Below are 71,588 nucleotides of genomic sequence, written 5' to 3' on the forward strand. Positions count from 1 at the left end.
CTGTGCTTTCATTATTCACTAGGGATTCTATTATGGAATGACTGAGTGCTGCACTGCTGTCACTCTGTTAGACCATGATGACCATGAATTAATGAAATGTGCAAATCTAAGGAATAGAACCGTGCCAAAACCCAATGTCCAATCTATCACGGTTTAAGAGTTAAGACCATACATTATAAGTGAATAAACAAATGAAAGATGCTACATGAGCTATCAACTTGACATGAAGCATGAACTAGTTAGTGGCTTCACTTGCGGACCCCGTCACCATGCGACAGGTGCTGTCAGGCAGCTGTCATTCTTCGAAAGTATAGCCTACATTCCTGGTTTAGAATTTAGATTAGAGCCAGAGGTGATGGTTTAATTAGTAGGCTAAACTACCGTCTTATCAGATATCATTTCAATATTTGCTGCTTTTTTTGCACCTTTCACTTTGAGCACAGAGCACTTTATAAGCATGATAAAATAAAATAAAGTGTGTCTCTGTCTAAGAAAGTTTTTGTGTAGCGCGAGTCTTTTTCTGCCAGTCAACCCTGAACAAAGGACAAAGCAGGGCGCAACAGTTTACCCAGTTTATGAGAGATTGTCTTATAGATTGCTCAACAGGATGTATAAATATGATTTAAAATGGGGACATTGTCTGTCTAAAAAAGTCTGTCTAAAAAAGAAAATAAAGTACAAATCATAAAAGAAATTACCGTAAGTCACAGCAAAACACAGAAACTAAGGATACAAACATATTGTAAGCTGTATATTCTTACAGGACGCAAACATAAGCTATTCAGAAAGTGCTCTAAAATGTCCTGAACAGCCATGGTGTTTGTTGCAGAAAGGTCAATTATAACTCGTTTTTTGGACTTCTTTAGATGCTGTTAGATATTATTTCAAGCAACAAGAAAACCTGGAACAGGTGCTCTTGAATCCAAGAAGTGAAAATTATCTTTACATAGCCTACGCCTACAGGCTGTCACATTGTTTATCTAACTTTATAGACTATATTAATGATTAACTATGCCCTGCCTACTCTATGTCCGCCTTTGTATGATATGCATTGTGCATTAAAAAAAGTTTAATATATATATATTGTTTTAAACATTGGTGGCTTTTGTGGTATTATTTCCCCATTTACTGCACATGATTTCCTTTGCGCTTGTTTAGGCTAGGTATGGTCCTGCCTTTGAAAGTTGTGCTGAGGAAACTATTTTATTTCTCTTCATTCCAATGTGACCTGTCTGGCTGGCCGCCATGCCGTTCTGGTAGGAATGCACGACTGCAGTCATTATAGGCTAAAAGGCGCGCATGGGACGCGCTGCACAATTGACTGACGCGCATTGAGCATCTGCACCCCACGCAACTTTCTCCCTATTCTACAAGTCATTTTGATCAACCTAGGACCGTCCGGCACCAAAGGTAGTCTAACATTTATTGACATTTTTCTCATTATAATTTAGAAGAATAAAGAGCTTTTATTGATTTTACTTTAATATATATTCTGTCAATGCATAGCCTATCATCTGAAAATGAAAGTTGACCAGCAGCGATTGTAGGCTATAAATGAGCTATTTCAATTTGTGTTTTTAACAATTAATTGATATTATATTGACATAGTAAGTTGAAATAGGTCTAACAGACACAAATTGATTCAGAAAACTTCAGGCTGTAGTCCTATAGGCCTACTTGAAAGAAAGTGAGAACGTGCAGGCTATGTCAAGGATAGAACCAATACGGTTCAGTGTTTTGTAAAAAATAAAAGGTAAATCGAAAACGATGCGTTTTTGATCATAGAGTGAATTTACATTTCCAGAATAATCTCAGAGGTGAGTGATGCATTCTTCCACTCTAAAACGAGCCTAAATTAATCCTCTCTGCTTTTCCGTCGGGGTGAATTTTCATCCATATTCGGTATCGTTAAAGATCAGTCCGTACAGTAGGCTAGCCTATAGGAAGTAGTAAAATGTTATTTCAAGTTATAGTAAGTCTACGTGAGGTCGTGCGCTGCAGCTGCTCTCTGTCTGATAATGATGCTTTCGTCACCATGGTGCTGTCGCTGACCTAAAATGAACCTTTACATTCGCAGCTTCAGTTTGCCTGTTGTTCTTATCTTGCATCATGTAAGATACGAATGGTTTGTTTAACAGATGGCAGAGGACATTCAAACCAAGCTCCAGAACTACCGCACTGCGCCGTTCGACTCCAGATTCCCGAACCAGAACCAGACTAGGAACTGTTTTGTTAATTATATGGGTAAGACTGCCAGCCAGACAGTGCCAGCCAGAGACACAGTCAAACAAGGCAGCATGGGCTAAGTTGCATAGTCATGTTATTTGTTTGATGAAGACGATTTAATAATTTAATGCAAGTTAAAGTTAGTTAAGTGTGCATAGCCATAACAATCATTATTTAATAATTATTTGAGTCCCTAAAAAAGCCACAATTTAAAAATTGGTGAGGTCAAATGATGATCTTTAAATATGCGGACCACTTAGCTGGTAGGCCAATCCAATTTGAGCATCCTTAGCCCTAGCCTGGTAAACCCCTGCCTCCGGATATCTCATTTGCAAATGAGATTTCTGGAAGGGGGATTGTTTACCACCAGGCTACCTTAGCCCATGGATGGTCTCTTAGATCTGCTAGTTTGGTAGCCTCAGTGTTAAATAAAAAACAATACACCAGCAATAATTAAAGTAGTAACCAGAGGTCACTAGTGTTCAGCAGAGCAGTGTGTCTGACTCATGCACTCATGACAGGTGGTCTGATTGTCATCATCACCCTCTCTGTCCTACAGTCACCATTCACTATAAGCACTCATTCTCTCAGCTATCACGCTATTACATGCAGTGAGGAGGTCATAGTTCACAAATTCTTGGGTTTTATTTACAGTATTTAAACTTACTTAGTTATTGCACAGTGGCTTTTGAAGGAGAATGGCTGATTTGTTTGTGTTATTTACGCTCATGTTTTCATATTCATTGCTGTTTTTAGACTATCACCGTTGCCAAAAATCTCTGGACGCCAAAGGAGTTGACACCGCCCCCTGTGATTGGTATAAGAGGGTCTACAAGTCACTCTGCCCAATGTCCTGGGTAAATGCTTCCCACTTCTGGACTTCTCCCACAGCTTAATTATTTTCACCACCAGAATTGTAATAGTAACCAATTTTGTGACTGGCCATATGTGGCCTAACTTTGTCGTTGGGCAGAGGTCAAGCAAGTTCCTCTGCATGAGCATTCCCTTCCTGGGAATCAAAAACACACTCCCAGACAGTGTGTGTCATTAGTGTCTATTGTGCAAGATGAGTTATATCCACAACATGGGTTCTTTAAGAGACAAGACAAGAGACAGGCTTGACTGGGTGTTCTCCATTTCTCATTGCTATACAGCCAATTCGATTACTAAAACTTCTCTACAGGGCTAAAATAAAATCCAATTTATTCCCCTTGTGGGTGTGACCCAATGGCCCATTGAGAGCCGATAGTTGATACATTACTGTAAAATAACTAATTCTAATAAAGCATCATGGCACTTTTTTAAACCCATCAATTCAAATGAATTATATAATTCCAAACATTCAGGTGAACTGTAAGAGTGAACTGTAAAATTAACAATATTAAGACTTGAAGTAATTTTGTACCCGTTTGCTCTGCAGATTCAGAAATGGGATGACCAGAGAGAGGAAGGCATCTTCCCAGGGAAGATCTAAAGGAGCAGAGTCTTCACTGCTAGTTGTGTGAGTGGTAGGATTCCACTGGACTCCTTCACTAACTTTCCATTGCTGCTCTGCTAGAATTGGGAAAGTGAACTGAATGGTCATTCCTTATAAAAGAAGATAATATATTGTACTGCACATTAAAATAACAAGTGTCTGTCTTCTTATTTTCACCATGTGGTTACTACTGTAGCTGGCCACTATTGACCAGGGTTTGCTGGGGAGGATGGGGGCAGGGGGAATTCCGGACTTTTACTTGTAACAAAATATTTCTACATCGCCGTATTGATACTTTTACGTAAGTAAAACATTTCAGTACTTTTTTCCACCACTGTAATGGTTATTATAACTGTATCTAAGTCAGGCCTCGCATTTGAGCATACAGCACTAGGTTCACAGTGAAGAGGGTTCACACTGTAAACCCATATGGAGACTATTCTGCCAAGTGGAAAAAAATAATATAAATAAATCCTCAAATCCCCATATAAGGAGTACTCTGACTGACCTGGAACTCTGTATATGGACATAAAAGGGACACAGACAGACAGAAATCTCCATATTTGGGCATAAAAGGGACCATTTTATGTTTTCTGGTAGAAATGTATACAGTATATACTGAGCTGGCCTATTGAATAACATGGTATCCCCCAATTATTAAGGGTCTCTTCATATCATCACATTCAGATTTATACAAAGCCATCAAATCTTAACTTACCGTAAGTCACGACCCTTCCACTTTACGAACGGTCTCTCCCTCCATATAGTCCATGGGCCAGACGAGATGTCGGTACCCGAAAGGTGGCAAAGGTTACTTATCATTTTTGAGAAGCTCTATGTCTGTAGATAACATTTTGGTATGATAACCCTTCCTGAGTCACAGCTAAATTGGTGTTATCAGCTGCTGCAGTTACCCTCCCCCATTGAAAAAAGCCATTTTAGATGCAGGTGCATATCTTGGTATTGGCTCCTGTTGAGTACATATTTCAATATTTTTCACTATAGTGTTTGGTATCATTTTTAAGGGGACACTTTAAGCTTTCATTCAAGCCCCTTTGTGTATATGTAGGACAAGTACAGTGGTTACTGGAGCTCTTCAAACTTCGAATAAAACATTTTTTACACAATATTTGCCTAAATCATATATTTTCTTTTAGTCCTGTGCCATCAAGAAACATCAGTGGCACAAAACACAAAATCTGGAATGCTGACATGACCCTAAGGATTCAGGAAATGTATAATTTATCCATATTATTTCATTCTGAGGGACAGATTTTCAGCCTTATATTAAACAAGCAGTTTTAATGCGAAACTAATCGGACTATAGTCAGTTACAACACAGACTCGTTTTAAGTATTTGTTCAATAGTAGCATTTTATAATAAAGCAGTTCATGAGTCACAGTAGTAGTCAGATCAACATGAAAGTATGTGCATGAAATTACGTGTCATTTTATCTACATATACTGTATATCAGCAGTAACAACAGTGTAGTAACATCAACAGTATATAGATATAGTCTATAATGTGCAACATTGGGTTGATCGCACTATTCAAGAGACTTCAGTCCCTTGTGCCAACCCACTTTATTTTTTGTTCCGTTTTTTCTTTGTATGGCTTATTCTTTATTAGCTTTTTTCTCTTTTTTCCTTATGTCCTTGTTCATGGTTTAGCTGCCGGGTAGATGTTTTTTACAAGCCTAGGGCCATGTCACACATTAAAACTGGTCATCAATTTCTTCATCTGACTCCCCAAGTTCAAATTCTGGTTGTGGATCATCTGCCTGTTTTTGGTTGCTGCAGGTCTGCAACCTGCACATGTCGGTGCAGGTCAGTCCATTTGACAGGCACGTGCAATCTGGCAGTTTGCACGAACGCACACACTTGCAGGACAACGGCTCCAAGACCACATCTGGTGCAGATGGGGAACGCATCCAGTGAATGGCCAGCTTGCCATCATTGTCAGTCCATCCATGGAGAATAGGGCTTGGCACAACAGGAGATGCTTGTAGACAGCAGTTCTAGATTGCTGCCTGGTAGTTTGCCCGTTCAATAACACGTTTCTTCGCAGGTCATGTACAGGACTTTGCCTTGTGGTGTACTCTGGGAGTTTCCACTCGACTAGAAATTTCACTCGACCGGAAATTTGATTAGGCTTCTCTTAATTTTCGCCACTGCCTTACATAGTGTCCACCAACAAGGTGCTTGTGCTCGAGTGTTGTGTCTGCACCCCGGTTGACTCGTTCTGCATCCTTGATGGAAGTCCTGCGGTAGACATCGAATACAGCATCAATACGTTCACTTTGTGCGCCTTCCTGGAGGACCCGGTTCAAAACTGACTTTGCCCCTTGTTTAAATGTTACGTTTTCACCATTCAGTTTTTGAACTAGGCTCATTCCGTTGATGATGCAAGTAGATGGAGTTGGGATGTGTTTTGCTGGAGACACATTCTTTTCCAGTTCTCTGGCAAGTGCATCCTTGTTGGTTTTCCGTGAAGTCCCATCAGCATTTGCCAGTGCCCATGGCAATGGGCCAAGTGGGTGAGCAAGAACATCCTTCATATTGACCTTCCTACTTTCAGCCACCAGGATCATGTGACTGAACAGGTTCCTATCAGCCTTTAGAACAACATTCTGACCACTCTTTCCATGAGATCTTTTTGTGTAGATATTGGAGAATGTTTTTAGGCTTTGCTTGGTCATCTTGTCATGGAATTTAACAGTTGGTGGGCCTTGTTTGTCTGAATACCTGGTAGGCCTCTTCGCCTATCTCAGGAGCTCTCAAGAGATCCCTGGTCACATCAGGCGGAGCAATGGAGCCAGTGGAGAGGCCAACCAGATCAATGCCATTTGGAGCCACAGGATTGAGCCTGTTATTCTCCATAAGGTCAATGAAAGCCTTGATATCCTCATCATCTCTTTTGATCCTTGGACCCTGTAGATCTGGATGCATGGGACAGCTTGGAACTGCCTTGACCTATCGAGTCTCTCAGATGTCTGAGGAACACGGTTCTGTACTCGGCTGTAAGGTAATATTCAGTCACAGTTCCTGGCTTCAAGCTGAATCTCTTTGTCCCTCCAGCTGTCTGGGTGTCTTTGTTCACCGTTTCTTCTATGGCTTGGTCAACAGGGATTCGGGCAAAGGGATTGGTGGAGCCCATTTGAACTGAGAAACCCCCTTCCATGAATTAACAGGTGCAACTAACCCATGCCTAAAAGTTATTTAATCATATTTACTCTATTACCCCTTTTAAAATGTTTGTGACAGGACTGTTCTGTTTTCATGGGACTTAGTTATTTGTAATTTATGAATTACCATATTTATACCTGGATGAGTTAGAAATACATTAATTTATATTATAAATTATATCAATAAATTATATCAAATTAAATGATATCACTGTGTCACACATTCATGTGTCAAAATGAAATGTGACCTTTGGTCTGTTTAGCTTCTTAAAATTGTTTGATAATATAAGGCTGAAAATCACCCCTGCAGAATGACATATTATAGGCAAATTATACATTTCCTGAATCCTTAGGGTCATGTCAGTATTCCAGGTTTTGTGTTTTGTGCCACTGATGTTTATTGGTGGCACAGGACTAAAAGAAAATATATGATTTAGGCAGATATTGTGTAAACAATGTTGTATTCGAAGTTTGAATAGCTCCAGTAACCACTGTACTTGTCCTACATATACACAAAAGGGCTTGATTGAAAGCTTAAAGTTAAAAAAATATCCCCTTAAAAATGATACCAAACACTACAGTGAAAAATATTGAGATATGTACTCAACAGGAGCCAATACCAAGATATGCACCTGCATCTAAAATGGCTTTTTTCAATGGGGGAGGGTAACTACAGCAGCTGATAACACCAATTTAGCTGTGACTCAGGAAGGGTTATCATACCAAAATGTTATCTACAGACATAGAGCTTCTCAAAAATGATAAGTAACCTTTGCCACCTTTCGGGTACCGACGTCTCGTCTGGCCCATGGACTAATAGCTGAGTGGATTCAAACTGCCCTTATGTTAGGCAGGAGATTGGTGGTCAGGGCCTGGAAGGACCCATCTGCACCGGTTCCTTCTCTGTGGTTCACTTCCTTGGGTCAACTGGCCTCATATGAGAGATTGTCTTATAGATTGCTCAACAGGATGTATAAATATGATTTAAAATGGGGACATTATCATCTACATGCTACGGGTCTTGGATGACATTTCCGGCTCAGTGTGAGCTTCATTAACCATAAAGAGTCTTGGGGTAGATTTGTCTGGGGTAGTGCTGAGGTAGACTGCGGGCGGTATGCTTCTGTGCACTGTATTTTTGTTGTTGTTGTTGTTGTCTTTATGTTTTCACCGTTTATTTAATTGTATTGTGTGTATGGTATGTCTTGTCTCGTTATAATGGTCAGTAATGCTGCTATTTGATGAAGATTGTTCTTGTGATGTTTATTGTATGTTTTGTCTAATTATGATTGCATCGATGCTGAAAGTTCATTTTTTGTATTCCAAAAACAAAATGCCAGGCCATGTAAACTACAATGTACATCAAGACAAGTAGACTGTAGGTCAGTGGTTCTTATAATCTTAACCTTTTCTGGGTGAGGGCCCACCAGGAAATCTCAAAATTGTTCGCAGCCCACCCATCTGACCACTTAATATATGTATTCATTCTTTTAACATTAATGTTATATTATCATTAAAATCTTAGCGGTTTGCCAATTATTTGGGGGATAAATTGGGTTCGTTCAGGACACTGGAGAAATCTTCAATTACAAGGATCAACCACATGGGGGTGCTGACACAGGGCTTTTCAGGACACCGTGTGTTACTCACTGTTGCTGGTGTCTGCTGCCACGGGCTGGAGTGGAGAAGAGCACAGCTGCAGTTCAACAGCTCGTTAAAGCCAATAGGTACAGGGGTCTTCAACAGGGGGTCCGCAGAGTTACTACAGGGGGGGCCGCCAAATCTTTGTGTTTTTTTTTACATTAACCACTTGAACCCTATTCTGAGGAGAACTTTAACCAAAAATAGCAGATCGCTCAGTGGGAGGCATTGTGAGCTTGTAGATCGGCTTAGTGTAAGAGGTTTAGTGTAGAGGGAAAAAAGAGCAGACCAAGTACAGTCAAGTTTACTAAATATTGAAGGTTTAAGTTAAATGTCTGAAAATACACAATAACATCATGAATCCAACGAATATGAAATCTATGAAAAAGTATAATCTGCAACACAATTTTAAAAAGTAGTGGGGGTCCCTGCTTCATTTCTTCATCAGCTAAAGGGTCCTTGAAACGTTGAAGACCCCTGCAATAGGATAAGGAACAACTGAGTGTTTTGCCAATTATTTGGGGGCCCACTTTCAGTATACTCACAGGCATGGCCTACAGGTTGAGAATCACTGCTGTAGGTGTTCGACTTCTCTCCAGAAACTTGACTGACATCACCCTTTCCCTTGTTTATTTATTCAAATATACCTACAGCTAATATACACATATAATATGAACAAGATTAGAAAAATAATCAAAGATTTTCAACACAGAACGTCACTCATACAATAATAGCCACCACTGCTCGGAGCAGGACTGAGATTAGACAGAGTGATGGCCATTGTCACCCTCGGACACACATTGAAATATGTAAAAACATACTGCATTTCATATAATGTGATTCCTCCCATTGTATACAAGGGCATAGAGTATGAAATAGGCTATAGTGTGGCTCAATGAAGCAGCAGGGTTTCTTTTTTTCCTCAGAAAGACAAAAATGTCTAACAATTGGTAATATCAGCCAACAAGGTGACTGTTCCATGCAACAAAGTAATATAGTATATTATATTATATAGCATAATTTTGTACAACACCAATTACATATTATCATGAAGGTAGAAGCAGATTTCATCCCACTTTAAATATAACCTTTCCCCTCTTTGAGGTATGTTAACAGTATTTGCATATTCAAAGTTTTCTGTGAGCTACTCAACATCCAAAGATAACTGGCAAATATTGTTTTTCCACTGCGTTTAAAAAAACACTGTTGGAAAAATATTTTACAGATTCAAGAAACAACTCTCTTTAAATACATTTCCTATAGCAACTTCTATAAAGGTCACTTGGATAATAAACAAGTCTTTCTACCTGGTGCTGAGCAGAAAAAAAGTTATACTTAGAGGGGGAGGACAAAACATTAATTGATTAACATAAATGGCATTACTTAGGAGTGTCAAATATTTATCTGAAAGGAAGTAGAGTCTTTAAATAGCCACTGTAGCTAGTATGGCTGTAGTCTTCATTTCAGCCTAGCAAAAAATGTAGCTAGCTAAAATCTGTATTTTATAGAGCAATCATTGGACCACTTTGGCCATCAAATATAAATCCTCAAAGGTGAAAGCCCCTTTTACCACCACTTGCTCCATGTAAAACCAGTAGTCTTTGTAATATATTAGACAATAGAATATATATAAAGTAACATCAAACTGCATAGCGATAAGATTGGTTGGTGCACATTGTAGGTGTGTTAGTCAGTTGACACTGCCATTAGGTCTGAGGGCTCTCATAAATCAAGCCTCCAGAAGGTTTTAGTGTGGTTAAAACTCACTTTTAAGTGTAAAAATTACCTTGTTATGCAGGTCTACTCGTGCCCCAGAGCTTATCTTTGTCAATCTGTGCACCACAAGCAGCATTAAAGTACACAGCACAAAAGTCACAGGTAGCAGCCACAGATAATAGTGGTTAGGACTATAGGCACAATAATAGGGCTGGCCGATTGCAGCCTCCATAGGTTTACCCTGACACAGTGGGAGGGGCAACAGGGGATAACTACACAGGAACAGGATAATATACACATGGGTGACAAATTAAAAGGAAAAACCTGAATAACCGAGTAGAGAAACATAATGACTGCATCTGCTTCCATACAGGCGTACTGCATGGTAAATTAAGCAATTCATATCGATTCCTATCATGCTCTATGGCAGGTATAAACATGTGATTATGTGATTATGAGAGAGGCTTTATCATTGGGGCACGAATGGCAGGAGTTTCAGTCACAAAGACTGCTCAACTGGCTAGTCTTTCAATAGGAACAGTGACTGAAGTGATGAGACATCTGCATTTGGATCTATGGAAAAAACATTAGTAAATCGGATCATAAGTTGTGGTTGAAAGAACACATTCAGTGTCCGTGATACTCGTGCATTAGTATGATATGCAAGGAAAAACAGAAGAGCAACTCTTCCTCAAGTGACTGAGAATGTCAATGCAGGATGTGATCAGTCCATCGAAAACTACATAAAGAGGGATGTTATACTAAAGTTGCAGTGATAACTCCCTCATTACAAATACAAATGCACATTTGAGAATTCAGTGGTGCCAAAATAATAGGCAGTGGTTTACACAGATTAAGAATGTTAATATAGTCACCATATTCTCCAGAAGTGGTGGTGAGTGCATATGTGGCGTACACCAAGTGAATGGTAAAGGCCTGAATGCTTGACCACTACAGTGAGGATCTGTTATCCCAGATCACCAGATCTCGATCCAATTGAACATCCATGAGATTTAGGACTGATCCATTAAGACAGCGCTCTCCACCACCATAATCAAAACAGCTAATGAGGGAACATATTTTGTTAGAATGGTTTTCCATCCCTCCAGTGGTTTCAGAGACTCGCACAATCAATGCCAAGGCGTACTGAAGCTATTCTGGGGGCTTGTGTTGGCCCAACACCTTACTAAGACACGTTATGTTGTTTTTTCCTTTCATTTCTCACCCGTCTGTATATCTGTTGGAGTGTCTACATGGTAAGGGATCCAAACATAGCAATCCAACCATAAAGTGGTATCCTGTGGGCGCGTACAAACCCACTGTGTTCTGCACAGCCTGTCCTCTTCGGAGGGGACATCATAGGCAGCCAAACGCATGTCACCATAAGGATGGCAAACAGAGTGCTTTGGGATCGGTTTCGTAAGGGAGGCTCAGGAGTTACCCACAAGACTGAAGTAGTCATAGTTCCTCCCCTTACAGTTGTATTCCTTTTCTTAATGAATGTGGCTTGATTCCATGTCTGTGTGTCAGTACCTCCGCTTTCCCTGCTTCCTGGCGTCAGTCATGCAGGTTTTAGGCCGAAGGGCTGCGTTGAGGGAGAACAAACATATTGACATATTGAAGCTATTGACCATATTCCGTAGCCTAATGCAAATCAAACTGGAGGTCCTTGAAAATAAACAGGTTGAGAATCACCAAATTAGACTAAATGCATACGTGCCGATTCATAAATTGTGCAGTTATATTGCGATGTCATGTGAGCATACATTCAGAACACACTGACAGGCCCCACCTGGATCAGCAGTCTGCTTCTTCTTATTTTGATAGACTATCTGATTGTCGTTGGTCAGCTTCACATCTTGGTCCTCCACATAATTACTGCAACACAAACAAAGGGAGGGAAGACACAACGCCGGGTTTCACTTGAGTAGATCTGTACTCTGGCCACGCCTGCGGTATGATGCCGGAATAGGGGAGCAGACAAAATGGAGGGCTGATTAACAGCAAAGCTTGAAGCCAGCAGGTCCAGGCCTTGAGACCAAAGACGGGGCTAGAGAAAAAAAACCCAGGAAGGGTGAAGGAGGGGAGCGATGAGGGGTGTCAGGATGTTTTCGGGGGTGGGTACTGAGGCATCGCAAGCCAAGCTGTGGGAGGCAAGGGAGTGGGATGAATTGGGGTTCGTTCGAAGACACTGGAGAAATCTTCAATTACAGGGATCGACCACATGGGGGTGCTGACACAGGGCTTTTCAGGACACTGTGTTACTCACTGTTGCTGGTGTCTGCTGCCACGGGGGCTGGAGTGGAGAAGAGAACAGCTGCAGTTCAACAACTCATTAAAGCGAATAGGACAAGGAACAAATCGTTGCTGTCGGGCAGAAACCTCCTATCTCCATATTCTAACTTTTTGTGTTTTTTCGTAAATTAATGCCCTACTTGATCATACTACAGCGTCACACGCATCAAAACGCGGCGCGAAGCAACGCGGGTTGAGCTTGTAGATCTGCCACTTTTGCTATTTCTGAATTTGAATCCTGAAAAGTAACAGTTTTGGACATATGAGGTTTCCACCCAACAGCGATGAAATTATGTCTCTTTTCAACTACAGGAACTGTGCCAACCATGCCTTGCCGTGAAACCTATTTCACAGGTTCTGGGTTTGTTTCCATATACGCTGTGTTTCAGATAAGGTTCTCAGAACCTAATTTGGGCCCTGCTCAGGAGGTGGTACTAACCATAGACATATAAAAGGTAGACGCCTCCTTCGGCTCTGAAGCGTTCGTATCTCGGGCGCGCTTCCTTGTTCCGCAGGGCTAGCCTATCACTTCCTTCCGCTTCAGCAGGGGGTGTTCGGTAGGCCAATCAGAGGCAGGTGGGGCGGGTCTTTTCTTAAGAGGCAGCCGCGCAGCAACTAGTCAGTTAGACGCGCTGTGATTGGCCAGTAGTCAATGCGATGTGATTGGTCAGTAGTCAAACAGCCCTGCGTAAGAGCCTTGTATTGAGATACCAGTCGCTCCAATGAACTGCAGAGGCCAATGAGGTATCTAGGTTTCTATATCTATGGTACTAACCCTGACAACTCAGAACTTATACTTTCAAAAGGCTTTCGAAAATAGCAGATCTACAAGCTCACGACGCATCACAACTTGTAGTTCGGCAATTTTTGCCTTTTTATGAGTCTTTTTTTTAGGACGTACCTCCCCCTTCGGGGATGGTTCTGATTATAATGGAAATACATTTTAATTTAAAAAAATCACAGAACTTCACAGGTTACGGAATGTAGAGATGTACTGATTTTTTCCTTCCCAATACCGATTACGATACCCACAAGTTATGAATCGGTCGATACGGAGTACCAATCTGATTCCAGTGTGTAATTTAAAAACAATCTAGGATAGTGGTTCTCAAAGTGGGGCAGGGACCCTCAATGTTCCTGTGAGGGGGTTCCAAATGGACCCTAACAGGTCTGTAACTCTCAGAGTTATGGGGTTCATTGAAATTAAAATAAGCTTGAGAACCACTGATCTAGGAATAAATACAAATTCCATTGATAATTGTTAAAGTGCAGCAACAAGTTAGTGAAATAATAATGTAAATAGTGCAATAAGAAACAGTCGTGCAACATCAACTGAAGAATTCAAAATATTACTGTAAATGAAATATCATGTGATAAATTACATGGTATCGGAATGGCATAGACTGGCATACTCGCCGATACCGATACCAGCATTTTAAGCAGTATCGGCAGCTATTCCGATACTGGTATCGGAACAACTCTAATGGAATGTTCTGGGTTACCCTTAGTAGTGGAAAAGAGCTATTGGTCAGAAGAGGCCTTGAATAGTTCACATTCAAGACGTCATCTCACTGGGACCATTTAGAAAACGCAATGTCAAGCACAACATGCAGAAGGGAATGTAGAAGGTAACCAATCAGCTACATGTAATTATGTATATTAAACCTTGTATCTCTGTATTTCTTTTCTTCATAAATTAATGCCCTATTTTATACTTGACCTATGACAGTGTCACGCAAATATAGCAAATATAGCAAATAGCTCACATTGCGTAGAAATAAGACAAGTGAACTTGCTTGAATAATTTTTTGTGGGAAAAGTTTCGCCTGCAAATGACATGCCAAAATGAGGAATTAAGAATTAGGATTGTTTAAGATGGGTTTTTATAAATATTTAACCAATTAAAAGTATTAACTAGAGCTTGTGACTAAACAATAACTACATTGGATCCACTGGAACACAAGATTATTTCTCTTCTTCCTATTTCCTGAAATGTTTTGGACATACAAGGTTTCCACCCGACAGCGACGACGTAGTAAAAAAATAATAATCAGGCAGCCAATCAAATCCTTGTAACTAGGTAAAACAAGCAAGTTCACTACTAACAAAATGCCCAGGGTACCTGAGGACGGTGTTCCTCTCCCGGTGGGCGATGTAGGCATTGTCTGTGAAGAGGATGGTGTGGTACGGCACCACCGGGTCACCACTGGGCAGGATGCCTCGCGCCACGTGGCCCACGCTGTCCAGGATGCCGTTGTACACCAGGAGGTCGTCCACCAGCAGCTGGCAACCCAAATGCACACTTACCACTAAAAACCCAATATGGTTCACCGGAGTCCCTCAGGGCTCTATGCTAGTGTCTTTTCCGTTTTTCCTCTGCATTAAATATTTTCACTGAAAATAGCCGATCGACAAACTCACAACGCGTCACAGCATGATGCGTTGTGAGCTTGTCCATCGGCTATTTTCAGCGAAGGTTTTCCCCAGATTAACTTTAATCCAAGTAAAATGACTAGAAGTTAACTAGAAAACAGAAAGCTGGTGGGACAGAAGCTTACCCCAAACTCCTTGACTCCTCTCTGTGGCGTCTTGGAGTAGTTCCACAGCTTGATCATGGACACGGTCACTGGCTGGTCAAATATGACATACACACGGTTCACCTGTGTGACACACAAGCAGCACACTTAACGGAAGTTACGAATGTAACTATGGTTCTGTGAATTCCTGGATGACTGCCAGTAGGCAGTTAACAGTAGTGAATAATGTGTCCCGACCTGCGCACACGTTTTTTTGTTACTTTATTTCGGTTTTAGGGTTAGGGTTAGGTTAGGCTTATGTTATTTAATTCTAATTTTTGCCTGATTTTACCGATTTTGTATCAAAAAATTAATTATAAAAAGATAAAATAAAATAGAAATCCAAAAAAACTATAATTTTAAAACAAACTGAGGGGGCACAATTTGAAACTCAGGGTGCCAGGCACCCCCGTGGCGCCGGGCCCGGTGTAACCCCAGACTCGTTCGCCTTCCAATGAAGGCATACCGGACTAATAGAAAGTGCGTGGAGCTCACTCACACACTTAGCTGTCATAACTGCTAATAGAAAAGCAGTCTTAATGGATAAAGAGCTCAAGGACGACCCCGCCATAGGCTCAAAGGGCGCCCGGCTCAACGCCTGCAGGACCAGAGGTAGGTCCCAGGCTGCAGCACGCCCCACCCTAGGGGGGAGTAACCTCTTGGCACCGCGCAGAAACTGTGTCACCCAGTAATGCGCACAAACTGACCTGCCATCAATATGGCTATGATTAAACGATATAGCGGCCGTGTGTACCCTCAACGTGGAAGCCGCACGGCCGGCATCAGGTAGACACTGTAAATAAGGTCTCCCCTGTACAGGAGGTTCTCCACCTCACGCAGCCTGGCCTGTCTCACAGAGAGTGGCAGGATGCTACAATTCATGCATGCCTGGTCTGTCAGAGCTTCCTTAAGATGACCGATACCCAAGCATGATGGACACAATTCATGGCCGTCCTCGACCTGAAGGTGAACCTTGCAGGACGAACACTCCATCAGTCAAGTCAGTTGTGTAGCCAGGCAATACCAGCGAGAGCTGTACAATTACAGAACGCGTTAGTAACCTCCAGCAACAATCACAAAGTGTAGCTAATCAGACAGGCTAAAGTAGCTTGCTGTTAGCTTATCAGGCTAGGAAATCTGAACACTAACCAGAACGTCCAGCAGATTTGATACTCACCTTCAACAGTTTAGAACAGCTTAAATGTCAATCAGGTGTTTAACCAGGCAATCCTAGCGAGAACTGTGCAGCCACAGTACGCGTCAGGAACTTCTAGTAACCTTTAATTAATTGATTATTTTTATTAATTAATTTAAAATGTTCAATTAATTTAAAATTTTAATTAATTACATTTTTAATTAATCGAACAAGCTATTGTAGCCAGGTAAATCAGGCGAGTGCTGTGGGCAACCCGCAGCACGCGACCGACACCCAGTGTGGAGGAATCACTATCACAACACTCTGTGTAAGACAGTGTGTGTAGCTGGTGAGCGAGCCACGCTCGAAAATCCTCCCGATAGATAAAGAGAGGAGGAGATAGTTTGACAACCACAGCCTTAAGAGGGCAATAAATTGCGCTCTCGACAATGGTCACAGGCAGGATGTCAACTCACCAAACAACACGTAGTGTCTTACTCTCTTTGGAACTGCAAAACAAAGAACCGATGCACGGATTCTCCAGAGCAATACCTACCTGCGATGCACGCCAGGTAGCGAGAAGTTCAAAGAGGCCGCGCGTAGGCTATCATGTGCTTATGTAGCCGGGACGGCGGACGCACAGGTAGCCTACACGTCACATGACTTTGTTTATATTAAGACTCGACCTGCGCGGAGCGCGAGAGGCATTATTCACTACTGTTAACTGCCTACTGGCAGTCAGGAGGGAATGAAACAGAACCACATGTCATGAACCCAACATCCCTATTCTGAGGAGGCAAACATTTGGCAAAAAATTGCTGATCTACCTGCTAACCGTAAACCCAACCTGAATCTTTTCCTAAATCGTAATCCTAACTCTCCCTGAGTCCCTAATCATTATTTAACCTTTTAAAACAACCATTTATCTTGTGACGACCAGGAAAATTGGTAGTATTTCTCAAAATTCTACTATACTTGTGAGGACACTCGCAGTACACACACACACACACACACTCCTCACCAGTCCAGGCAGCACTGGGGCCAGCCACATGTGCCTTCCGTCGAGGGTGCTGTTGACTCCATCTACCAGTTTGTCTGGAGTCCTCACATCGCCATTCACACTGTCCAGCACGTTCACACTGTCTGGGAACGCAGCGATATCTGAGGAGGTTCATGTTAGGGAATGGAAGTATTAAAAATGAAAGTTCGCTCAGCACCTGCAACAGATTAGCGATTTCACCATTTGAAATTTTATCAGACTTCTTTGCAAGTGTAAAAAGACTTGTTAATCATGAATATGTCTTTTATGTACCTGAATTTCATTTCAATTACATTTCAAATAAAAAAAATGGAAAAGTTGGAGCACCACTGATATGGCAACATACTGTTAGGATTTAGAATTTGTTTTTAGATATGTATTTGGCCCGCAGACCCCTATCGCAAAATGTTTTTTTCCAGGGACCCCCAGAAGCAAAGATTTGAGTTACAAATGTTCGCTTAAAAAATAAATAAATATATATATATATATATATATATATATATATATATATACATACATACACATATTCAAAGATTTGCACACATTTTCAAGATTTTTCTAAAATAGCAGATCTACAAGCTCATAGCACGGCACTCGCTATGAGCTTGTATATCTGCTATTTTTGAATAGTCAAAGAAATCTTAAAATGACATTCGCCAGTTTGAATGGGTTTAAGTGGTCTGGAATTGTCACAGAGGATACTGTTGTCACTGAGAGTGACCTTCTGGTGGTGCTGGTCGTAGAACTCGAGGCCGTTGAGGCCGATGTAGTATGGATCTCCCCAGGTAGTCAGCAGCTGCAGCTGGAAGATAACTGGCAGGGCATGGGTCAAGGAAAAGCTGACATGGAAGACATTGCGTAAAACCCAGTGGTTCTCAAAGTGGGGTCCAGAAAAAATGTATTAATATAGAAATTGAACCCTATCAGCTATTTGACAAAAGCATGCTCACTACACTTGGTGAGCTCATTACGCTTCATGAAAATGATTTATAACAGGACTATTATGTTACGGACACACACATAGATAACGTCTCTGTCGGGTGGAAACCTCATATGTCCAAAACTGTAACTTTTCAGGATTCAAATGAAAAAATTGCAAAAGTAGCAGATCTACAAGCTCAAAACGCGTCCCTTCGCGCCACGCTTCGAGCTTGTGGATCTGCAACTTTTGATGCTTTTGTGTGATCAAGTAGGGCATTAATTTACGGGAAGAATATCAAAAAGTCAAAATATGGAGATAAGAGGCTTCTGCCCGACAGCAACGATAAGTAGCCTGCCATCGCCAGACTGATCACGTGGGATCACTAACACGTGTTAGTGATCCCACGTGATCAGTCTGGCAATGGCAGGCTACTACAGTACATAAGGACTCAACCAAAGCTGTCCAAACTGAAAGCAGATGGTTAAAACTTTCTCTATGAATCATGCATTTGGTCAGTGCTAAGTATTTCAGCCACCTTCGTTAAGGAAAGGATACATCCACAAGGCATGATGGGGGCTTCATAGTCCATACTGGCCTGCTCGTGCTTTTTACAGCCTCCTCTGCTCGTTTCAGACATGAGAGAAAGAAGCACGATTGAGAATGTACAGTTCTCATAACTATGATCATCGTCAGTTTCTCTAAAATCTCCCAGTACTTAGTCTGTTGTCTAATGTGTACAGTACTCGATTGGTTGTACTGTATGTTCTGCAGCGTCCTCTTTCTGTATATGTGCATTTCTCTTTTTATTCTCCCCATTGTATTTACTCTCCATTCCCCAATATGTGTCGGTTCTGTCTGTGTGGTTAATTCTTCTTGTTTTATTCTTTTTTTTTTTTCATTACCTAGTATTAAACCCATTTAGACCTGTTACACCTACTGTACTGTATATGTTGTTATACCTTTCAAGCCGGGACCGCCTCTGTCGCTCTGTCATTTGAGTTGTTGCTATAGCAACATCATTTAAAAAAAGAGTTTTTTTAATATAAAAAAAAATTTAGAAAAGGTTTTCAAAAAACGTAGGTTAGGATTTAGCAGGCGTTTTTAGAATCGGCCTCAGGTCTAAATGGGTAAAAGATGTGCACTTTCACTTACGTTAAGTGCATTGAATTGTATTATAATGTACAAAATGTTATATAAAATGTGATTTGATACGCCCATTACTTTGTAAAAGTGTTCCTGACAATCTCTCAAAACAGCCGAGCAGCGGAAGTGAAACCAAAATGAATCAGTCTCCCCTTACTTGTTTGAGAAGTCTTCCGTGCTCTCAGCGGTGGGGGTCTGGAGGAAATCTATGAAGAGAATCTCCTGGGCAAAGTCAAAGTGACAGTTTCCTGGTCCCTTCCTGATGAGGAAGCCTTCCGCTGGGGAGATGGGAGCGTCGTCCATGGAAACGTGGATCACCTTTGTCTGAGACATGGGGGTGAAAGGAGTAGGTTTTCACGATTATGACATTTTACATGACGATTCATTGTCACACAAATAATTGCGATTGTGTTTTTGTCGTTGAACACTGGAACATATGAATAGAAATTACATTTCTTTTTGGCTTTAGGCTTTGAGGTTGCACAGGTGCATATATGACAAATAACCTAAATATACAAAGACATGACTGACATATTTAATAACTTTATACTTTAAAAAAAAACATAGTGGAAATAGCCGATCTACAAGCTCACAACTTGTAGATCTGTGAGCTTGTAGATCTGCTTTCCACTATTTTAAAAAAAAATGTTTGAAAATGTATGAACATTTTTAAACATGGAAAGGATTATGACGATTATGCAAAATAATTGCGATTATCTCAAATAATTGCGATTAGGCAATTATGTCATAATTGTGACAGGCCTAGAAAGGAGACGTTATGGTTAACCCTGCAACATTTTCACTTTGAAAAAAAAAAAATGTCATTTACCAGAATGCAATGTTTATACAAAGTGTATGTTGTCATGAAATGTTCAGTTTAAGTGACTGGAATATTAAAATGAATAATTGAAAACATGAAATCTTGTCCAGTGTATATCCACAGCTTTTAACCAAATCAGTCCGATAATACTAAATTACCCTGCTCCAATAGACCCTAAATACTTTACAACGTAATCAATCTAGAACACATTAGAGTTCCCTCTCTTACATCTAATCAGGTGAAAACAGGAGGCTTCATGTTGTGATTCAGAAGGAACTGCAAACATCATATATCAAGTGAGCCGTTTATTACAAATATATTGGTACAGAGATGCAACTGCACAGAGATGCAAGTCAAAATTGAACAAATTGGCAATATTGAACATTTGAATTTCCTTCCTGTACCACAGATTACTGGCCGAGCTTTGACCAAAGCGAGCGTCTCACCCCTCTGTAGGAGTCCTCTGGGGACTTGTTGTAATTCCAGATGCGCAGCCCGGCGATGGTCTGTGCCTTGTCGAAGGTGACCGTCAGGGTATGGGGCTCTCCATAGGAGAAGGGGATCAGCCACATGTGCTGGTCTTCTGTGGTGATGTTGTGGCCGTCTATCAGCCTGGAGGATGGAAAACACAGTCTGAGATGCCTCAGCGATCCATATTTATCCATCTAGTACCCTCTATGTTACTGGTGGCTTGTGATGCTGGTCATCTAGAAATGTGAGGCTTATTCTTTTTTATTTTAAGCTAAATTCAATTGAGCAGTTATTTGTTTTGCCACGGTTGTTATTATTGCGCTTTAAAGCACAGATTGATTTAAAAAGTCTAGTCCAAAATAGTCCCTAGAGAAAAGATTGATTTACAAATGCAATTCCATGCAATGAGGCTAAGCAAACATTGACTGAATTATTCAGGTACATTTGGTAATTTATGGGAGAAATGTAAGCAAATTCAAAATCTAAAAATAAAAACATTCATAGAAAGATGGTCTTTGTGTTCATGTACGATAAACGGATGAAGCTGTGAATGGACAATGCCATGTAAGGACACTTCCATGGTCCTTTGAGTTCATTTTGCTTTCGCAAATTGTTGTATGAGCATCAGTTAAACACCGAAAATGTAAATACCAAGTGCATATCGTCGCTGTCGGGTGGAAACCAAAAAACAGCAGATCTACAAGCTCAAAACACAGCGCAAATGTTTGATGTTTTTGTGTGACGCTGTAGTATGATCATGTAGGGCATGGAGACATAAGAGGTTTCTGCCGACAGCAACGATGTGCACCCCAAATACTGGTGAGAGAACAGTCGGGGCTTACTTGTCCAGCGTGCGTAGGTCCTGGCCGTACCCGGGCAGGTCGTTGAGGTCCCTGGGCGAGGCGGCAACCATACTGAGGTCCAGAGGAAGACTCTCTCCCTCCTTCCCCACCACCTCCAGGCCTGTCAGACCCAGGTAGTGAGAGTCTCCCCACGTCATCACCAGCTCTATCCTAAGGCCTGTAAGTGGGGTGGGGAGTTAGTGGGGGGGAGAGACAGCAGACACAACTGTCACATTGAGACGCATCATTCGGTTGTTGTTAATATTGGTACATACAAGAACTTGAGGCATACTGTATTAGATACAGTATCAGCATTTGCAAAATGTTTGTTATGTTAAACTAAAATATTGATCTAGGTCCACTGCATTGGTTCTCAAAGTGGGGTCCTTGTGGGGGGTACCAGGGGGTCCCCAGCTAAATTAGTTAATACCGCTCACTGAGCATCCCAATCATTTTAACCACTTTTTCCATTTATACGTTGGCAATAAAAAAAATAGCAGATATACAAGCTTGTAGATCTGCAATTTTTGAAAAATCGTTTTGTGCAATTCTTTTAATATATATATATTTTTTTAAAAGAAACATTTTTAACTAAAATCTTTGCTTCCGGAGGTCCCTGGCACAATATATGGAGTTCCGCGGCCAACAAATAAATATACATTTGGGGGTCCTTGACATGAAAATGTTTGAGAAAACTGCTGTACTGCATTCATCATACACGTGAAGAGGAGCAGACTCACACTTTCCAGTGTGCATCCCAGGTATCTGCTCAATGCTCTCCGCACAGTCGCTCACAGTGGAGTTGAGATCGAGTTTCAGCTGAAATGACAGGTAGACACGTGACTCCCGTTTCACTACATCCTGCCATGACTCATTCATGGCCCATTCATCCAGCTGTCAGAAGGTTAGCTGAATGACGGGAGAAATGTACACTCAGTACATATATAGGCTTACATGCTTCATATGACCATTTAATGACATAACCCATTAAGACCGGGATCGCATCGTGTCGCATCGTGTCATTTTAAGATTTCTTTGGCTATTAAAAAAATAGCAGATATACAGTGCGGCACCGAGTGCACTATGAGCTTGTAGATGTGCTATTTTTGGAAAAATCATGAAAATGTGTGCAAATCTTTGAATATATATATTTTTTTAAAGCAAACATTTTTAACTCAAATCTTTGCTGCTGTGGGGGTCTCTGGAACAACATAGTTTGAGATGGGGGTCCGTGACCGAATACATATAATTTTGGGGGTCCTTGACATGAAAAAAGTTTGAGAACCACTGATATTATAGCAACATACGTTTTAAAAAAAGAACTGTTTTAGAAGACATTTGTAGAATCCCCAGAAGCAAAGATTTGAGTTACAAATGTTCGCTTAAAAATACATATTCAAAGATTTGCACAAATGTTCAACATTTTTCAAAAACTGCAGATCTACAAGCTCATAGCGCGGCACTCGGTGCCGTGCTATGAGCTTGTAGATCTGCTATTTTTGAATAGCCAAAGAAATCTAAAATGACACAGATGCGTTCCCGGTTTTAACACATTGGGTGCCAGAGGTTTATTAAAATATTATACGTTGAGTGCCAGCATTTCTTCCATCCACTTGCGTTATACATTTCGTGCTGTGAGAAGCCCCGACGCGGAAATGCATGTAAACAAAGCGTGCGTGCGAGACGGCGGAGGGTCCCGACTAACGCCTGGAACAATAATATTTCCAACGCGACCCTCCATTGCAGCGTGATCGCCGATCGAAAACGGCTCGTTTCCACCACATTAAAAAGAAATGGAGATATTAAGCTTTTAATCAAGGAGATAACATTGAAAACGCCGACCGGAAGGATTTTTGACATGGAGCCTCATCCAGCCTCTTCTTCTCAGAAACTGCTTGGGTGATGTCAAAGTTTCGTTTTAGCGCCCCACGTGGCCCACATGTATAAAAATAGAATTGGGTCAAAAACGGTCCGGACCGTTTTCGGCACTTCTCGTTTGGACCCTCAAAAACGGTCCGGACCGTTTTTGGCATTCAATGTGTTAATGGGCTAATGACTAAAAAGTGAAAACCCCACAAACAATATCTGTAAGTGCTCCAAACCAGAATGTGTTGGATATGTATAATTCATTTCCCAAATTAGAGTCTTTCGCCCTGATTCTCCTCTTGTCTTCGTACACAACACATTGCCCTGATCGAACAGAACGAATAGAAAACAGCTTTCTAACTCACAGCGAGGTCCCCTTCTCGGAAGCCGGCCTGTGTGAAGGGTCGTTCTTCGCCCTCGCCGTCGGCAGTGCGGGGTCTTTGCAGCTCCTCCTCATACACCAGGCCCTCTGAGCCCTCACCCTCGCTCTGGAAGGTTTCATCGTAGCGAGACATGGCCTCCAGGATCTCATCATCAGTGGTGAAGAGAATAGTGTCGCCAAACTGGTCCAGTCCTGGGGGGGGGGGTATTTTAGAGTTAGAGTTTTCTCCAAAGCAGAGAACGTTTGTGCAAATAAATTACAACTAAACGTAAAAAGCTGGGTTGTAAAAGAAACAACATGAAAAGAAATAAACAAGAAACGCTGTTCTGTTCCAAGAAATAACACTAAACAGCCTTTTTGGGTTCCAAGAAATGGAATACATATTCTGTTCTGAGAAACCAAAACTGAATAGAAAAGGCAATTCTGTTCCATGTCAGGAAAAAAATTCAAAGGGCCAGTCTGCTCCATGTACAGTACCTCCAGACAAGGTCCCAGAGGCCTTGGCGATTTCACCCCTGAAGATGCACCTCCCATCCAGCAGCATCTCTACCTCCTTCACCCCTCGGAAAGAGTGGATGCGCGACTTGTTATAGTTCCATACGCGGATCATGGCCACCTGGCACGGTGTCCCGAAGTCCAGGAACACGACGTGGCTTCGGCCCGGCGTGAAGGGGGCCAGCCAAAGGTGCATGTCGTCCTGGGTTCGATTGACCCCGTCAATCAGGTTGGTGACCACCCGGGGGTCCTTTCCATAAGCCGGGAGGACATTGATGTCCGGGGGGTCGGCGGTTATGTGAGTAGGCCGCAGTGGCTCTCCGGTGGAGCTGAAAACCTCCAGGCCGTTTAGCCCCACGTAATGGCGGTCGCCCCAGGTGGACAGGACGTTGATGATGAGCCGCTGGCCCTGTGGCAGCACCGGGATCTCAAACTCCTCCTCGCGCTCGGCGGACGGATCGTCCTCGGGGTCCTCGCACAGGCTGCCCTGTGGGGCCAGGGAGGAGAGAGGGCTCTGGGGCGTCACAGATGCGCTGAGCGGAACTGCAGGCGGACTGCGACACTGACGCTGGAGGAACTCATCGAAAATGTCTCCCTCGAAGCCCATGTTGGAGATGCGTCCGCGCTGGCACTGGTTGAACTTGATGAGCGAGTCCCAGGACTCCATGAGGGTGTTCTCCTGCTGGCTGTGGAGCTGGGCCCGCGGGGTTCTCTGCCTCCTGTTGGACGTCACTAACGACACCGCTTCCTCTGGGAGACACATAGGGACCAAATGTCAATTCATTGTCAGAAAATGTATCAAATTCAATTTTAGTAATGCTATACTACTACTATGCATTTACAACACCAAACGGTGAATGTTTGTTTCTGTTTGATTTTAAGTTATGTCTTTCACTGCTGGATAAACATATCAAGCTTCTTCTTTTTTTTTTCTCAACACAGACAAACACTACAGCACAATCAGGCACAAACAAAACACAAGTGTGATTAGTCAGAAAAGGGTACATGCTTTGTGTAGTACAAGCTCCCATTATTTGCAGTTTCAAGAAAAAGAACCTATGATGTGACAATAAAATTGGAGTTGAAGTACAAATGTGATATTATTTGTGAGACACTGGGTTATTTTCTGTTCAGATCAAATCCATTGTACATGTACCCATTGATTGGTGCTAACAGCTGCTGGAATGATACCAGGCTCCATCTGTGACAGGTCAAACTGTCTAGGAGTGCTCACCGGCAACAGATGGTCTCAACACAATGTTTGTGTGCCCGCGCTCGCATGTGTGTGTGTGTGTGTGTGTGTGTGTGTGTGTGTGTGTGTGTGTGTGTGTGTGTGTGTGTATGTGTGTGCATGCATGTATATGCATGTGTGTGCGTGTGTGTGCATGCGTGTGTGCCTCAACAGGGCCAGGAGTCTGGTAGCCGATCTGTGAGCAGACAGTGACACCAGGGAAGATTATGTAAGACGACAGATTGGTATCTCTGACTGCCTCGTCTATTATAATGTACCTTAGAGAACAAGATCTATACAGAGGCCAAATTTCCTCCCCTTGTTTTAATTAAAACTTCTCCTACATCTCAGATTCCCCCCCAAAAAAACATCTTACTAAGAGATAACAACAACAACCACAAAACTCAGCCAAAGGTCAGTGGAAAGACAGAATTGATTCACAGGGTGCTTGATGGTGCAGCCAGTTAGTGTGCCAGCCACGTGCTTCTTGAGGAGTCATGAGGACTAGAGTTGACTCTCATCATGTCTCACACATGTCTCTCCTTTCTCTCTCTCTCTCTCTCTCTCTCTGCCTTCAGTTTTCTGTCATCGTCCTGAATGTCCTGCACTACCCCATCTAGACACACGCTGACTGCCCTTGAGATGTCTACATCACATCCAATCTAATTAAGATCTAACGGAGGGACAGCTGAGACACCAAGAGAGGCACATAAAACTGCATAACCTGGAACTGAAGAAAAGAATACAAACACACACAGGCACATCAAAAAGCAACAACCAACAGAGGCTCTTGCAAGTAGTGGTGGGTGTGAAAAAGGTTGATCTGATCATGATTTTGTCCAGTTCTCTCTTCTCTCTCTATATATATATCATCGATGTCTGATGAGACATAAAATATTTGAAAACGCTGGATGAAATCTACCGAAAGTGAGCAATATTAATTAACGAAGCAACAAATGTTCAATACGACAAGGCTCATACGTGGAACATAACAGCAAAACCCACCGGTGCTTGACGGCGCAGTAGCTCCACATTGCTGCTCCTCTGCCTGTCTGCTGGTGCCAGCAGCGCTCCGGACCGAGCCCCTGCGGCCGCTGATGGGCCTGTCTGCCCTCTGCTCACCGAGCTCCTCCAGCAGGTCACAGGCCAGGTCCAGGGAGTCCGCTTGCCACGGACCTCCGTTCGGCGTCCTTTCCATCCCTCTGCACACGCGGCCCGGGTTACAGGAGAGTTCTGGGAGCATTGAAGAAGAGGCGGGGGTCGCCACGGGAGTTTGGGGCTCCACCGACTGCTGAGGCACCAGCCACAACGGGCGCTCCCTCTCCCTGCCGGCCTCGCAGCCCTCGGGGGCCCCCCTACTCAGGGGCTGCAGCCACTGCGGTGCTCCCCCCCGGGAGGAGGAGGGCTGGGTGGTGACCGTCTGCTCCTGGGGCGCTAGCTGCTCCAGCTGCTGTCTGATGGGGAGGGGTTCTTCGGGGACAGGCAGGTCGAAGGAGTTCCTCTGCATGGCGATTGAAGAACGCAGGGCCGGGGCGCAGGGAGCCAGGGACGGGGCGATGGGCGGGAGCGGCGTGTGTGTTTTGTCCTGCATGTCGATCCTGGCCTGGACTAGCGCCTCCGAGGGCCAGGCATTTGGACAGGGGTCTCTCTGGGTGCTGCCCACGTCCTCCAGGTCTCTGCTATCATCGTGGCACTGGGGGCTGGCGCCCCGCAGACTGTGGCCCGAGGCCACGGGGCTGGGAGAGAAGGATTCGGGAGCTTGGAGTGCTTGAAGGTCGATAGCGGTGCTGTAATCAAAGACTTGGTTGCCGCAGCCCTTCTCCAGCTCGCCTTCAAACACCAACGTACTGTTGAGGTAAAGCTTCACGTGTCGTGCGCCAACATCAAGCTCCTGAAAAAGAAGTATGACATTTACCAGAAACATTTACCGGAGACACTATGCAAGGAATACCACCGATTCTTCTATCCCATTCATAAACACAGAACATAAACTCTCATGATAGCAGTTAAGTAGCCTTCTCACACACACAAAGTGACGGCTGCCATGGAGAGATGGCTAAAGCCAACACAAATCTCCTCGATCCCCTAGCCAGTGAATCACACCGTAACTGTGTAACCTTTTCACACCAAGCTCCCCACCTACCGATAATCCAGTGCACACAATACAAAGTGTAGGACCAGTGGCATCAAAGATAGCAGGAAATATAGTATTCTTCTCTGTGGGGTGATTGTATGCCTCCTGTAAGCAGCAGTGAGGACTGTAGCAGCAGTCTGGGTATGTCCCCAACACTAATCCTCTGAGGCTAATCTCTTGGTGTTCCACATTTAAAGCATCTGACCAACGGCTCAGCCAGCCACTGCTTATAGAGAACCACACCTCTGACGTACAGGCCATGCCAACGCCGTCACCACCACTCATCAGAACCACCCAAGCCCCACCCAAGCCCTTCCTCATCACCAATCAGATGTATGAAACGTTGAGTGTGAAGTGGTAAAACAAGTCCATGGATGAGTATTAGCCTGTATATTCTGTGATTGAAATGGAGTGGAACTACATATAACCACTTTTACAGTTTGATCTTACATAAACTGCCAAGTCCCGCCTCACAGTCCAGCTACCCTCCTAGCAAAATTATAATTTGACAAAACTCGGGCGATGCCCATTTGGAACGAACTATGCCCATTGGGAACAATGCCCGCTGGGAACAATGCCCATTGGGAACAGTGCCCGTTGGGAACAGTGCCCGTTGGGAACAATGCCCGTTGGGAACAATGCCCGTTGGGAACCCACACCCCTTCAGTTATACAATACCCATTGCACCCAGTGTCCCGTTGTCTTTGAACAGTACACATTACCATAGCACTTGGAGGCCAGTCTATGATGTCATATCATATGATGGTATGAGGGATCTATATACATGGGCATTAAAGGGACACAGACAGACAGAAACAGAGATACTTGGATTTATAGATATTTCTGGACAACCGCCAATCCAACCGACTTCCCACTCGGTACATCACTCCCTCAGCGATGCACACGCCAAGTTCAAGTCGATCGGTCAACGGTTCTCGAAATATGGGGGGACAGACTGACAGATGTACAGATAAGCAGAGATTCTGTACATTTATAGATAAGTTAAGATACAGTCAGAAAGATGAAGCCTACTAACGTTAAGGCTTCTGTTGTAGTTCCAGATCTTGATGCAGGATATTCCAAAGTCTGGGGCCCGCTCTGTGTTCCTGATGATGAAGTACAGCTGGATGGGGGGGTGGAACGGGCAAGTCCACATGTGGCGCTCCTTGGTGGTCTGCCGATCCAAGAGTATAGAAAAGATCCATTTAGAATAAAAACAGGAGCACATCAGTAAGAAAATTTATAATGGTAATTAAAACAGAGAATGTGCTGGGGCCGCTGATAGCCGAGTGGTCAAGGCGCATACCACATAGGCTCTGATGCCTGACAGCGAGTTCCCGGTTCAATTCCCGGGCAATCTACTCTAGGGGGCCACATTGCGTACCTGCACTCTCAGTCAGCAGCAGTATACTCAAATAGCCCATCACTCAAATAGCCCAAAATAGTCACAATTGTAATAATAAAGGGATAATAACTATTATTATTCAGTGTAAAATTTGTATTTAATTTCAAAAGCGTTTAGTAATACGTACTTATATTAACTTTAAGAACTTAAATACAAATACATAGTTTTTGAAACCTGGTCACGTGAGCTATATATATTTTTTTTTTCACTTAAATTTTATTAAGTTTTCAAAAACAAAACATATAAAACAAAAGGACAAACAAACAATAGACATCACACATGTTGCCAAACATCATCTTATATAATAATAAAATAAAATAGAATGTAGAAGGAGGGTACAGGTGCTGTTCAATGTTAATAAATGATAGTACATGAAAACTGAAAAAAAAAATCTTCAAAAGGTTTTAGCTCGTTCAGTTCTTACAACAAACATTTTCATTTATATCATCTCACACATAATACCTTCTCCCTCGATCGTCAGAAAAAAATAACCATATATACACATATATGAACATATATATATTTAAGAAGTCATGCGTTGTGTATATACAGTATATGAGTATGTATGTCATGGGTTAAGTATTGTATCAAACATATATTTATTTGAAATAACTATCCTATTCCCTAGACCTCTTGTCGCTCATAATCAATCCATTTCCCCCATTTGTTCTCAAATATCTCTTTCTTCATCCTCAAGTTAGCAGTCATCCTCTCCATGTCATAAATCTCAGAGACTACCTGAAGCCAATCTTTCGCAGATGGAGATTCCGTCTGTAGCCATTTACGAGTAATGGCTTTTTTCCCTGCAGCCATGAATATTTTCATAAGATATCTGTCACTTCCTGAGATTTCCTCTGGTAAGTCTCCCAGGTACAGCAATAGACAGGACTTTAATATTTGTATACCTAGAATCTCCTGTATTTTCTCCAAGACATCATTCCAGTATGTGTGAATTCCCGAACAACCCCAGAAAATATGATAATGATTTGCTTCCTCCTCATCACAGTTCCTCCAGCATACCTGGGGTGTTTTCATCTGTCTCGATTTAAGTTTTGGAGTGATGAAAAAACGAGTAATGTTTTTCCAACAGAATTCTCGCCAGGTGCCAGAGCTTGTTGTTGTGTATTGTGTTTTGCAAATATTTATCCATTGTTCAACTGTGATTGGTGTGTTAAGTTCTATTTCCCATTTTTTCCTGATATAATCTGTTGTATGTTTTCTGGAATCCGAAATACTTTGATATAGTTTTGATACAATCTTCTTTGTTCCTTTCGTATATACCTGAGCAATCAGTTGAATAAGTTTGTTCGGATTTGTTTGTGAATCACAGATCTGGACTTCCTGGATAAAATAGTGACGTAACTGCAGATATCTAAAGAAATCTGTCTTTTCCAAATTATATGTATCTTTCAGGGCCTGAAAGCTCTGTAACATGTTTTTTTCCATTATTTTATAATATGATGTAATCCCCTTGTAAGACCAACATTTGAACCTCTGATCTAACCTCCCTGGCTTAAATGCTGTATCATAGGCCACCCATCTTAGTGTTTTTGATTGTCTTTCTATTTTTAACTGTTTGATAATATTGAACCAAGTCTGTAATGTGAAAGATGTAATTGGATCTAATTTATCTAAGTTAGGTTTGGCTAATTGTTTATCTCCTAACATAGCTTGCAATGGGATATCCTGTTCATTCATTTCCATGATTTTCCATTTGGCATCTATATTATCATCACACCACAAAGCCACATATCTAAGTTGGGCGGCGTAGTAGTAGTCTCTGACATTTGGTAAAGACATGCCTCCCTTTTCCTTACTCAGTAGTAATGTTGCATATTTTATTCGTGGCTTTTTGCCATTCCAAATGAATCGTGAAACCTGTTTATCCCACTCATTGAATTGTTTGGGTGGAACATTAACTGGTAAAGACATGAACAGGTATAATAATCTTGGCAAGATATTCATTTTGATAGTTTCGATTCTCGAGCTCAGGGTTAGTGGGAGTACGGACCAGCCATATAGATGTATTTTAATTACACCTTCTGTGGTGATATCATACACATTCACATAAAATGTCAAATTAGAAGTGGGAAAAAAAAGCAATGACAATCTAAACAGGCTGAGGAGGCTTACCTTGGCCTTGCCATTGACCAGTGCCCCCAGATTCCCAGGGTAGTCAGCGTTCCTGATGTCCAGGTCGTGGGGCGACACGTACAGCTTCCTGTTCCGGGGGCAGAAAAACTGCATCTCCGTCAGCCCCACCTGCAGGGCGTTCCCCCAGTTGGACAGGATCTCCATGGTGATGTACAAAGTGGGCGCCACCTCTGCTGACAGTCGCCTTTGCTGCAGCCATGACGATACAAAACGCACCATCAATGCCTAAATTCTGCTACATTGGACGACGGCGTTGTGTGCCAGAAATAGCCGATCCATAAGCTCACAATGAGTCGCACTGGGATGCGTTGTGAGTTTGTGGATCGTTATTTCTGGCACACGACAACGTTGTACCCCGGACTATAAATCAGGCTTGAGGCACCTCCTGTATAAGTGTATATCAGACATCTCACAGCTTCGTAATGGCTCTGTGTGTCATACAGTGCCCCCCGCACTAGCATCAAGATTTAGTCACCACCTCTGGAGTGATGACACTAGCGGGCTCATGACTCACCGGTGGTTTACTACAGTCCGTCTTGACAGTCTGAGGGATGTCGTAGCAGGGGCCATTCTCTAACTTTTCCAGGGCCTTCAGTAGTTTTTGCTGTTGCCTGAATAGAGGAACAAATGATTTCCATCTATCAGTCTTGGCATAGGGACAGCTGGCTCGAGCACCTGAGCAATGCAACTATAAGATTGCCTGCACCATTGATCCATCTATAAATTACACAAATCTCTGTGATTGAGTGTGTGTGTATGTGAGTATGTTTTATCCTTAAAATATCTCAAGAACTGTCCAACCATTCACCTTCATATTTGACATATTTGTGTATTGCTGATGCCCTAAGCCTAAGGGAGTGCAGTGTCGAGTGTGAAGTCGGTTGGATTAGCGGTTCTCCAGAACTCACGTGCGTCACAATTAAATGCAAAGTCAATGCAAAGAAAAATGATGCGAATGACGAGCGTGGCCTGTTGATGACGGGAACTGCACTGACGTGGATACTGCACTAACTACATGTATACGGTGTGTGTGTGTGTGTGTGTATACATGTATAGTTAGATTAAATAGATTTTGATATAGATTTAGAGATAGATATACTGTATATAGATGCTGCAGTAAGTGGTAAGAATTTCACTGCTTGCAGTGTTGCTAACTTGCAGTATTATATGTGCACGTCACAATAAAGAACCTTGAACCTCGAGAGCTGTTGCTAACTAGAATTATTATACTGGTTGTCCCTTCAAGGTCAGTGGGAGGTAGAGAGCATCAATTTCTGGTCCTCCCTTTCTGAGACTGATAATTACACTTGCTGCGGCTTTTGTACAGACAGCTACAGTAGGAATGCATGACGTGTTTGTTGCTTATTTTGCACATGACAGTTTAATTACGTGTTGTGCCTGCATCTTGTACTTTGCATCGATGATTAAAGGGATACTTCACTTTAGGGCCGGGGACACATTTAAAAAAAATATTAAAAATAAATGAAAAAAGTTATGGAAAATTCATGGCCCCCTCACGCATTAGAGTGTCCTACTAATGTGTGAGGGGGCCATGAATTTTCCATAACTTTTTTCATTTATTTTTAATATTTTTTTTAAATGTGTCCCCGGCCCGAAAGTGAAGTATCCCTTTAACCTTTTATGGCACTTTTATCAAGCTATTGAGATTGACATCTCATCAACTGTGGTAATTTGTTACATATTTCCTTATGGAACGGGACAATAAAGCTTTGAACTGAATGTGTTTGTAATGTTCCATTAGTGTACCTGGGGCCCATGAGTGTGATTCTCTGCATGGCCATGGTGACTCCATTCTCATCTTTGTCACAACTGTCGTCCCGCAGTGAGCCATTAATCATCTGGTGTCCTCTCCCCTGGAGGAGAAGGGAAGGAAGTGACCGTTTAACCATGTTCAACCTGGCGTCCCTATCATGGGCATGTCATTAATAGATCTTTATAGATCTACAAACTTGTAGATTGGCTATTTTAGCACAAAAAAATAAAGTTATAGGGTTTAAGCTCTCAGTTTTCACATTTGAGCCATATGCAGAATATTAGCACTGCCTCAAATCTATTCTAATCACAGACTACAGCAGGTATTCTGATTACCTTAATTTCTTGATCACCATACACCATGACGAAAAAAAGCATGCAGAAAGAAGGGCAGGCCATAAAAACAATTAAGAACTACTAACAGCAAGAGAAAAGGCATTGTTTTTACTGCTATTTTCAGCGAAAGCTTTCCTCACAATAACAGAAAACAGAAAATACACTAGTATAGAGCCCTGAGGGACTCAGGTCAACCATACAGGGTTTAAGTGGTTAAGTTTGGTGAGGGCCGGGGGTCGTGAAGTGCACTGGAGTGTGGGGAAGCCTTACTGTGTTGCGGCCGAAAGCGCGTGGCTCGTGGCTCCTCATGGGGCTGTTCTCTCTCTGGATGGCCTGGAGGACTTTGCATGCCGTCTCCTCTGGGTCACGCTCCTCACTGGAGGCCTTCCTGGCTGCTGAGAGGGGCCAATCTCCACGACTCCATGGCCCTTGAGGAAGAGTTGAAGGTGTTTGAAACCAGTAGTCATCTTCACACTGAGAGTCGGAACCTCAATATTCCAGTTTCTATGTTATGTGTCAGCACACCTGTCGGAGCCGCTCGCATCCCCATTGCGAGTCTTTAAATCAAGCTCTCCTTAACAATAGCCCCACAGACAAGCTAGGTCATACACTCAATCTAGTTTCATGTGGGTTTACCATCAGTAATATGGAGTTACTAGATGTTTGTCTGTGAAATCACAGCACTATCAAATTCCATTTTCCTGTACAATGCTCTCACCACATTAACTCATTCAGTGCCCAAAACAGACAAAATTCATTGTAAAAAAAAGTGCTTAGGAGCCGAGATACAGCCTTTTTCAGTAAGAAGTTAAACAAAGAGTGAATGGAGCAGCAAATCTTCAAATCATCATATCTTGGGTTCTGAACATGTTTTAGACGTCCAGTGGCACTCAGGGCTTATATGCCACTGGACGTTTTAGACGTCCAGTGGCACTGAATGAGTTAACTCATTAATTACCAACAGGCTCTGATCGTAACTGTAGTCCCGGGTTTCCAGAAGGTGGCATACCCGTTTCCTGTTCCGGTTCATTTGCCATAGCTTCATTTGATTGGCTCGGCAGCAGACCGGGAAACACACAAAGGTGTCATCTGTGCTTCCTGTTCAAATCTGCTGCCGAGCTAAACATGCAAAAACATATGATCCGTTTAGTATACTGTACATGTATGGATAAAATATTGTGCTTTATTCATGATCCAAATACAGTATGACCTAAAACACTAGAATACCTATTAGAAGTAAATGTTGGTCCCTGCTCTCTTTTATTCAATTAATTGCAGCTAGTAGTTCATATGGAATTATTTTTCATTTCATTTTTCAGCCCTAGCTCAAACCCCTAAAAATACAATAAAAGATACAGTCTCTTGTCATGTTAACAAGGGATGACTTACTCTGAGCATCTCTGCCCTCCTTTGAAGGTGGCCTGTCTAATGTCTTGCTTCTCACTAACATAGGCTTGGTGGGTATGTAGGCCTCAATGTTGTCTTTCCTCTTGGCAGATAGTGAGCGCTCTATTTTTCCACCTGAAGAAATAGAACACTTTTGATGGGAAATGTAAAACAAAAATATTTCAATAAAATATGTATATAAAATAAAGAATAATGACTGAGATGCACCTTTTCTGCACAGTAAATCCAGTGTTAATTTAACTCTTAGTTAGCTCTATTTTCAATCTCTCAGAGTAAAATTAACACTCTTTACAGTGTGCCTCCAGCATGTGCTGACTAACCCATTACACATATCTTGCTGAGACAGCTAAATGTGCTTGCTTCCTTTCGATGTCTATAGGTCAAAGCAGATAAATGGATGAGACCAAGCCACTCTGGACGATTAAATCTCACCTCAAGCAAAACTAAGCAAAACAAAATCAATGAGGAATTTCTATATGGGGGGTGGAGGAGAACCGACCTTTTGGCGAGGGTCCAAAGTCTAACACGATGAGGTCCGCGGGGTCGAAATGGCCGGCGGTGCTGCCTGGTCGATGGTGGCGGTTATGGGAAGAGGACGTCTTGGAGGAAGACGGAGGCAGCCCGAGCTCCTCCAGGCTCTCTGTGCTCTCGTCCCTCTCGATGTGCTCCTCCACCCACTCCTCGTCAGACTCCTCCCCCGCCGAGTCGTGGCTGCTGCGGCGCATGCTAACCTCCAGGCTCCGACGCAACACCTAGATTGTAAAGGTCAGGGTTGAGACGCACATCCGCACACACCCATTGGTGGATGTGAGGGGACACGCACACACAAGCGAGAGACACACACACACACACACACACACACACACACACACACACACACACACACACACACACACACACAGGTGGAGAGATACACACACACACATACACAAGTTGACAGTTTAATTACGTGTATGTTCTAATTTACGGCTTTTGCTTTGAAGGGAAAAAAAAGGTGTCATAAATTAACAGCTAGCAGCACACGACAAGACTTTAACACTTTCCCTGAATCACATGCAAACCTAATGCAATGAAATGTAAATAGCACATACTTTTCATCTAGATTACAACATTTCTATTTCTAGGAGTGAATAAATAAATTTAAAAAAAAATCAATGTTCCACCTCACCTTCACCTCTTCAAGGTTGAGCAGCACCTTCTCTGTGAGCTGGGAGTCACCCTGGGCCCCACGTCTCTCCGTCCTGGGGCTGAAGGAGTGTGACGACTTGCAGGTGTCCCTCGGGGAGCGGGGGCAATTGTGCGGGGAGCGCGGGCTGGACCTCTGGAGGTGACGATGATGGAGGGATGACAGGAGGCAGTGAAGCGGAAGGGAGAGAGAGAAAGATGTCAAGTCATACAGGCAGCTGTGTCTGACACATAGCCCCTCCCCCAAAAGACCACAGACACACACAAACACAGTACAGTACGCAAGTGGGTCGAAGTGCGCGCACACACATGCCTGCTGGGTTTTGCTTTGTCTCCACTCTACCATGCTTTGTCTCCACTCTCCACTCTACCATGTCCACGTAGCTGCGAGGGTTCGCTAACGTCATAAGATGTCAATTTTGTCACCAGCTCATGTCCGCGCAGACATCCGCTGCCTCTCAGATTTTAAGACCACACGTACTTCGTGCGTGTACAATTATGGCGACTGTGCTTGCGTGGACGCTCTGAGGTTGTGTGAGGAGAGCGGTCACAGCCCACATCTTTATAACTTCTTGTTAAAAAAGCCTATAAAGACAGCCCAATGTGCTTAAATTCTTGGAAGGAAATCACTGTTTACCGTCAGAAGAAAAGAAGCACACATGAAATGTGTGGAACACGTTCACATCTGCAGACAATAAATTCTGGTGTATACAGAACTATGCCTGTACTGCGAATACTCGCGGCTAGGGATGGGACGATAATCGTTATTATCGTTTATCGTGATAAAAAAACGCTCACAATAATTGTATCGCAGAGATTTTAATTTATCGTGAATTGTTCTTCCGTCATACACTAGGATGAATTAGCTATGTTGAGCTGCAAATTCAGTACCATTTAAACCCTCTGTACTTGAAACGGACCTGTAAAGAGTGCATTTGGTACGCTCTTATTTCACTCTGTACAAATCGATTCGCCAAAAATAGCTGATCTACAAGCTCGCAACGTGTTGTGAGCTTGTAGATCTGCTATTTTTGAGGGGAATGTTCCCCCCAGAATAGGGATGCTGGGGGTTCAAGTGGTTAACAAAAGTGTCATTTTAAGTTTTAAGCCCATTTGGATTATCGCGACAATATCGTTTATCGCAATAATTTTTACCACAATAATCGTGACATGTAATTTTCATATTGTCCTATCCCTACTCGCGGCTACGCGGACTAGTTAAATATAATGAGGCCTTACCTCCATGTCTATGCTGTTGTGAGGCTCGAAATCATCAGAGTACTGCACCGACTTTTCCGGGGATATTCGCAAAGTGGCGCCGTTCTCTGTTCGAATCCTGACAGAATGCTGTAGGCAAAACGAAGGCAATGTTATATAGACAGGTTTGTTTTACATTCATATATTTTTAATACATACTGTACAAGATCATGTGCTATAAAAAGTGAGAGGTTCTTTACCTGCACCCATTCTCTCCTCTGGACTTTCACCGGGGCGGTGTGGCTCCTCTGTCTTCCAGCGTGCTCCGGATCACGGCTATCCTCAGCTAGCTGCTGGGCGCATCGTCTTGGGGCATCTGCCGATGAGTCACAGTAAGAAAATGGCACATAAGCGGGGCAACGCAGAGTGTTCACCTCAGAGGAGGAGGAGAGCAAATACATAGTTGCATACACAGATGGTCCAGAGCACATAGAGATGGAAAAGAAAAAAAAAAGAAATGGCTGCCAGTTACAAATGTCACTATGATTTATTCAGATGCTGGGCACGGGATTATACCATGCAATGTACTAGCTGAGGGGTGGTGGTAGTTTCCACATGGTCTACTCTACACCAACCACCAGAGTGTAGAGTATTAGGTGGCACTTGGGCACAGACCCTATAAAATCCTAAACAAGGGCAATGCTTCCAAATGCACAGTGGATAGAAAAAGTGTGGATACTGTGCGAGTATGAAAACTGAGGAATAATCATGTCCATGTTTATCATCAAATTTATTGTTGTTACAGAAGTATAATTAGCAGTATTGTTAAAAGGTATAAGTGATATTTTTGGTTAAAACAAAAGGTTTTTGTTTTGTTAAAAGGTTAAAGCATAATATTTTGATAGTAATTATTGCTATGGTGTTTGTTCACTAACAGGGGTCCCCCCCCTCTCTCCAGCTCTTTAAACAGAACATATACATTATTTTCAGGTGGGTTGCCAATTTAATCCAATCAGAGGAGAGTACACTTTTTTATTTCTTTTTTTGAATCACTTTTATAGTGTTCCAGTTCCAATTTTGTCTGCTCACTTCCAATTTCACTCATTCATCCTGTATCCTTTATGAGTTATCTCTTCTGATTGGATAAAATTGGTATCCCAACCTGAAAATGTATTTTCTCTTTACTAAAGAGCTGGAGAGACAAGGAGACCCCTATTACTGAACAAACATGATTTCTAACATACTTTCGAATAAAGTATAGCTATTTAACACTTAATTTAACTAAATAATATCTCTTACTGCACCTTTAATTCATATTCTATAGTATGTTTTGTTAATAAGAAATATATATTAAAAAAACAATCATTATCTTTGGCTTTTTAACCACTTAAACCACAGCATCCGTATTCTGGGGAAAGATGTTCGAAGCAAAGATAATTAATGCAGAGCGAAACGCCCTGAGCGACTCTGCTCAACAACGTATGGAGTTTAAGTGGTTAGAATACAAACAAAGTAGCTACGGCTGTTTGCTTTGCATGGCAGCTTATGTAAGAGCTTTCATTATTGAGTGTCTGCTGCAGATTTATTTTAGTCCTTGCAGCGGTGTACCAGCTGTGTGTGTTGTTTTCCGAGCAGGTGGCTGAGAGGCGAGAGACTTGTGGCAGCTTCTCTTGGGCTGCTTGCTACAGGCTTCAGCGTTAGCTCCGTTAAGGTAAATGGAGAAGCCTTGTTCAAGGCGCTCCAACTCAATGTCCCTGGGGTCTTTGTTTTGAAGGCGCTTTAGGATCCTGAGGGGGCAAAAGGGTACAGTCTGAATGAAGCTCAAGACTTTGCTGTAAAGCATAAAGGTACAGCATATGACAAAATATACAGAAAGCCAATTAGATACATGAAATACAGCATAATAAACAGACTTTATGGTCAACGGTGTTTGCATAGCTCTGCCAAATTGCATTCAAGCCATGGTAGTGTTTCAGGATATGCATAAGAATGAATGTGTCAGTGAGAGTGAGAGAGAAAGAGAGAATCCCTACATAATCATCAAAAGTCTGCAGCTACAGAGCACTTGTCATACTCAGTCATTGTCTCTCAACGCTCATGGAGACAATCAAAGCCTCCTATTAGTGAGCACTGACAATTCAGTCAGTGTCAGGTGTCTCCTCTGTGAAAGCCAATATGCCTCTGCCCAATAACCTGCTACTCACACATCACCTGTTTTTGTGCTGGAGATTAATTAAATATTCATCCAGACCCTCTTCAACAGCAGAGGCAAGCTTCCCTCCTTGGCACCTGTGGCTCTCCTTCACACACACACACACACACACACACACACACACACACACACACACACACACACACACACACACACACACACACACACACACACACACACACACACACACACACACACACACACACACACACACACACACACACACACACACACACACACACACACACACACACAGTTAGATGTTTCATTGTGTCTTGAAACATATAACAATGGCCAGGTTCATACTCACTCTGACATGATACATTATATTGGTACAGGTATTTAAATTCACTATGATTAATAGAAGCATTAAAACACATAACAATGGGCCACAGGGCTATGGTCACAAATGACATGAATGTGCTCTTGAATAACTACTGAAGTTATGATAAATATAAATTAACTTTGTATTGACAAAACAATGGAAGACATCAGTGATGCGTTAACATAAGAGAAATCCTTGCACAAGCTACAACAATTGGGAGAAGTGCAACCTTAAATGCAGCAGCAGTACACCAGGAAGGAGGCAGGCGCGATACGTTCAAATTAATCATTTTAATGTTCTCTGATGTTTTTCTTATTGAACTTTGTTGGATAGTAATACGTAGGCTTAGATCATTGGTTTTCAAACTTTTGGGCTCAAGGCACACCAATGGGCAGGTCACAATGTACACCTGTATAGCGAAATAGACGATCTACAAGCTCACACTACGCATTGCAATGGAACACATTGTGAGCTGGTAGATTTTGCTATGAAAGATACATTTTAAATACACCAAATATATATACAGTATATATACAATTTCTGCCTATACTGATTAGGCTAAAGTGGTTAAAATATTTTGGGGAGTAAACAATTGGCCTCTGTATTGGGAATGAGTATGCACAAAGTACCAATAATTCATAACTTTTTGTACAGTCATTTGAGAACCACTGGCTTGGATACTAATTAATGCATTCATATGTCATGACACCTCCTGGGTTGTTCTTGCCACTCCCCCAAAGCTGTGGTCCTGTAATCATGTTGTTGATTGCCATCACCTGTGCTTTATGGTCAACCTCTTTTCAATACTTCATTTATGCTGTACATCTTCATCTGATTAAGATCAGTCTGACTGAAAAGTCATACATATTTTTGTGTCTATTTTTTATTACAGGTTTCGCACCTCACTCCTTCCATTCATCAGTGATGCATGTTTGTCACATATTGCTTATAATGGTATTATCAATATTGAATATTGACTACACCATTATGAACACAAAGTGACAGTTTATGCTCATTGCTTCTCCCCTAGTTTGCATTGTGTGCTTATTGTTGAGACAAAACAAATCAGATCGTGAGATGAATGAAGCAACTTACAGAAGTTACAGTACATGACGCCTTACCACTTCATGTGAAAACAGGTAACATGCAGAAAGAGAAATAAATCACAAAGCCTCTTACTTATGTCTCTATGGGCCCACTAGGCTAGCCATCAGGGACAGGAGAGAAGCAAGTTAAGTGAAGAGAAAGATTAGAGAATGCTTATTAACACTTATCACAGCACTTATTATACACTATGAGGCATGATGAATGCTCTAAAATCACTGGCATGCATTACCTATCTGACCCAGAAAAGAGATCTAATTTACAGTGTGAATTGACAGCATAAATTCAGTACAAAGTAAAGAAAACAGCTTAAAGTTGTCACTGGCTTATTTGCACATACAGCGAAAACAACCATACCTCGTCCATCGTGCAGGGCAGGGGCTGCAGGAGACGATGCTCATATAACTATGACACAAAGGAATGGGTTCAACACCATTCTCTGAATGGTGTTTTGGTTCATCGTTGCAGAAATGCATACATCGATATACCTCAAGGTTAACCTGCAATAACAAACGATGCTTAATTCCACAAATGTCTCATTTCGCCCCACCCGAGGGGACATTTCTATTGTCCTGCTTGCAGGAAGAAAATGAAGAAGAAAGAATGCACTGTTTTGCGGCCTAAACATGAACCGTCTGTCAGGGGAACGATTCTCAACCACAATGACTGAATTCAACCTACCTATATAATGTGGGACTATATTCATGCAGCTCATCTTTGCTTCAATGCCGTTATTAATACGCCAGACAACGTTAACGACCAAATGCACTGTCTCTTAGAGCTTTCGTACACGGACTTAACCACGTCCACATTGTAACGTGTTTATATTTAGCTTTAATTGACAGATTCGGGCTATTTTCTCCTAAGCAAATTCCCGTATCGTTAAAGACTGTGTGTGAAATGGACATAATGTAGCCAACAGGCTAGCTTGCTAACGTATGATAGTTCAGCACTAAAAAGCGTTCGTAACTAGCCTTTAGCTTATCATCAGCTAAAGAAGGCTGACTGGCTGGTCGTTTTTCTGTCACTTTCATTCCCTTCCCAACGACACAGCTGTGTTTAGTAAAAAAAACATACTAATAATACTTACAGTACGGCGAGCAATCACTTTACACTGTTGTTGCCTTAGCAACAATGTCTTCCTTCAGATGGTTTCATCTCATGTGCCCTGTATGTTGTTACTAGTCTGGTTGGTTACCAGGATGGACGTCCACCAATAGGAGGAGGCTGCAGCAGCCACCAGACACGCCCCCTCGGGGTACAGCTAAAGCTTCAGTCATGTCTCCCTCTACTCTCAAACTTTTGAGACTCCCAGTTTTGTATGCACGTTGCATGATTCATAGCTCAGCGAGTTTGTAACTCCCTGAGTTACGTACCCCTATACAGCCTGTAAAGGTCCATTTGGTTCCTAACTATCAACAATTTTGCTGGGGACCCCCTGGAACCCCTGTTTTACACCAGTGGATCACAAACTTTTTCATGTGAAAGACCCCTCCAAATTTCAGTAATTCTCTCTCTCTCTCTCTCTCTCTCTCTCTCTCTCTATATATATTATTATTTTTAAATAGCAGATCTACTAGCTCACAACGCATTGTGATGGGTTGTTAAACAGATTTTGAAGCTAGCTTCAGCTGCACCTGGACCCCCCCCCCCTTGAAGAAGTAGACCTCATCTTTTGTACTAAGTACAAGTAGCAATACCGCAATGTAGAAATCATCTGTTAAAAGTAAAAGTCCTGTATTCAACCTTTTATCAGAGTAGAAGTACCAAGGAGAATTATCATCAAAATATACTTAAAAGTGAGAGTACTCTATGCAGGATGGCCTATTTCACAATAATATTGAATAATAATTATCAATGCATTAATATGTATATCACTTTGTTGCAGTTGATAAAGATTTGAATTACTTCATGTGCTGAATGAATGTCCCACTGTGTAACATCCAGTTCAGTACTATTTTTGGTGATACATTCGAGCATCACCAAATTCAAGAGTATGTTGTCTGTTTGAGCTGCCAATCCCAGAATTCAGTTCAATTGATTATTGATTATTTATCAATGCAACAACAACCTTTACAGAAACAACATGCACTGCACTATTAACTGGTTAAAAAAGTTGAAGTTAAGTTGTCAAAAAAACATTGTGGAATGGTTAATGTGAATATTATTCAAGTAAAAGATTATACGAGATATATATATATATATAGCCGTCAAATAATAGTATAGAACAAGTACAATATTTGCCTCCAAGATGTAGTGGAGTAGAAGTATTAAGTAGTATAATAAAGTATCAAAATACCCAATTAAAAGTAGCTCAAGTACCTTGAGTAAATTTACTTAGTTACTTTCTACCACTGATTAATTCAATATCAACATAGGAGCATTGTGTTACTATTTCCCTAAGGATCTTAATCAGACCCTTAGGTCTTAACAAATACCTCACCAAAGCATTTCATGTCACAGTCAAAAGTTCAACACTGTTTTATTCATTATAAATCAATGCATTTTATATAAAAAGGACAAAGGGTGTCTGAAATGAAAGCAATGTTGAATGTAAACCTCACAAGACCTGGATATGGGCACCCCCTTAGCACACTGGACCCAGTTACAGACTAAAGATGAGCCAGCACACCTGGTTAACAATCATTCACATGTCCCAAAAACACACTAGGTTATGTTTCAGATCATCCAACCGTTTCAAACGGTTTAAATCGTGAATAATGCAGCCAACATCAATCTCTCTGAATAGTGTTACAAGCATGGTGACCTAGCAGCCCATTGGCGTTTGTGCATTTCATTACAACCATCACCAGCAGTCAATGTATTTTTGAAATGCCCAGCCCACAAAAACTACTGTATATCGCTTCAAAGGATGTGAAGACTGTTTCATACTCTTGAAGGTAAACAATATAAAGCTCTGTGTAACGCCCAATGAAACTGTCCTCAACGTAGTTCAGGTGCAGACATCTTAAGTCCAGAAATTATCAGCCCATTCAGTGTTTGCAGATTTCCAACAAACAGAAGATATTGTTTACACACCTACCCACTTCTTGAAGATTGCTAAACACTGAACGGGTAGGCGCTGGAGGTACATAGCCATGGCTGTTGAAACAAGCTAAGACACTAACTGCACTCTTCAGCACTGAATATTTAGCACTCAATAGAACACTCAATACAGAGAAGAGAGGATGGGGGGCATTTTCAAAGAAATCAACTCAAAATCTCATAGCATAGGAATTTTAGTATCACATTTGAGGAAGCTATGCACTTGTTAGAAGCTTGAATATATTGTCTGCCACTTAACACCTGTTGATCACAGAACTGGAATTAGCTCATCCTCACAGCACCGTGGGATAATATATTACATTTTTCAAGCATCCAAAGCCAATTATTAACTCATGTCAAGTTGATTTCACTGACCATGACCCTCAGATAATATTTTGAGAGGTTATTAGAGGACAGGTTGTCCTATTCCCTTATTTATGCAATGAGAACAGCAAGCCTATTTCCTTGGCCAAAAAAGGTCATATCACCAGTGTTACCAGGTCAAAATGAGCCATCATAATGAGGTTCATGGGAAAAAAAAGTATGGCTTTCCATTGCCTGTTTTCAGCTTTTTTTTAAAGCAAGCCTTTACTGAGCTGTGCAGGGGTTATGGTGTCTGGGTGAAGATCAAAATGGACCACTTGTCCAATTACTAAAACACACATTGAGGGAGGGGGAAAAAGAAGATAAAATAACTTAAATAGAAGTGCTTAAAACAAACAGTTCTTTGAGCCCTTTCAATAACCAGAAAATATATGGGTTGTAAAGCGGGAATCCCCACCCCAACAGAAAAGGAGAGAGAAATGAATAGCGGTAATGGTAATAATACTAATATTTATCCAATGATTCACAGATGTACACTTCACTTATACGTCACCCCCGCCCACTCCCAACAACTTGTCATCTCCTGGTCAGTGTCCCCCCCAGGTCTGTGAGCCACGGCTACTGCCCTCTATTTCAAGTCTGTCTGTTCCAGGAGAGCTCTCAGTCTCTGTACATGTCTGCCCTTCCTCTTCCTCCTTCGCCCTCAGCGCCAATGCTTCCTCCTCCTCCTTTTTCCTGCGCTCCATCTCCCACTCCACAAAGGTGTCAAAGAGGCTGGGCCACGCCTCGTCCTCACTGTAGTTGCTCAGGTCAGGCCCAATGGCCTGGGTAAAGTTGAGGAACATGTTCCATGTGTCCCGGGAGATGCCCCGCACGCCCGACGGGTTCTCCCCCAGGAAATCCAGCCACCGTTCCAGAATGGACGGCATGTCCTGCGTGAAGACCAGGCGCCAAAGGGCGATGGCAATGTCTCGCTGCAGCGAACGTTGGCCCTCGTCGGCATCCAGGCCAAACTGGAAGGTGAAGCGATACAGGTCCTTGAAGTTCTCCTCTCCCCGGGCATCCAGCAGCATGTATGAGAAGCGGGAGCAGATGCCCTCGAGGCTGTCTGCCTGGATGGCCCTGCAGCCCTCAACAAACTCCTTCCTGAAGGCACATAGAAAACAAAACAGGACATGAGTTCACATAATGACGCATAAAGATTTCTCACAAAGCCATAAGATCAACAGTGGATCCAAGTTATAACTCTGAAGCTATTTCGGACACAAAACAGCAGATCACACTATAGTCACATCAGTTGGTTGGTCAGAGAAACAAGTTTAGCCTTTCATGTTATAGCTTAATGAAATAAATGTAATAACCAGATGCAGTGGGAATAATTTGCCCAAATCGTGTCAAAGATGAGGAATGAATTGTATTTACATTAGAGCAAACTGGGCATTGACCCTGGGCGATATTGCTGGTCAGATTGTGTTGGTATCCCATCCCTACAACAATGTGGTCTATTCAAATTCAGATCTAATGTAAATAGCTTCAGTAAGCAACAGTTGACAATGAAACATGTTCCCAAACAGAGAATGGCCGTTGTCCAAAGGCCCTGGATAGAAAAGTGCTGAGCTAAAAATCAGAGAGAGAGGAGAGAGGAGGGGGCTGACAAGTGGCCAAACCAGCAGGCAGTGCTATTCATCTGAGACACTCATTGCAGAGTGGGAGGGTAGTGACAGAGCCCGATCCATTCCCTCATTTCCCTGTGTGCCCCCTACCTGTCAATGTATAATTCTGTGCGTGAAGCTGAGCTGCTGAAAGTTGAGATGGGTGGGGGTGGGGATAATAAAAGAGGAAGGTAGAGAGGGGGACAGACCTACCCTAACAGGGATAGGTAAGCTGCCCATCGAATCATTTGGCCAGACTCAACATCTGTCACTAAGCCAGTCGTCCTATTAAAATCAAGGGCAGGGCACAAGAGCCCTGCCCGCTTAGGGCTCACTAAATTCAGCTGTCAAACAGCAGAACCATCTTGAGCTTGACTGAAAAACTATTGAAGACACATACCAGAAAATCTTTCCTCTACGCCCTGCCCTTCATTAACTTGGTCTTACCTTGTAAACTTGCACATGGTGGCCGCCTGAAACTTCCAGGCGAGCACCAGCACCCGATACTCAGCGGGATCCACGCACAGGTCATTGCAGAACCTCTCCATGCCCTCTTCCAAGATGGCATCTTCCTGCTCGTCCTTGTAGCAGCAGAACAGATCTTCGATGCGCAACAGTGACAACCCATCTCCGTCAATGAAGCGCTCCTCCTTACATAGATCTCTCATCGCTGCAGGGATGATAGGGGTCTCCACAGTAACCTCCATGGCCTTGGTACCGTTCGACAGCTCGCTGGGGGTTTTACTGCATGGGGCACTGGTTTCGTCCTTGTGCCCTCCACTGCCTGCCCCACCCCCTTTCTTGTGGTGGGATTTGGAGCCACTCTCCTTGTCTCCACTCTTGCTGCCGAGTGAGGACGTTGGATTCTTACACTTGGTGACGCACTGGCCCATGTCTCTGTCACTGGTCCCCTCTTCTCTCTGTCCTCCCCTCCTTCAGGCCCCGTCTGCACCACCTAGACGCCTCTGCTCTGGCCTGGTGAGACGTCTCAACATGCCCTCTGGCGCTGAGAGGGGGGAAAAATTATTAAAATAAATCATTCAGGGGTAGCTTCTATGGAATTTTGATTCAATTGTTCTCTTTAGCCAAAACCAAGAACTGTAACAAAAAATTGGTAGTACAAAGAACACAAATTGTGATTTTTAGAGCAGTGAATGAAGGTCACCCCTGGGATGCAGATAGGGAGGGAGATCTTTTTTTGATCCGACTGCGCCTATCACTGTCACAGTCTGCCACTGTCAAACGGTGCGCAAACTTGGGTTACGAGACTACTGCACAAGAATCAAGGTTTCATTTGTCACTAACTTATACAACTATAAGCAGCGAAATGCTGTTGGGACTTGATCTGCAAAACATTTAGCAAGACCCGCGAAAAATATGTACAGAATGTTTAATAAAAGTAACAGCAGGAAGTACTGATCATCCTCCTCAGGTAGTACTTAGTTGCAAACATGTTGCGCTATTTGAAGAGAATGAACACATCAGAAAGAGATGGAGAACACTGTCAAACTGGAAACTGTATTCAACCCTAGTAAAAAATGCTGATCTATAAGCTCTGGCTGAGAGAGAAACCTTGACATCTGTGTCAACTTTCCATGGATCGACTATTTTGGAACGGTTCTGGGAAGGTGGTAAAAAAAAGTTAGTCTGGAGCCCTGATACACACAAGTTCTTAGACAAAGAGGGTGCCCATAGAAACCTTGATACATGTACTTGTATGGAGACATCATGCAGGGAACCACAGAAACACCAAGAGCTAGAAGGAATTTGTGTTACACAGAGCCTTTGGTAAAGCGTTTGGCCATATAGCTACTTTCTCTCTGGGTCTATGAGGTATGAGCCTGACATGTTTAATGACACTTTGCACATTATAAAACACAAAAGGTCACACACAAATCTAGAATGACAGAAACATAAGATACTTAATGAGAGCCGCTGAGCAAAACTGTCAAGATGTCATTGAAAACGGAAATGGACAGACATTTTCAAATCAGTGGTTGTGGAGTGACTTTAATATTGTTATTACTATAGATATAACTATTTACAATTGCTGTATTAAATCTATGAGCCCCTGAAAGAGGCTGATTATTAATAAAAATAAAAGTAGCAAAGCAGCAGTGTTACTCACAGACACTTCCTCAGATGGCATTGGACACTCTAGATGAAGGTGTCATCTTATTCTGCTCCATTGTAGTGACCTTGACATCCGCAATGCTGAAAGAGGCACATTATCTTGTCATCATAAGCAAAATGTGATATCCAGTGTCTTTCCAACCCTGCGGGCCTGTCAGTTTTTTTGTCAACTTGCCACTAATTTGTCATTTGAGATCAAGGAAAACAGGCACGGTTCATTTTTTAACACAAAACTATTCAAATAATTACACCATCTACAATGTAGGCAAACTGTAGTATTTGATTGACAGCAGTATCTTATTGCAGGGCACCCTCCTAAACTATCTGGTGGGGGGCTTGCCATCTCTAGGCAACTCATCTCTGTGTCCAGATTATGTTGACAACGAACCTCTCGATGACACAATAAACTGATTAGCTAAATTCATACGGCTTGTTTATTAAAACCCCATTACAGTTTTACTTCAACTTTTTAAATTGTCGCATTCATGGGATATTTTGTTTTATTTCCGGGATAGCCCACAAATGTATTCAGAATTCAGACATTACATTCCCGTATGGCTCAAATTCCCAGTCCTCATTACATTAGACAGGGGCATGTACGGGCAAAGCACCCTAACGATAACTTACAGGGCACATCATCATCATCATCTCCTGGCAAACGCCATTCAAAGCTGCAAGGCCTGGCTTTAGAATTCTGCATTATCCACCATAGCCTGCTACATTAACCATAATACCAATCACCACAAGTATGTTTTTGTTTACCCTAACAAATCCACAAGAGTACTTTGGGGGAAAAAAACAATGTGATGAAGAAGTACACAGAACGAATGCACACTTATAAGCGTTAGATAGCTAACGTTAGCTAGATAGCATTAGCCAAGTTTAGGATAGTTGTGGAGGGGGGCAATAAGTGGCGAGCAGCACAAACACAAGTCAAATCAAGAGAACAACACACGCAAACAAGCGTCACATTTAAAGAGATGCGAGTTGCCTGGTTCGTCCCGTGTTTTACAAAATGAGCTACCTCGTTAGCATAATAGCATCTAGCTCCACCACCACCGGGCCATCTGCATCAACACACACACAACACACTGATAGAGGCTCCGGTGTCGTCGCCATAGGGGTGATTTCTCTTTTTAAATGCTCCCTTCGTACAACGGTGTCGCGCCGCATGGCAATAGCACAGATCTGCGAGCTCACAGCGCCTTCCGGGCAAAGAAGGTTAGGGTTTTTTTAGGCATAGTTTACTGATGTTACGTTTAAGAATAAACGTCCCAGATCGACGGATTTGCCCCGGGGGGGCGACTGTGTTTTAGGGCGAGCGTTTTTGGTATTCCAAATCGGGCTAATGTGGCTTTACATTCGATGCTTAATATCGCACCAGACAACAACTACGTGATGCCTACTGTGATGCGAAAGTGTCGACGCGACGTGTTTCTGTTGAAAACACGTCACTACTGGCCAGCGACACACTCGTCCGACGAACTGTTTGTACATTAAATTTAGCTTAAACTTTGAGCATCGTCTCGACTAGCATTGCTAGCATTCTGAAAAGTTGGCTAGGTCTTCAGTTCCGACCAAAAATTAACACGGGGGGAGGATCATAAATAAAATGTAAAAAAAAGAGAAAAGAAAGCAACGACACTTACCTTTATAAACTATTCGATTATTGTGAATCTGGTGTACATCTTTGCAAGAAGAATGTCAATCCAAGTGAGTTGTTGTCAACAAAGCCAGCCAGGCTAGCATTATTATAGATCAGTGAGCAGAACTGAGGACGAAGTCGTCGCGTTCAACTCTCAGATTGCTAGCTGACCAGCTAGGAGCTATAGCTACAAACTTCACACATCAAGGACTTTTTCCTCCACTAACCTTTAAAACAAACACATGTCCAGCTAACAGCCAGATGTGTGCTTTTTAATCCATATGGAATTTTGTTGTTATCCAGAAACTCCAGTTAAATGATCCTCTCTCTTCGTATTAAGGCAGACCAGCTTCTTTTGTGTTTCCCCTTTAGTCATTGGGTGAACGTTAAGGGAATTTTCCCTGCATCACTTCCTCCCTGCAGGACTAGCGACTCATCTGGGCGCGTGCACACGCGCGTACACACACACACACACACACTTTTGCACTGGCACCAAATCAAACTTGTGTAACTATTATTTCAAATACGTATGTATGCAGTATGTTATATTAATTGTTTTTTTATTTGAAATAATATAGCTTATCATACCGCAGATTGCTTCAAATAGTATAAAACCGAATTTAATTTCATAAAATATAAATTTTTAAAGTTTTTGTAAATGTAAAATGAATAGACTGAGACGTTTGTTGTAATTTATTTGACGAGACTACTGTAGTATTTCTTTGTAGATGATTTTAGGTCGCTGCTCTGCAACCTTTTCTGGTTCTCGTTTGGTTAGCGTATTATTTAAAGGTAGTGACGTCATCACTTGGCGACCAACGTCATCATCAAGCATTGCTAGCCAGCCTTTAACTCTTATGTAGCCAGCCAACCAAGTCATCTAACCATTTCTTCTACACAGGTAATGTTGCAAGTCAAGTCTTATAGTTTATTAACATACAACTTTTATAAAACCGTACATGTAATTATGTCAGCGTTCTAGGTATTTATGTTTTATTTATTAAACAGCAGATGTCTAGTGTGTGTGGAGGTTAACTGATGCAACATTGACCAGTTCATCCCAAACTCAAACGTTTCATATGAGCATATGTATTGATAAGTAAAGCTTTGGTGATTTTTCAAACACATTTGTCATTTGTAGACCTACAACACACATGGATGTAAAAAACAGAAGATAGATTTCGATATCTGGTTGTTGTTGTTTTTGTTGTTGTGGGTTCTAGTGACATCTAGTGTTCAATGATCAAAGACCTGAAAGATTTCATACATGAGAAGGAAACTACACATCGTTTGAAATAAATAAACTATTGCATGAAAGTAACATTTATTTTTATGTAATGCTTGCTGATTGTTCATTTCAGTCCAAATGACAGCTGCCACTAGGAAGAAGGTGTTATCTCTTTATATGAGGGTGTTTCGGGTGGCTCGGACCTGGCAGGCCACTGTCCCCCAAGAAACTGACAGTGAAAGAAAGTACATAGTGCAAGAGGGAAGCACTCTGTTCAGACAGAATCAACAGGTAGGAGAACAAGTCTACTCACAGAAATTTTAAATATGCTGTTTGTCCCTCAGATTGTGTGCCTGCCTAAATCTTCCCTGTTATTTCTCTAAAGCTGACAGATCCAGAATCAATAAGGAGGTGCATTGAAGAATGTGAAGCCAGAATAGAAATTGGTAAGAATGGCAGGATTCACCGGAAGCATGCACATTTGTTATCATGGATTTTTAAAGGCTTCATCCAGTATTTACAATGCAAACACCAGAGCACAAGCAGAAATACACTGAAGTGGTTGATGCAAGAGACTTTTGTTAATGTTATGTTTTGATATTTGTGTAATATTTTGACAATACTTTTATATTTCCTGATTTTACACCACCTTGAATTAACAAATCCTCAAATATATTACTTTTTTCCACAGGTCTACATTACAGGAACCCATTTCCAAGGGCTGTAAGTGATGATTAAATAACAGATTACGGTACGTTTCTGTCTGTAGCCTAGTGTGATAGAGAAGTTTAATTGTGTTGTGTTATTGTCATCGCAGACCTACCTACCACCAATGGGACTGGCAACGCAGAAAGGCAGGAAGTTGCGAACACAACAGCGGCTGCGGAAGCAGGCCAAGCCGGTTTACTTACAATCACATGATGAGACCTGATGCTGGGTCTACTCTATCCATGCCAATAGTTCATGTTACCAAGGACAGGTGATTGGAGTGTAGCCTACACAGTAAAATCTTCAGTGTTAATCTATCCACTTGTAACCGAGTTAAATGATTACATGGGATTTTACTGTGTAGTCAATGACAAACTGGTCTCAATGGTTCACCACTGCGCTAAAGTTGCAAGGAAAAAGTCGTTTATGTTCTCTATTCAAGGACATTTGAATCAATTTGCACTGAAAATAGCAAAAATACAGATAAGTTCACATACTTGATCTGCTATGCTAGCTATTTAAAGGAACGCTATCAATGTTGTCTGTCTTTTAACGCACATTGCCATCAAGATGTTTTATATTTTGTTGAAGTTATTTATTCCTTGTAATAAATTGTTATATTGTTGATTAAAGTGCATCCACCAGTAAAGTAAACCCACAATGTTTAAAATTTGTATGCCACCAACTAGGACCATTTCATTAGTGAGCAGTACTTTAAATTACCAATACATTCAGAACATATTGTAATATCATGGTGCTCATGTTATTAATAAGGGAGTATTTCAAAATGAAGTAAGTGATAGTCGATTATACAGAAACATGTGTAACAACTGTTTTAATGGAAAAACACGTATCAAGTAGATCTATAAGGAAATAAAACACTGAAATGTCATACTGAGTGATGACTATACATCCATAAATGAATCCTCCATTTATTGTAAATGGTGCAACAGGGTTTGAAATTTGGTTTGAGATCAGATTACTTTTATTCTTACTCATAAGTAGGCCTACGGTCAACAATGACCTCAGCCATTAGAGGAAATGTGAATTGCTAAACTGAGTCATATATCCTCTTTTGAGTTTTCATGTGATTGTGATTACTTCATCTAAACCAGTCAACTTGGAGCCTAGAGAGTATGTGTGTGTCAGATTTTACATACAGATGAGGTTGACATGGTACGTTTTTATGGCCCTATAGCCTATAGAGCGTGCCAAAAATCCTGAAGGGGGCGTCAACAAGTGTCTTTTGGTAGCAGCGGACATCTTTGACAGGTAAAAACCAGGTTGACTTAACATTGCCCAAAACAAACATGTCTGCGCTACTATGCCACGCCCCCCCCCCCCCGTGGTGACGACGCGGTGGCACTCTCTATAGGGCCGCAGTTTGTGTTTGTAACTTTCTGCTCAATGGTGATTGGTGGGTAAGGTGGCTTTGGAGATTGGGGACGACCCCTGGGCCTCACTATCAAACAGCTAGCCTGCATAAAAGCCTGGGTGCACTTAACCCCTTTTGCCGTTGATCCTGTATACTGAGCCCTTTAGGCTGTGTGCCATATTCAAGTGCTGTGTAGACAATGGAGTAGATTTGGTGTAGTATTTTGGCTTGTTTTGGCCTTAGCCACCCTTAAGATTGACACTTCCCTTTCGTTTTCCCTGTTTAGTTCCTGTAAACATAACCTAGGCACTGGTAATGAATGAACCTTTTCTGTTATTTGTGTTTATGATCCTTGAGATTATATGAGTTACTCCCTGTGTTGCCTAGTCTGGTAGACTAGAATTGGGGTCATAATATGGTAGACTACATAATTCCTGCATGCAGGAACACACACAAAACACGTTTTTGTGAAATAAATGAAACTTGCTACTAATAAAAGAGAATAAATTAACAGACTTGATATACATAATTATATTGTGCTAGAACGTGCATATAAATATGATGCTGTGGTATTTGTACATGGTACTACCATGGGCGTCTGGACAATGATGTCATGGGATTTCTACAGAAGTGCATTGGGGCACCACTGGTGTCGAAATAGACACTGACTAGTGTGTGTCAGTGGCAAGTGATGCCCGGAGACGTGACTTAAGTGTCCGTGTTTGACGAATTGGGAGTGAGACGGCTCACACGGTCATGACCCGACAGACAAAACGAGAGGGATACACAGATAACTTGAACCCAAACATAATTTATTATAAATAAAGGCAAATTAACTAAATTGACCTGTGTGTTAGTCTGTAGAATGGGTGGTAGGTGAGTGGATGTGTCTAAAGTATGGTGTAAGGATGCTGGATGCGAAACTAAAGATAAACAGCAAACCAAATGTACAAGGGAAGAATGCAAGAGAGGAATGGAGACTGCTCTATAAACCCTCTGAGCATTGGGCCCATGTGCTCCAAATTATGGCCCTCCCGGCTCTGCCTACCAGGCACCCGTAACAGAAATCAAGACGGAGGACAAGCACTGGCAGACAGAATGGGAGGCCCATCACAAGATATACAGAAATGTACAGTATGTGAACTACCAAGTTCACCCAGTAACACTTTATCTGTAGGAACTGCAGCCTGGCCAGGAGATCAGCCACGTAGCTCCCCAGTGGGTTTGAGGGAAGGGTAGGACTTGACTTCCCAGTGCCCACATATTGGGCACGTTGCCCACAAGCATACTGTTGAAGACATTCTCAAGTTTGGATGACATCGCCACCTGACCATTCACTTCAAAGCGTTGCGCATGTTCACCAGGCTGACAAGTACAACCTGAGTGAACCTGAAAGCAAGGGGAGACAAAAACTTCATTGATTATTCATCATGAGGTATTCATGACTCCATAGTACACAGATAGATCTGTGTACATGAGTTATTCATAATTCTGGGTTAATAGTGTGTCTAAAGTAAAGTGATCCCTTGAGCATATGTGTCCTAAATATGTTACTTCACATAAACCGTCTACCTGTTGAAGTGGATGCTCTCTTGTCCCAGGGCAGTGTTCATACACGACTATTTGTCCATCACCATCTGCATGTCAAAATCCACCAGCAGCTTGGACAGAATGTCCTGTAACAGCTCATCCATCCACCACTCCCTGCTAGGACACAAAAAGGAAACAAAAAATTATTTGTATGTGCTGTAGAGATTGTGATAGGAATGAGCCCTGCAGCCACATGGTTATGGGTTGGCTGGACATGACATCTCCGCCGTTGTTTCCTCACCAGTGATTTCTTCTAGACCCTGACAGGAACATAACATGCATGGTGACAAAAGGACAATGGAGTACATTTGTTGAGTGCCCATTGACACATTGACACCTGTGCCAAAACGCTGATCTAATAATTAATTAGAGTAATTATTAGATACTCTTACTGACCAAGCACACAGGCATACTGTGTATGGCGGATGTCTGCACTCTGCACCAGGAAGGTACAGAGTGCACCTATCTATTTCAACAGATCCACAATCCGTGCCACAGAAGACGCACACACAGATACATGACACATAATTGTCGTGCACTGTAGGTACACAGGATTCTATTTGTTTTTTATAGCTCTGGCAGATTTGTCTGCTTTCCAGGCTAGCCCATGCATGTGTTGTGTTGTGTTGTGATTTCGCCAATGAACAATGGGAACAGCTGGAGCTTAAGTATGGCAATGTTTTATGTATGGCATTTATAAACAATAAATGTGATGATATCATAGCAAAAATAATAAGCTTTATCAATAGCCATAATTGTTCAGACTCAAATATGTAATGGGTGACAGGAGGAGGGCATTACCTGAAACACTGGCCCAAAGAGCAATATGCTTTTATTCTCTTCTGGTTACTTCAGCTTCAGCTTCAGCTTGCTCACCGTGGTCAGCACAGAGCCATGAGCATCCCATGGACATGATTCAACCACTCTGTAGGGAGGGAGCAATGACTTAATAGTTGTGCTGGGAGGACAACTGCTCAAAACAGACAGTAGGTGGCCACAGTCCTCTGGGAAAGGTTACCAACAGACAGCGAGGAATGAGGGCGGGTGAGTTGGTGGAGGGTGAATAAATGAAGAGCTACCGCTTAGGAAACGCAGTGTCCATGATTTGTTATTACTGTGTCGTAATGTATTGTCACGTGTGTGTTTTATGTGCCTGCAAGGTTCAATGAAGCCCATGGAGTATAGTGGGATAATAAGATCATAGTCTGGTTCAGACTGTTCAGATACAGTACAGCCTACAAAACAACATTTTATTTTCTCTATACTATTGCAGCATATGTGTAAGAGTCTGAAACATTTTGCCTGCTCATTATAATTTATTCCCCCCTCTCTTGCAATTTCACTTCATCCTGACTTCTCTCCTATCCTCTATCCTCTCCTGACTGGATGAAATTGGTATCCTGACCTGAAAATGTATTTTCTGTTTACCAAAGAGCTGGAGGGACAGGTACAAACACAGATGTTTTTTTTAGCTCGTTAACACTTTAAAAATATCACTTACACCCACTTTGATTTGATTTTAAAAGACCCTGGGAGAAGAGGATGAAGGTGTGAGACAGACAAGAAAACTAGAGTTTTAAATCACGTAAAGCCTATATATACAGTATGTACACAGTAGTTGATGGGATCCCTCAGGACCGGGTTTATATTTATATTTCCCTCTAGTCTACACCAAGTCTCTTCGGCAAAACATTTTCGCAGAATGTTCGCTCCAGAATAGGGACGCTATGGGGTTCATGTAGGTAAGGGGGACTGTTGATCAGTAAAGATGATAAATGAGACAATTTGTAGTCACTCCATGAGAAGGATTTCATTTGAGACAAATTGAGACAGCATCCATTTGAAAATCTGATGGCTGGTATGAAAGATACACACATTATAAGATACTGTACACTATGCAGAATCGCTTTCAAAGCAGTTTTCCCCCCTTATTTTTGTATTAAGAATATCAGAAAGTATTTGATTTTGAAATATAGAGTGATTCATTTCATGTCAAATCTTTCCCCCCCTAAAGCACAAATACAGAAATCTACATCTTTGTGCTTATATCACAGGGCTTAACAGTTGACACAGTACCACTCAATTAAATGTGTTTCTCATGTCATTCATGTGTCACCTTGGGAAGTAGAGCCTCTCCTTCTCCAGGTACTGTATGTTTCTAGGCCTTTCTGGATGTCCTCCCGGAACACGTTGGACTCCTGTGGCCCTCCCAGCATGTTGGCCACCAGCACCATGTACCACTGTGAGTCCCACAGAGCACAGTCCATTTGAAGCCAAGGAAACTGAACTCAAGTGAACTGCCTATGTTTTTTCTTCTTTACTGTTATGAATCCAGGAAAATGTAAATAAGTACCAGTCCAATTTCTTTCTTCTTTGCAGCAACACCATGTTTTCAACTCATTCGGCTACACACATACACCAGCACAAGCAAGCATGCATGCATGGATTATTGCAGTTGCCCACTGAGCAACTCTGCTGGAGCCACTGGGGGTTCAGTGCCTTGCTCAATGGCACATTCGCTAATTGACAAAGCTGCTCTCATAATTAATTTTCTCTCTAGCCCTCCAGCAGCGTCTCCTGTCATCTCAATCCTCCATACATCTGGCCAGCTCACCAGTACTTTCAGTAACTGTCCACAACGTCTTCCTTGAGCACCTGGACAATGATGTCCCCAGAATTTAATATGGGCTCCAGGTAGCGCCATGTAGCGTGGCATCATCATGAAGTCTAGCATGTCCTGCATGGTCAGCAGCTTGTCTTCCCACCGCTGTGAGGGAGAGAGAACGAGCATCAAAGCATTGAGGAATGAAAGTAAAGGGTGGAGATAATCACACGTTAAAGGATATGCTCACATCTCACAAATCAAAATGTCTTTGTTTACTGAGTACAGTGTAAGAATGCCTGCAGGTGAATCTAGCAGCACATTAGAGCAGTGCGGGCCATGACAGAACTGTACGAAATGCAATGAGGGTTGAATGAAATAGATTGAAAGCCTTGTGTAGCACGAGCACAGTCATCCGAGGACAAAGCAGCATAGTATATACATGTACATAATCTTTTCAATCCATGCATATCTCTGTTTACATGGTCCGTGTCACCGGCGGACCATAGATTATGTGTGTTGTCATGTCCTACCTTACATTCAGCCTCTGTGGGCTTGACGAAAGATGAACCTTGCATTGTCTGCGTCCGTGCATCTTAATGACATGGTCATTCAGGAGCGTTTGGATGTCATCCACTGCAGATAAGACACTCATGCCCTAAAAGAAGAAGCGGCAACGGCATACAATATGATCTCATATCAATATTTTGCGCGTGCTGAAATCGACTTAAGCCTGCACCACGGTTTGAGAAATGTGAAACATTTGATGGTGTAATAGTAGCTGCCCATATCTCCCTTAGGTTTTAATTATTTAAAGGTCAAGATTTCATATTATGGAATAAGTGCTGTATAAAGGCTACAGTACAGTATGTGCACGTTGTGTGTGTGTGTGTGTGTGTGTGTGTGTGTGGGGTGGGGGGGGGGGGGGGGGGGTGTCATACTGTGTCTGTAGGAGGTGAAAGAGAAGCAGAGCTCAGCCCATTCGTTCCTCATCTTCATGGCCTTCACATGGGTCGGGACTCATGTTTGGGTTGCGGAGGTCCCCATGAGCAAGGCACTTAACCCTAATTGCTCCAGTAGAGCTGCTTAGTGGCTGACAATGGCTATGATTGAAAAGTCAAGTCGATTTTAGGTCGAACAGGTTTAAAACAACCAAGGTTGACCAAAGTGCAGCACAGTATAGAATACAAAAAGCATACAGATCTAAAATTGCAAAAACCTTTCAGAAACAAGAACAATAGCGGTAGTTTAAAAAACATGCGAGTTAAAAGCACATCAAATGTGACCAAACCATTTCTCCATACAGGCATGGAGAATTTTAGAAGGCAGAGGAAAACATTGTACAGATCATAGTGTAATTGAGTGTAAAGCAGGGCGCTACCTGTAAATTAAGATTCATTACTTAAACTAGAAACGCCAGGTCAGGTAGGCTATTGTGGCCTCCTGGTGGCGCTATAATAGGCCAATGTGAAAAGGGTGCCATTTGCTCTTAGGCCTTGCATGACAATTGGACCCTGACTGCATTCATGATTTGAGGCATTTTGTTAACAAGAAAGAATGACATAGATGTCATGGTGGATGGCGCAGGCCCCCACCCCCCCCCAAAAAAGAAAATAGCGTTTGGGGGTACAAAATCATGGGATTTGTGAAAGGACGCATTCATGACACCGTCGTGGCGTCCATGGGATGCACTAGAGTTGTCACCAACAACAGAGAAAAATATAAAAATAATTCGCGATAAAATTATTAGTGCACGATAAGTATCGGCCCGATAATTATCGGTTCGATATCAGGAATTATGACGTCATCCCGATAAAACCGATAACATTAATAATAGCTCCGATAATATATAATATTTGTCAACTGTGATCTGCATGGACTCTCGGTTAGACACCGTTGTACTGGAGAAGTATAACTCTCGGTTAGACACCGTTGTACTGGAGAAGTATAACTCTCGGTTAGACACCATTGTACTGGAGAAGTATAACTCTCGGTTAGACACCGTTGTACTGGAGAAGTATAACTCGGTTAGACACCGTTGTACTGGAGAAGTATAACTCGGTTAGACACCGTTGTGTAGTTACCATTACTAGTTACTTCATTTAAAAGTAACTCAGTTACTTTACTAGTTACTTACACCAAAAAGTAATGCGTTACTGTGAAAAGTAACTTTTAAGTTACTTTATATAAAATTAAAAAAAAGGGCTCCCATTATTGCCCTTCATTTCAGTACTGTTATTGCATTGGAGAATAATACAATCTGTTGATCAACTTGACATGCATTTGCATCACTGAACTCTGCTAAGCAATGTGTTCTATACCAGGGGTCGCGCTATAGGATTGTAACCTGCTGGTCCCAATGTCCGGAATGAATCAAATTTATCAGACATCTGATAAAATAATACCGGTCATAATTATGTTTAAGCATTAATTACAATTAAGCAGGTGCGTAAATACAGCCTAACACTTAGGCCTACAGCATTATATTTTGGATTGAGCTATTTGAACATGAATCATGATGAACGAGTAATATACACATTCTCCCTGGAATATATACACCTCCTCCCTGGAATGCTTTGGTTTATGTAACATGTTTGTTTTAACTATGGATTGTCCTTAGTCTGATCCCTTACCCTTTGAGCTGCCTGGCATGGTGGCACCTGCCAGGAGCTTAGCTCTCTGGGTCACTGGGATAACGCAAGCTCCTCCACCAACGACAAGGTGACAATCCTAGGAGGAGATCCCAATTTAGTCATCGCCAATTCCCAATTGTCCCCAAGTGTCCTTAAGTCCCTGTTGCTGGCACCACCACCACCTCCACAGCTGGAGAGAGGTATAAACTACTGTGTGCATCCTCCCATACACACTTGCCAGTAGCTTCTGCAGTGCAGCAAAGAGGACGGTCACTTGATCCAGTGTCAGATTAAGTTACCACCCGTAAACACGGCCAATTGTGTTTGATGGAGCGCCCGGCCAAGTTGGAGGCACCGCCGTTACTGCTGGGTGTTGAACCCAGCTTTCTGCTGCGGTGGTGGGAGAGTGCGTTTATCTCTACCACACCCAGGCGCCCCATAGATAGACAAACAAACAAACAGACAGACACTGACAGACGCTAAACGCTCAAGTGCAAGACGCTACCTAAAGCCTGACCCCGCCAGACGCCAGGGCTAGAGACAATCACATAGACAGACAAATGTTTTTTTGTTTTTTGTTTTTTTTTGGGGGGGGGGGGTGCATTTCCTGAACAACACGACGCATTTCTAATACGACTATTACTACTTTATGTTAAAAGTCAAAACCTAGAAAGTTGTTAGTCAACAGAAAAGCTCAGGTGCAAGACGCTACCTAAAGCCTGACCCCGCCAGACGCCAGGGCTAGAGACAATCACATAGATAGACAGACAAATGTTTTTTTGTTTTTTGTTTTTTTTTTGGGGGGGGGGTGCATTTCCTTAACCACAACACGCATTTCTAATACGACTATTACTACTTGATATTAAAAGTCAGATCCCTATCAAGTCGTCAGCCAACAGAATTTCTAATAAGACTATTACTACCTGATATTCAAAGTCAGAACCCTATCAAGTCATCAGCCAACAGAATAAAAAGTCAACAACCACCTCTTAAATTTAACCTCAACTTAACATTAAACGACCTATCAATATCACAAACAACATACAATCGGAGCAACAGTGTGCCCCAGAGGCAAATACACACCCTGGCATCAGCCAACCTGATCCTATCACAACGTACTGACATCAGACGCATCCTCTAACCCTGCATATTTCACAGATCACTCACCTTGTGAAGAATAATATCAACACCAAATCAACTCACAAACAGGGCTGTCACGATTATGACATTTTACTTGACGATTAATTGTCAATCAAATAATTGCGATTAACGATAATTGTGTTTCTGTCGTTGAACATTGTTGGAACATTATGAATAAAATTTTTATTTCTGGTTGGCCTTTAGCCTCCGTAAAACAAAAGTTGCACAGGGCAGATATGACAACAAACACATAAAATAAAACATTAATAGTGGAAATAGCTGATGTACAAGCTCAAAACCCATCGGGAGGCGATGCGTTTTGAGCTTGTCGATCTGCTATTTCCACTATTTGTCATTTTTTTAAAACATAAGAACATTTAAAATGGAAATGATTACGATTACGCAAAAAACAACTGCGATTATCTAAAATAATTGCGATTATGTAATAATTGTGACAGGCATACTCACCTACTCACAAACTGCGCCTTTCCTTCAAGTGGTGTCCCCGTCACATCTACACATACCGTTTCCACCAGCATCTAGTCCAGTCCCGGAGCGGTGATGTCCACTGAGGCTACTGTACTCTACCAGCATCTACTCCAGTCCCGGCTCCTCCTGCCCCTCCTCTCCTTCAGGTGGTGCCAGCAGCCCCTTTCAAGGGTTCCAGGTGCCCCATGCGCCTCCACTTCTAAGTGGTTTTCCCTCCGGCTTTGATTGGGTGTTTCAACAATCCCACGTCTGTCTGCGTTACAGTCTTAGACGTGGCTTGCTTCGAGGGGGGCTTCTGACGATGGCCTCATCGACATCAGCCTCCCTCTTCCGCCGGGTAGAAGGGGAAGGCGCCCCGTCTTCGCTGAAGACGATACGCCTCCGTGCCTTAACCACGGGGAAGCTGCAGAACACAGACAGCATCATCTGTCCGTCTGTCCTGTAGACGGACACCCTGAACTGGCGATGGAGCACCCGTCCCCCCTTCTCCCATGTCGTCTCCACACAGGAGATGACTTTGGGCAGCTGCTGACCAGAGACCTCCACGAGGTCGTACTGGTTGCGGGCGTGCCTCCACCCATTGAAGGGTGATGTTAGGGTGGTGGGGTGGGGCGGAGTTACCAGGGACCCGGAGAAGACCTGGTAGAGAACAGTATCCTCAGTGGACATCACCGCCGGTGTCTTCACGGGGGGTGGGGATGGAGCGGGCCATCCCCAGGCTTTGCTGAAGCCACTGTATGTGTAGGTGTCACGAGGCACCGCTGTGAAGTACCTCCCGAAGTCCTTTGGAGGTCTGAGCAGCTCCTTGCCGTCCAGTGTGAGTGAGGAAAGGTTCCTCGTCTGGTCGATGCGGGTATACAGCTCTGGGATGCACTCTGTGATGACCTCCATGTCGTCATCGGACAGGGGGCGGTCCCTAAGGTTGTCCACGTCCACGATCAACCTGTTCGCCCATCTGGAACGTTCTGCAATGGAAAACACAACATTAGTTTACTATTGTTATTCTTAACTAAAGATTCCTTAAATTCCAAATCAAATTGCATTAAAAAAAAGAATGTGGGTCTAGTGAGGTGAACGAGCGAAACATCAAACAGCAGAAATTGATTACAGTAATGAATTATTGGTCAAATAAGAGTAACTTACTTGCACATCCAGAGGAAGGCGACTTGTTGATCAACTGGATGCGATACAGCTCCATCTTGCTCTGTGGAGAGAGAGGAGGGAGAGAGAGAAATAGAGAGCGGGAGCGAGCAAGCGAGCGAGAGAAAGAGAGAGCTGAGACAGCTGTGAAAAGGGAAAGAGAAACAGAAAGACATGTCAGTTTATTATGTTAGTGGTGGAAAGTAACTAAACATTTACACAGATACTGACTGACTTTAGCCTAATTAAGTACACATTTGAGGTTGGCTACTATAGTAATATGGAAGTAAAAATGGAAATACCGTTCATAGACTATTCCCATTTTTCAATATTGTATACATCTCATTACAAAACATTAGTTATAAGTTACAGTGTAGATTTAGATCATTACAAAACATACATTATTTCAAAAATACAAATCTACAAGCTTGCAATGAGACACATTGTGAGCTTGTAGATCTGCTATTTTTGACATATTGGAGTCAAATCCCCAACAATTGTGAAATGCCATTCATAATGAGTAGGCCTACTGTTACTTTGGTATGCTACTTCAAGTAATTTACTTGCAACAGAATACTTCTACATTGTGAGATTACTACTTTTACTACTTTTACTTGAGTAAATAAAATCATCCGAGTAGGCTTGCTTCAGAACATTCGAAATACTCCAGTAAAGTAAAAAATACCTCAAAACTGTACTTAAGTACAGTACTTGAGTAAGAGTACTTTACACCACTGTACACAGGATCCCAATGGAAACAATCCATTGGCTTTCTTGGGTTTATCCTCTTAGCATCCTTATGAACCGTTAATAAAGTATTCAATCAATCAATCCCATGCAGGCTTCTTACATGGACCACACAGTATGACGGTTATCGTTTGCCAAAGTAGAACAGATCTACAAGATAACAACGGCCCTAGCTCTGATCCATTCCATAGCGTTAGAAGGAGTTCTCCTTAACCTTCTAACGCAGTGGTTCTCAACCAGTGGTCCAGGGACCTTGAAGGGATTCCAGGACCCAGGTGGTCCCCAGCTAAATGATAGATAGTTAGGAACCAAATGGACCCTTATGGGTCTGCAACTCTGAGAGTGTACAAATGGAACCAAATGGACCCGTTAGCGTTTTGAAAAACAACAACACAACATACATAAGAGACAGACGTTACACAGCTAAACAAGCTAGCTGCTATTTTGACAACGATCATAACGACGACAGCAACGGCCATTAACGGTAAACGGTAAACTTCGGTTACCGGTAACCGACGTTATTTAGTTAGTTAACGTGACGGCAACGGCTGTTAAAAAAGCAGATCTACAAGCTCACAACGCCTCGCGATGCATCTGGCGTCGCGTTGGTTAACATGCGGCAACGGCTGTTAAAATAGAAGATCTACAAGCTCACAACGCGTCGCGATGCATCTGGTGTCGCGTTGGTTAACATGACGGCAACGGCTGTTAAAATAGCAGATCTACAAGCTCACAACGCCTCGCGATGCATCTGGCGTCGCGTTGGTTAACATGGCGGCGCCGGCAACGGCTGTTAAAATAGCAGATCTACAAGCTCACAAGGCGTCGTGATAACGCCATGCATTAACATGACAGCTACGTGTTGTGAGCTTGCAGTCAGATCTGCTATTTCAACAGCAGCTCACGCTACAATCAAACATAATCAATAAAATAGCATTAAAATGACAGTTCCCCCCTAACCCCCCCCCGCCCGAGCATTATGAAACTACATCAAACTCACCAGTTGTAGGAAAAAGCTGGTTGAAAAGCAACAAATTAGCACTGCTGCAAGAAAAAAGTAGACAAAAGTAGATAAAACAATCCGTAGATGTTCTTCTGGTTGGTGGTCACTGGTTCCGTCCGTTAGTGTTAAAGCAACTGTTAAGCTCTGGTTAAATGCGACTGGTTCTTTCAAAGTCTCAGACACATCTAACGTAGAACGTTGTGCTTTAACGCGTTGGTACCATTCCACCTATGGGCGTTCCACGCAAGCTCTCGCTTCTCGCTGATTGGTCAGCTGTCAATAACAACTCTCATTTCAAACTTTCAACGCTATTATTTTTGTTTTGATTTCGAATAAGAAAAGAAAAGACTCTTTCTGGTCATTATGTGACACATATACGTTTAGAGGAGAAAATGTAAAAAAATAAAATAATAATATTAGCTGATCTACAAGCATTGTGAGCTTGTAGATCTGCTGTTTTCAAAAGATTTGTATACATTTTTGAAAACTTGTGAAATGGGACATTCTGCATGAGTACTTTCTACTTTTGGTACTTAAAGTACATTTTGATGCCAATACTTTTGTACTTTTACTCAAGTAAATGTTTTATTTCGGACTTTTACTTGTAACTGAGTACTACGTTGCAGTATTGATACTTTTACTTAAGTAATGCATTTGAGTACTTTTTCCACCACTGTCAGTGGAAAGTAACTAAGTACATTTACTTAAGTACTGTACCATTTTTGAGGTATTTGTACTTTACTTGATTATTTCCAATTTCCAATACTTTGGTTTTACTTCTACTCCACTACATTTCAGAGGAAAATATTGTACTTTTACTGCACTACAATTATTTGAAAACTTTAGGAACTAGTTACTTTGCAGATATAAATTATTATTTATAAAACATACATTAACCCCTTTAGCCCTATTTTATACATAGGCTATTTTCAAACATTTTCGTACTTTAAATTTTGGCACTTAAAGTATATTTTGATGCCAATACTTTTGTACTTTTACTCAAGTGAAGTACATTTTGAATTCCGGACTTTTACTTGTAACAGAGTATTTCTACATTGCAGTATTGATACTTTTACTTAAGTAAAACATTTGAGTACTTTTTCCACCACTGATCCATGATAAAAATAATAATAATATTTAATACGGTAATCCAAAGGGGGCGTGTCCCTCCGTTGATGACGCGTTTCTGATGGGGTCGCACAATGATGACGTGTTTTATGTGGGACCGTGTTGATGTCAGGCTCATAGACATATAAAGGTTTCTATATCTATGGTCAGGCTGGTTTGTTTTTGAATAATCTGTCAATCGGAACGTATTTATCTGTCGAGACCGTATGTCATCATTCATCATTATTAACAGCTGTTAAAGTGTATGTTCGAGCTAGAGTGTAGTCTTTAGTGAGAAAGGAACCAATGCAAGTTAACCAGTGGTGCAAAGTAACTATAAGTACATTTACTAGTACTGTACTTAAGTACAATTTTGAGGTATTTGTACTTTACTTGAGTATTTCCAATTTCCAATACTTTTACTTCTACTCCACTACATCTCAGAGGCAAATATTGTACTTTTACTCCACTACAATTATTTGAAAACTTTAGTTACTAGTTACTTTTCAGATCTAAATTATTACATTATAAAACATACATGAACCACTTTAGACCTATTTTATAGGCTATTTGAAAATAGCCGATCTACAAGCTCACAACGCGTGGCATCGCGACGCGTTGTGAGCTTGTAGATCTGCTATTTTCAAACATTTAGTACTTTTACTTTTGGTACTTTAAGTACATTTTGATACCAATAATTTCGTACTTTTACTCAAGTAAATTTTGAATTCCGGACTTTTACTTGTAACAGAGTACTTCTGCATTGCAGTATTGATACTTTTACTTAAGTAAAACATTTGAGTACTTTTTCCACCACTGGTGTTTATGCTCAGTGGTGGAAAAAGTACTCAATGTTTTTACTTCAGTAAAAGTATCAATACTGCAATGTAAAAATACTCTGTTAAGTAAAAGTCTGGAATTAAATTACAAAAGTATTGGTATCAAAAATGTATATCCCGTTTCACAAGTGTTCAAATGTATAAAATGTCTACATATCTTTTGAAAATAGCAGATCTACAAGCTCACAATGAGCTTGTAGATCGGCTATTTTCAAATGGCAGAAATGTACTGTATATAGGGCTGAATGTGGTTAATGTATGTTTTGTAATAACAATCAAAATCTACAAAGTAACTGGTAACGGCAGTTTTCAAATAATTGTAGTGGGGTAAAAGTACAATATTTGCCTCTTGAGATGTAGTGGAGAAGTAAAAGTACTGAAAAATCGAAATACTCCAATATATTCAAAAGTACCTCAAAATTGTACTTATAGGTACAGTGCTTGAGTACATGTACATGCAGTTACTTTCCACCACTGGTTATGATTCATTGTAATTGCATATTTCTCTAGGTAGGCAGTAGCAGGGTCATCTTGCACAAATACCTTAATTACCTACACTACCATTTGCGCCTGGCAATCTCTGCTTCTCACCCATTGACTTGCATGTTAAATGATGGCGTTTCCCCTTTAAAATAATCGATAATTTCAGGAGCAAGAGCTTAAAAATCTCTTCTAAATCTAGTCAACAAGGCCTGCAGTAGGCTATGCACTGGACAAATATGCATGACATTATTTCAATAAACTAAAAATATGGGAAATGTTAGAGGGAGTAATAGCCATGGATACACGACGGTCGACTGTCACGACCGTCATGGATGAACTTCAACCTGGTGTTTGCACTTTCTCCATTTATGGCCCGTACATCTACATAAACGTTCATATTTCAAATCTAAAGTGCTTATCCCATGGCGACGGAGGTTACATGTATATACGGGCTCTCAAAAGTACCTGTATCATCCGTATTGTTCAATAAAAAGCATTTTAATCTGATCGGTGGCCATTTTCTCCATATGCTTTCAACTGAGTGACCCTATCGGTTGGTAGGTGTATTGCACTGCAATACATTATGAAAAAATGGCCACTGATCGGATTAAAATGCTTTTCATTGAACAATACAGAATATACGGTTACTTTTGAGAGTCCCGTGCATAATTGTAACATCCGTGGCCATGGGGTAAGCACTTTATATTTGAAATCTGAACCTTTATAGAGATGTACGGACCGTAAATGGAGAAAGTGAAAACACCAGGTTGAAGGTGATCCTTGACTGTAACAGGACTTTTCATGTACCGCAATTTTTTCCAATTTCACCCAAAGACCAAGGAGATATGATTAGTTGAAGATCTAGACTCCTATCCACTTCCTTGTTAACTTAAAACTTAAAAATGCTGTATTTCGGCTCCTGAGTACTTTTTTTTTTCCAATGAAAAACTCTGGCACTGGCTAAAAAAATATGAAATAATTCTGGCAGTCAATGATTAATAAATAGACGAACACGGAGCAAAGAGGGGGCGTCTCCCTGCATGAATCCAAATTGAAGCAACCAATCGGTGGACGGACATTTAATGATGACCGTTTCAGACCCTTTTTTAGCAAACCCGCCCCCTTTTTCCAACAGACCAACCAGACTTACCCAACCCCGCCCCTTTTTCACCGACGCCCCGCCTCTCTTTAAATAGCTTCGGAGGTTAACTCCCCCTTTTGGTCAGATGCCTGATATCGGTTCATTAGGATGGCCGCTTGCGCTTGCCATCCAACATCCAAAAACACTTGTTTTGCTAAATTAGACCTGCTGGTGGCGCTATAACAGGCCAATGTTAAAAGGGTGGCATTTGTTCCTCAACATAGTGTGAATGTGCGTGCAAACTCAAAGTTTGACCGCAATCGGACAGTGCGTTCATGATTTGCGGAATTTTGTTCAAAACAAGCCAATAATGCAAACTTTAGATGTCAATCTTAGCCAAACAGGAAAGAATATGAAAAATCAAACACATGATCACATGACTATAGAGATCATGTGTACCGATTTGCGTGAAATTTGGATACAATTGGAAGGAGTAGTATAAAATAATGTGTTTTACATAAGTCGACCTCCTGGTGGCGCTATAAAAGGCAGATTTGAAAAATGCAGGGCAATGGTTTTTTGTTGGCCTCTAGGGAGTGTGCATACAAAGTTTTACACAGATTGGTGCAGTTATAGGTAAAAACATGAATCGGCCTGTTATAGCGCCACCATGAGGCTGATTGGAAAAATGCAAACTTTGGAAGACATTTTTAGCCAATCAGGATGGAATAAGAAAAATCTGAAAGACCTGTTTCGTTTAATGACTTTAGAGATACTGTGTAGCGATTTGCGTGATTTTTGGACAAAATCTGTAGGAGTACTGTCAAAAAATATGTTTTGCACAAATCGGCCTCCTGGTGGCGCTATAAAAGGTTCATGAGAAATATTTGGGGCAGAGGTTCTGAATTGGCATCCAGGGAGTGTGTGTTGACAGTTTCGCTGCGACCGGGCCAACGGTGCCTGAGATTAGCTGCTCACAGACAGATGGACGGACGGACACACACACACACACACACACACACACGGACACACGGACGGACAGGGTGAAAAACATACTCTCTCGCCATGCCTTTCGGCCTGGCGGAGACAAATATGATATGGATGTAAATGTTAAAGGATCATACCAACCGTTCATTCAGTCCTCTGACTTGATGTGGAATGCTGAGTGCATCGGTCCAGAGGTGGTCATAGGGCTGCTTGTTGGCCATCGGAGATTGCAGCATGGAGAACTGGCTCAGCTCTTTCTCCAGCAGAGTTTGCTCTTTGTTAATATCCTGTGGGAGTGACCATCAAAGGCATTCTTTATAGTGCTATTCACAGCATGTGTCTATAAGCAAAGAGGTGGTACAGTATGTGACCTGGACACTATTACTGTATCGTATATGACCCAGTTGGGTGACAGCAGTGTCCAAGATGGCAGTGAGCTTGTTGAATTTTTCCGACATGAGCTGGCTTGTCTCAATGGTGCCCGTTCTCTCCAGCTGAGAAGGGCAGTAAACTAAGTGTGTGACACAAGTAAAGTGGACAAAGAGGAAACATGAGCCTGTCACTACAACATCAGGGCTGTTTAAATACTTAAGAAGTAGTTTGAAGACTACAATACATACACCTGGGCATCAGCTTACGCTGCACTGCCTGACATGTGTGTGTGAGTAACTAACAGACTGACTAGCTGCCTCAAATGTACTTATCGATTTGGCACTGTCTCTGGACCAGCACTTCAAACTACTCAGGAAGAAGGTGGAGGTTGGGATGAACCCCCCCCCCCCCCCCCCCCCACTACAATTAGGAGAACCTAAAAAGAGGTATTAAAAAGATGGTGTGGTTGAGATGCTTACCTCAAGAAGCAAGTACATGATACAGTACAGTGATTGCGAACTAGCCAAACTAGCCACTTTTCGTGATTCCTGAATCGCTGCTCTCCACTCCCTCCTATACAGCATCAGGGTCCGGAGCTCTGCAGTGCTGGAAGCACTATATGTAGACATCACCAACACATCACCATTGGCTTGGCTCCCACAGTGTCAGTTCACTTGTCTCCCTAGAGGTCCACATTTCTGATGTGGTCCGCCCATGTGACATCAAGTGCCATTCATAGCATTCTTGTGTAGACTCCATCATAGGCCTCTTCCTGCTGTACTGTAAACAACAGTACTGCTTCTACTGTAGCCGCAAACAACCACCTCTTGAGGTCATCTCCCTCAGATTTCCACACTCTCCTCATCCCACACAAGGCATTCCAGGTCTTGTGTGGGATGAGGAGAGTGTGGAAATCTGACATGGAGCAAAACGTGTCAAACACAGTGCATCACTTTAAACTTCTGACTTCCAGTAGATCAGTGTCTCTCGTTAGCTTACCTGTTGAGCCAGGCATCCTGCACGTGAGACATCATGTGGTTGAACAGGTGCTGGCTCTGCCAGTCGCGAGCCTCCCTGTAGCTACCTGGGAATGCAGGGGATGGGCAGACGTTGGCGCTCCAACAGGTCCATCGGGACAAACTGTACTGTTAGTCGAATGAAGGGGAAAGAGGTGGTTGCCAAAATGTGGAGAATGAAAGTGAATTATTTCTGGGAGGCATTTTTCAGAGTGTAATATTAATATAAGTGTGATGCTCTACCACCTATGGGAATGTAATCTTTGCAAATCTAGTGGGAGGCAACAGATGCAAGAAGCTCTGCTGTGGAGGCTGGGAGGCCAGCCTTGAATTGTGGATGCCACAGATGATGTAGTGCACATACCTAATAAGAAACATTCTAAGTAAAAACTTTCTTAGCTGACTCATTTTGGAACTATAATCATGTTTTTCAGCAAGTGTCTTTGGTGACATTAATGTAGCACTTTCAGATTTCATGTGCCTCTGTTACAGGGCCAACAAGAACTCACATTTAGTGAAGTGGGGCCAAGTTGGACAATATAGAGATATACATTTATTATTATGAGAAGAGAAGAGAAGAGAAGAGAAGAGAAGAGAAGAGAAGAGAAGAGAAGAGAAGAGAAGAGAAGAGAATTTATTTTGTGACTATATGCACAAGGGTCAATGTTTTATATCTGTTGCTATTCTATTGTTGGGCCTTATACTACATAAGCTGCCTCATTGCATTGCCATTTCTTCTAACATGCACCGACCTCATGTATATAGGCCTACTGTATTTTTTTCTACTCATATCAGGAATATTTGACATATCTGACATGTTTTCCTTGTCATCTAAAATTGTCAGCCTTGCTGAAAACTGCAAATGATGGTAGCTTGTACGAAAACAATTTCAATATTGTCTAGTTGACGTAATTCAGTGATTCTCAACCTTTTACATTTCAGTGACCTCCAATTTGATATGCATTTCATATGCAAAGGCCATGGATGCTGTTTGATATGTTTTATTCTTAGAACCCAATTTAAAAACATTTGGTCCAGAATTAATTTACTATCTATGTAGTACTGTAGATATAGAGATAACAGGGAAATGTTGATCAACATAGCCATTTTGTCTGTTCTCCACTTGTATTTATACATGTTATAATGGTTAAGATGAACTATCAGTCATTTAGTTGAGTTCCCTGGAAGCCCCTCAAGGACCCCTGGGGGTTCCCGGACCCCACTTTGAGAACCACTGAGGGTAAATGTCAACCATGCTGCATGTTACCACCAGGATGTGTTGCTGAAAGTTGCTACAGTGAATGAGTGTTGTCCTATCTAACTTATTCTACTGTATGGCACCAAGCAAAGAGAAGCACTTCCTAAGACGTTTAAGCCAGACAACAACCTTATAGCCACCACAAGGGGTCAGAACAGACCAAGCACTGGAGCATTTTCATAGTTCATTGAGCTAACTTTATATTCTGCAGCCAAGCATGACCAGACTTTCCCAGTGTGAGTAGAATATTGGGCTTTGCACTGGTCCGTGCTGTGCATTCACAGATACCTGTGGCTT

At 42.1% G+C, this 71,588-nt stretch overlaps 4 protein-coding genes across 8 annotated transcripts; 2 read left to right on the forward strand and 2 right to left on the reverse strand.

Annotated features, from left to right (window-relative positions):
- The first annotated feature begins 1,282 nt into the window (after positions 1-1,282).
- On the forward strand, positions 1,283-3,848 carry cox6b1 (cytochrome c oxidase subunit 6B1). Of its 3 annotated transcripts, none has more exons than XM_080454709.1 (4): positions 1,283-1,410; positions 2,139-2,244; positions 2,983-3,083; positions 3,647-3,848. In XM_080454709.1, exons 2-4 carry the CDS (start codon positions 2,139-2,141, stop codon positions 3,698-3,700), a joined length of 261 nt encoding a protein of 86 aa, XP_080310835.1. In that variant the 5' UTR covers positions 1,283-1,410; the 3' UTR covers positions 3,701-3,848. The 3 variants fall into 3 exon arrangements, with proteins under 3 accessions (XP_080310835.1, XP_080310836.1, XP_080310837.1); XM_080454710.1 differs by having other exon boundaries at positions 1,289-1,410; positions 2,078-2,244; XM_080454711.1 differs by having other exon boundaries at positions 1,326-1,410; positions 2,117-2,244.
- Positions 3,849-9,137: 5,289 nt separating this feature from the next.
- Positions 9,138-41,876, reverse strand: katnip (katanin interacting protein). Of its 2 annotated transcripts, none has more exons than XM_080454626.1 (28): positions 41,785-41,876; positions 41,052-41,194; positions 39,265-39,353; positions 38,662-38,840; positions 37,314-37,429; positions 37,096-37,203; positions 35,840-35,992; positions 35,171-35,423; positions 34,654-34,785; positions 33,535-33,692; positions 32,923-33,029; positions 31,670-31,766; positions 31,135-31,344; positions 28,633-28,770; positions 26,468-27,353; positions 24,214-24,981; positions 23,720-23,928; positions 22,229-22,307; positions 21,489-21,666; positions 20,622-20,787; positions 19,513-19,679; positions 18,768-18,832; positions 17,993-18,103; positions 17,273-17,412; positions 15,099-15,200; positions 14,663-14,823; positions 12,038-12,123; positions 9,138-11,830 (listed from the first exon to the last, which is right to left on the reverse strand). In XM_080454626.1, the coding sequence occupies exons 2-28, from the start codon at positions 41,058-41,060 to the stop codon at positions 11,772-11,774; spliced, it is 4,926 nt and encodes a 1,641-aa protein (XP_080310752.1). In that variant the 5' UTR covers positions 41,061-41,194; positions 41,785-41,876; the 3' UTR covers positions 9,138-11,771. The 2 variants fall into 2 exon arrangements, with proteins under 2 accessions (XP_080310752.1, XP_080310753.1); XM_080454627.1 differs by having other exon boundaries at positions 41,052-41,099; positions 41,785-41,864.
- Positions 41,877-44,308: 2,432 nt separating this feature from the next.
- On the reverse strand, positions 44,309-49,872 carry dcun1d3 (defective in cullin neddylation 1 domain containing 3). 2 transcript variants are annotated; one of them, XM_080454904.1, is made up of 4 exons: positions 49,498-49,872; positions 47,844-47,929; positions 46,163-46,721; positions 44,309-45,209 (listed from the first exon to the last, which is right to left on the reverse strand). In XM_080454904.1, the coding sequence occupies exons 3-4, from the start codon at positions 46,606-46,608 to the stop codon at positions 44,651-44,653; spliced, it is 1,005 nt and encodes a 334-aa protein (XP_080311030.1). In that variant the 5' UTR covers positions 46,609-46,721; positions 47,844-47,929; positions 49,498-49,872; the 3' UTR covers positions 44,309-44,650. The 2 variants fall into 2 exon arrangements, with proteins under 2 accessions (XP_080311030.1, XP_080311031.1); XM_080454905.1 differs by lacking the exon at positions 49,498-49,872 and adding an exon at positions 48,873-49,201.
- A 355-nt stretch (positions 49,873-50,227) lies between these two features.
- lyrm1 (LYR motif containing 1) lies at positions 50,228-52,070 on the forward strand. Its single transcript, XM_080455058.1, has 5 exons — positions 50,228-50,394; positions 50,855-51,012; positions 51,107-51,167; positions 51,413-51,444; positions 51,539-52,070. Exons 2-5 carry the CDS (start codon positions 50,860-50,862, stop codon positions 51,650-51,652), a joined length of 360 nt encoding a protein of 119 aa, XP_080311184.1. The 5' UTR covers positions 50,228-50,394; positions 50,855-50,859; the 3' UTR covers positions 51,653-52,070.
- Positions 52,071-71,588: the final 19,518 nt, after the last annotated feature.

The sequence above is a fragment of the Gymnoscopelus braueri genome (assembly GCF_963280865.1).
Source record: "Gymnoscopelus braueri genome assembly, chromosome: 17".
Taxonomy (NCBI): domain Eukaryota; kingdom Metazoa; phylum Chordata; class Actinopteri; order Myctophiformes; family Myctophidae; genus Gymnoscopelus; species Gymnoscopelus braueri.

Excerpts from the sequence above, each read along its gene's own strand:
- dcun1d3 (XM_080454904.1), bottom strand. The coding sequence starts at position 46,608 with ATGGGCCAGTGCGTCACCAAGTGTAAGAATCCAACGTCCTCACTCGGC. Across the intron at positions 45,210-46,162 it reads ACCATGTGCAAGTTTACAAG|GAAGGAGTTTGTTGAGGGCT; the intron begins GTAAGACCAAGT and ends ATGTGCCTTCAG.
- katnip (XM_080454626.1), bottom strand. Across the intron at positions 33,693-34,653 it reads GGAGGGCAGAGATGCTCAGA|GGCCATGGAGTCGTGGAGAT; the intron begins GTAAGTCATCCC and ends CTCTTCCTCAAG. Across the intron at positions 21,667-22,228 it reads TGGGATGCACACTGGAAAGT|GCCTTAGGATAGAGCTGGTG; the intron begins GTGAGTCTGCTC and ends CCCCACTTACAG.
- cox6b1 (XM_080454709.1), top strand. The coding sequence starts at position 2,139 with ATGGCAGAGGACATTCAAACCAAGCTCCAGAACTACCGCACTGCGCCG. Across the intron at positions 2,245-2,982 it reads CTGTTTTGTTAATTATATGG|ACTATCACCGTTGCCAAAAA; the intron begins GTAAGACTGCCA and ends TGCTGTTTTTAG. Across the intron at positions 3,084-3,646 it reads CACTCTGCCCAATGTCCTGG|ATTCAGAAATGGGATGACCA; the intron begins GTAAATGCTTCC and ends TTTGCTCTGCAG.
- lyrm1 (XM_080455058.1), top strand. The coding sequence starts at position 50,860 with ATGACAGCTGCCACTAGGAAGAAGGTGTTATCTCTTTATATGAGGGTG. Across the intron at positions 51,013-51,106 it reads TGTTCAGACAGAATCAACAG|CTGACAGATCCAGAATCAAT; the intron begins GTAGGAGAACAA and ends ATTTCTCTAAAG. Across the intron at positions 51,168-51,412 it reads TGAAGCCAGAATAGAAATTG|GTCTACATTACAGGAACCCA; the intron begins GTAAGAATGGCA and ends TTTTTTCCACAG.